At 40.9% G+C, this 52985-nt stretch overlaps 1 protein-coding gene and 1 long non-coding RNA gene across 2 annotated transcripts; one reads left to right on the forward strand and one right to left on the reverse strand.

Moving 5' to 3' along the window:
- The first annotated feature begins 1933 nt into the window (after positions 1 to 1933).
- Positions 1934 to 6103, forward strand: LOC127000607 (uncharacterized). Its single transcript, XR_007754335.1, has 2 exons — positions 1934 to 5647; positions 5749 to 6103. It is a non-coding gene; the product is annotated as an uncharacterized LOC127000607 (long non-coding RNA).
- On the reverse strand, positions 5662 to 28581 carry LOC127000606 (N-myc protein-like). Its single transcript, XM_050864534.1, has 4 exons — positions 28405 to 28581; positions 24016 to 24945; positions 11516 to 11910; positions 5662 to 8281 (listed from the first exon to the last, which is right to left on the reverse strand). The coding sequence occupies exons 2-4, from the start codon at positions 24920 to 24922 to the stop codon at positions 7982 to 7984; spliced, it is 1602 nt and encodes a 533-aa protein (XP_050720491.1). The 5' UTR covers positions 24923 to 24945; positions 28405 to 28581; the 3' UTR covers positions 5662 to 7981.
- Positions 28582 to 52985: the final 24404 nt, after the last annotated feature.

Below are 52985 nucleotides of genomic sequence, written 5' to 3' on the forward strand. Positions count from 1 at the left end.
TGCCTTGTATGCACTTCTGTCTTCCTGCCCCTCTGACTGTGATATAGTCAATAAGTGCCTTAGTGCCCTTAGCCTGCTGGAGCGCTGCACACGTCATCTGGGTGCCCTCCCATGTTGGGCTGCCCCATAATGAAAAGGCAGACAAACATGCTTGTGCTGCCTCTGATGATCTCAATGTACACCTATAATTATGTTAAGAGTAGACTTAGATCCCTTGTTGGTGAGTGTCACCAATCAGCTTACCTCAAGGTGTCAGGATGGTAGTCCCTCCAGCATTCACTATGCCCAGGTATCAAGTATCTGCACCCACACTTATGGTAGGCTTAGTGCATCCTATGATCTGGTGGTGATGCGGCTGAGGCTGGGCTACAGATATTACTGGGAGGTCAATGGGGCTGACCCTGTACCTTGCCGCTTGTGTGCCAGGCCAGGGGGTCACACGCTTAAACACTATGTCCTGCAGTGTCCTGCTATTAGTGCCTACCGCCCACAGGGCCACTGGGACCTGCCTGAGCTGGTGGGCTGGTTCATTAACAATAATGTTCTTTCAGCTGTGCTCAGTGAGTATCCTGCATTTGCCCCTAGATTGTAGTTCATATGTACAGTCCCTTATGTCTGCTCCCTTGACTAAATCAAGGCCTTTATTTATTTATTTTTCTTAGCACTTGTCCCCTACCATTGTGTCTCTTTAGTTTCCTGGTGCTACTTACACATGTATCCTTAGCTGTATAATCACACTCTGTCCTGCCTGGGGGTTGGGATGGCATGCTCCTCCCTTCTCCTTTGTTGTTTACTTGCAACAATAAACTATCAATCAATCAATCCTAGCAACATATTCTTTTTGCTGGAGTAAAATGTATCTAAGTTATGAATACAACTTCAAGATATTACACTTTTTTACCTAAGGCTCCCCCACCATGATTTCTTGTTAATAATATGTGATCATTTTTACTCATATATCTGTTATGGTTTGAGTGTCATAGTTGCAGTAATATTTGATCTTTGTACATCGTAATGTTATGATACAAATTATTATCATCATCTAATTATTCTAGTCATCATTTTTTTATCCATTTTCTCATTAATCAATCAAGCTTCTTCTGTTAACAGTTCCCATAATATCAGTCATGGTTTCAGGGGCCCATTATTCCTCCTCATTCACTCATGGTTAGTTTTTCCATATGGTTTCAAAATATACCTGTTTTCATTGACCTATTTTCGCCACTCTTTACTTCTCTCTTTCATAGGAGGAGTGATTAGCGGGCCTCTTTTTCCATATTTTCTTTTTGTCGCCCTTGAGTTGAGTAGTGGTTTTTTTTTTTTTATTATTTTCCTTTTTTTGTGCCCTTGAGCTGTCTCCTCTTGTAAAAAAAGAAAAAAAAAAATCGTTATCTAGGATTGTATGTATATAGTTTTGGTCGCCTCTATTAATCTGGGATGTTTTTTTTCAGTTTATTATCTAGTTATGGTTTATATATCAGTTCACAGCAGTTATCATTGAAACAGGACAGCATTATACCCATTATCCATATATATCCTATCTTTGTCTTTTTCATTCCTAGATTCATGGTTTCTTTACTAAAATGTATAGTTCTATGCATTAACATTGATCACTTATCTCTTTGTTACTTCAAACTTCATTTCAACTCTAACTTAACCTTTTCCAATATCTTCTTATTTCCACTACTACTTTCCTTTCATTATTTACTCATCATGGTTGGTATAATGACCCCCACTTATTTTACTTCATAGTACTCCACATCTTCATTATTTTCCTCATGTCAGTAATATCACACCTATCCATTGTTCATTATGGAATCAGAACTACATTTGTTTCCATTATTTTATTATTCACTCATTTATCTTTCATTCTACTAACTCATCATCCTTTCCATTTTTTTTTGTAGGCCAGACCAAAGACTATGTGATGGAGTTAAGTTAGGGAATGGATGTTTTAGATGTTTATTCAAATGTTGATGCATTTTAAAATCAATTACTAATTAATTACTATTAACCTGTCCGGTGTGATTAGCACGGATTTTGTCTTCACTGGTAGCCTGGTAACATATTATACTCCCAGGTCTTTCTCTGCCTCTGTGGTGGATAGTGAAGTGTTTCCCATGTGGTATTGGTATGCTGGATTTCCTCTCCCAAGGTGCAAGACTTTACATTTTTCTTCATTGAATTGTAGCAGCCACTTTTTGTTCCATTCCTGTAGTTTGGTGATGGTTTCTTGTAAGAAGTCTGCAGTCAAAGGGTTAAGATATTCCTAATCAACCGTTTACTTGGGTATTATCAACTAAATATTCACTATATTAAGGAAATCACTAATCAGTCAAAGTTGGCTGCTACTAGGGAGAGTATGCATATAAAAAAGGAAGGAATGGCAAACAGTTCAGGTATAGATGGTATATTTATTTTCATAACACGTTGCTATATAAATGACTTCAAATAATAAAAAGTACAGTAATAAATTTCTCCTCCGATAAAAACAATTTTCTTTTCAACCAAATAACATTTCTTTAGACTTAAAAGTATAAAAAGGGGCAAAAATTCTTATAAAAATTTTTCCAAAGAACCTCCGCAGTGGGCAAACAAATGAAGTCAAAAAATTTTCGCATGTAAACATTTGGCCTCACTGGCTCCTCCGTTGAACTTCCTCCTTTGTTATAAGAATTCCGAGCTTTGAACAAAAATAATAAAAAGAAACCTAGATCAGTGCAGATTCTGTACATCTCTTAACTGACCATACAGGCAGAAAATACAATGGCAATAATGATAAAAATGAATAATGAAAGTATGTGATAATAATAATAATAATTTTGAACTTATCCTTATAAAAACAGGCCCAAAATATTTGTACATTCATTATAAACAGCAGTGGGAGGGTGTGTCTCGCCGCCGTGCAGGGAGACGTGTGAACAACTAACGCTAGCTCTGAAAAATGTGAAAAAATAGATCTATGTATATAATTTTTTTCTTTTTTTTTTTATCTCCGCTTCCGGAATAGTAGTATCAAAGTTCCGATTGCACGGCGCTGCTCGCTGAGACACACCGCCAGCATCGTCACCTCACCTCACACGCACACGGTGGAGATGACAATAATAATAATAATAATAATAATAATAATAATAATAATAATGATGATAATATATAGAGCATGACAAAAAAAGCTTAGGTGAAAAAATCTGTAAAAATTACGTACAAATAGCTATCTATATACAACACTACGGTCCATCCTTAATGTGTATGTAATGCCTCTCGATCCCTTTCCTTTCGGGCCTACCAGGTGTATGGGTTTCAAGTGCATCCCCCTGCCCCCCTCATACCCCCCACGTTATTAAAATTATTACTATTACGTATTATTTTCCCGCGCGGCCAAATTGCAACAGACGAAACTCCGGAGAAAAAACGAGGAAGAGAGTAACAATAATAATCCTTCCATTGCATAAAATTTAACTGTATATCCAAATTGTGTCTATAAAGTTTGGTTCAATGTCTGATTTATATTTTTTTCTCTTCGCTTTTCCTTTTGTTTCTGATACACGAAACTTCAGAAGGAAAAAACGATGAAAAGAAAAATATAAGACCTTCCAGTATATGAAATTTAACTACTATATGCAAATTTTGTCATAATATAGTCAAGTTGAATAGAACTGATTAACCTCCTTCCTTTGTGGCCCTTGGAAATAAGTGTTTTGAGAGCCGCAAGCATTTAGAAGTATGGGTCCTGATCTCACCCGTTTTTTTTCAGTAGACCAAATTTAAATATATTCAAACTGCATTGAAATATTGTTAAGTTGAACAGCGGAAGTATAGTATCTTCACTCCTATCTCTTTCATCTGTTACTTCTATTTTTTGACGCACGAAACACCAGAAAAATACAGAAGAAAAGGAAGAAAAAAATATAATACTCCTTCCAGTCCATTCAACATAACTATATGCAAACTGTGCTACAAAGTTAAGATCAACGGCGGAGTTTTTTTTTCACACTTGTTTTTTTCTTCCGAGTTGTGCTGTTGCATATTTGGCAGGTTGAGGGTGGGTGGGAGGGGGGGAGGCCACTGTTTGGGGAGTAGGGGGGAGGGGGTGTGGGGGGCTGGGGGGTACACTGGCCCTTATACTTACAACTCTCACAGTAATTACAAACGAACGTGAACTTAACATAAGTTTTTCCCTCTTTCCTATCACACAAAATCCACTTTCCTTCATGTATCACTAAAGCTTTATAGTAGCCATGTGTAAGCTTTTAATAACACACCAGCAAAGTAGTAAATTTGTAAGCTGTTTCCTTTAGTGTAATAATAATAATAATAATAAAAAAACTAATTCCCTTTTTCTGTAGTATACACATTAAACATTCCTTGCCGTAACATTTCCTTAATACAGACCAAGGCTTACATACACATTTCTAACATTTTGATTTTGCCTGCACGACTGTCTAAGTGGGGCAATGTTTGATACATTTTTCCTTACATCATTTTTTTTCACGCATATTAAGTACAAAAGTGAGCAATGGGCAGGAGGGGGTTGACAAGGCCTCACGACAGCCAGGTTAGGCGTTACAAAATGGTAGTATAGCAAAATCTGTCTTCTCATCTCTCTATATAATGTAATAACTAATTAAATCCATCCTTCAACTACCTAATTACCTTGAGCATTATACTGCATGTGATGTGCTTAAGGGGAAGTTTAGGCACTGCTGTACACACACTACGAATACCTTTAAGTACAAAAACACACACACACACACACTTACGTACATTCGCTCTCTCTTTTGCTTCATCTCTCTCTCTCTCTCTCTCTCTGTTTCTATACACTATATATATGGCAACTAAGCTTCATTTCAGAAAAAAAACACACTTTTTAAATGCGGGAGAATCCAGGGCTTTCTTTGGGGGGTTAGGTGTGTAAGGTTGTTATCAAAAGCGTTATCAAAAGGAAGGAGGTCTGCGGCTGGGCCAGGTTAGGTTAGGCCGCGTCACGTTAAGTTAGGCCGGGCCAGGCTAGACCACCAGACGCTTGGCCCATGAGAACAGCAACGGCCTATAAGTCTCCGCTAAGCACCGAGAAACAGCACTACACACACACACAAACACACACTTAAGAATTTGTTTTAAAGTACGCACACAAACACAAAATTAAAGTACACACACACACACACACGAAAAAAAAAAAAACAAAAAAAAAAAACGCTCACACACACGCACACACAGCCTAAGCCTTCATCCAGCTCTTAGGAAACAGACAGGCCACACAACCTCTATGTCTTTTATGTCTGCCACTAGACAAGGTGAGAATCAGTACGTATTATGTATGTAGTAAAGGATGCCGCTGCCAGCCACACACACACACACACACACACACACACACAAAAAAAATACTACACACACACATGCATGGTGGGATTATACTACTATTATTAGGGTAGAAACATACACATACGCGAGGGTTGACATGCTTTGAATACTGGGTTTGGTTATGTCTTGGTTAGTCCAGGTTATGAAGAGTTGGTTGTGTCAAGGATCTCTCTCTCTCTCTCTCTGTTTCTCTTTCTGTCTATTCTAATAAAAAGGTGTCGGTAACAATTCTTTCGCCTTTTTTTTCTCGTTTACCTCTTTGCACCTGTTCGAGCGTGTTTCTTAGGTTAGCTTTCGTTCTTTCTCTGTTTCTGTCATAATAAAAAGGTGTATCACAATTCTTTCCTCTCATTTAACTCCTTGCACCTATTCGAGCGTGTTTCTTAGGTTAGTTTTCGTTCTTTCTCTGTTTCTGTCATAATAAAAAGGTGTATCACAATTCTTTCCTCTCATTTAACTCCTTGCACCTATTCGAGCGTGTTTCTTAGGTTAGTTTTCGTTCTTTCTCTGTTTCTGTCATGATAAAATGGTGCATCAGTAACAATTCTTTCCCGTCTTCTTTTTCCTCATTTAACTCTTTGCACCTATTCGAGCATATTCCTTAGGTTAGTTTTCGTTCTTTCTCTCTTTCTATCATAACAAAAAGCCATATCAGTAACAATTTTTTCCTCTTGTTTAACTCTTGCACCTATTTGAGCGTATTTCTTAGGTTAGTTTTCATTCTTTCTCTCTTTTTATCATATTAACCTTGTTGGATTATCTGAACCTTGAATTAGTATGGCAAATATAGTGAGTCTTGTTTGGTGGATTATGACAGGACAACGCTCTTTCTCTCTTTCTCCTTCAATGTATGCTTGTTGGATTTTCTGAACCTTGAATTATTACGGCAAATATAGTCTCGCTTGGTGAATTATGACTGGACAAAGCTCATTTTCTATTTCTCTTTTAACACAAGTTCACAAAATCTCTCTACACATGAACACACTAACGGAAGTCTTGGTTAGTTCTGCTTACTGTATGTTACAATGATGCTCTCCCTGTTCCTCTCCCCTCACACTGGCACACACTACACAGCACTCATATTCACAGTACGAGTTTGTTTAATTAGCTTTGTATGCATAAACGTAAAGGAGTCTCTTGTATTGGTTAATGTGAGTTACGATACAGTGCTTTTTTTAACTCTCTCTTCTCTCAAGTCGCTAAACAGCCACTCTGCTTTCACGAGGTGTTGGTTTCGGTAAATTTCTGCACATGGTTACGTCAAATTTGTTAAGTGCCAATTATTTCTGTGAGTTATGATAAAAAGTTTTGCCGACTTCTTTTCCTCAAGCTGAATCACAAATACCTTCATGACACAAGTTTGTTCAGTAACTTCCTACACTCACTAATATATGCTGAGGGACTTTTAAATTTTTGTCAGATATAAAACTAAATTCTCATTCTCCTTGTTGTTACTATTTTCTCTTCTCTTCTTAGTCTGTCAGTCTGTCTATCTGTCAGCTTATCTATCTGTCCACCAACACACACACACACACACACACACGTACACACACAAGCATCATATCCTAGGATCATGGCAAGCGATATAAGATTTAATAATAATAATAATATATATTTATATAATCTATAACTTAATTAAGGAACATACAACTGAGTTCTGTATTAAAAAACACTATTAGCATTACTATTATCATCGTAATATGCACTTATCAAAGGGCAAACACGTTATCATTAGTATTCACATTAGTTTTACATTTTCCTCCGCCACCACCACCACCACCACCTCCACACACCATCACCACACCTTGATATGCGTGTGTGTGGACTTTGGTATCATTATTCCTGCAGTTTGAAGCAGCTGGGTGTGAAAAAACAAATGCATATAAAAAAAAACGTTCCGAAGAGAATCAACTCGCACCAGAGAAAATACAATATGGGTTTCAACTTCAATCGACCAGACATATAATTTCCTATGTACGTCTGGTTCCTCTAACAATGTACGACATATAATTTCCTATGTACGTCTGGTTCCTCTAACAATGTACAAGTCCTTTCTTAGTTCTTATCATCATGAACTCCTTCCTTCCTCTTAGTTGCGGTAAAAAAGAAACACAAACTTAACCAATTATTTCTCATCTCCTTTCACTCTTCTTTCTTTCCTTCTCTCCTCTACGTGAGTTGGCGTTAAAATTTATCAAAACATCAACATATTAGCTTTTCCTCTCTCTCATTCTCTCTGTAATTTTGGTACCTTCTTTTTTTCTCTCTCGCTTTCTTTCTCTTTCTAATTAAAGCAAAGAGCCACCTGACCTGACCTGGGTGACTCAATACTAGGCACTAGGAGTCTCTTTCTCTCTCTCTCTCTTGCTCTCACATACACACACACACACACACAAGAACACGCTGCTTACTCTTCTTCATCTCATTCTTTCCTCCTAACATTCGGATAATTATTATGTACAGGCTTTTAAAATCATCTTTGCCTTACCACTAACTGTACAAGGGTGGGGAGGAGATATGAGGAGAAGGGGAGACGAATCGGGGAGGGGGAAACGGGGAAGAATCAGGTTTTGGCGGGAGAGGGGAACAGGGGGAATGGGTCACGAGTTCACGCCACCTCTCAACTAGACAGCGCTTGCCTCTGTTTTAGCTCCTCCACCTGTTTTCTTAGCTTCTCCTTCTCCCTGATTAGTCTCTGCTCGGCCTGCTGGAGGGTCTTGCAGTGCAGCGCCGCCTTCTTCAGGATCTGTACCTTGGGGGCCTTCTCCAGGATCATGGTGTCCGGGACCAGCTGGCGGAGGTACTCGAAAGCATTCCGCAGGTCCACTCTTCTTTGCCTTTCGAGGGAGTTGTGGACTGACCGCCTCCCCTCATCGTTCTCCCCCTTGTTCCTCCTGCGGTGTTTGGTGGATTTGACAACCTGTAGAAGGGAGAATTAGGTGTTAAATGGAGTGTTTGGGTGTACTTCTTGAGGATACATAAGGTTGTGTGTTAGGTTTCTTGAGGTCGTGGAATAAGATGCCCTTTTCTCTCTTTCTTAACCCGGTAGCAGCGACGGGCCAAATTTGTGCCACGATTTAAACCCCCCAAAATAGATGATACATAATCTGATCACAAATACTTTGATATACATTATGAAATGGTTTGTGTGAGGGGTGATTTTTTCTCATTTTTCTCGCTTAGAGGGAACATTAAGAAACATGAACCCCGCTGCCGGGTTAAATGAACCAAACCTAACCTCACCTAATGACCTGAGGAAGGGAGAGTTAGGGGGCTAACTGGAGGATTTGGGTGAACGTATTGATTCACTGAAGAATATTATAAGGTTGTGTGTTCGGTTTCTTGAGGTCATGGAATAATGGATGCCTTTTCACTTTTTTAGTTGATTTTGTGACCTGAGGAAGGGAGAAATAGAGGTTGAATGGAGGGCTTGCAAGATTTTTTTTTTTTTTTTTTTTTTTTTTTTGGTTGAGGATGTAAGGGGAATAGTTTGAGATGGAATGCACTTTCTCTCCCTCTTCCATTTCCCTTTGTTTTTTCCTCTTTTCCTTATTCTTTTCCTCAATGATATGAGAAATAGGGGTTGAATGGAAGGATTGCAAGATCTTTTTATGGGTTGAGTGACAGAGGAAGAGTTTGTGATGGAATGCACTTTTTCTCTTCCATTTTCCCTTATTTTACTCTTAATAATTTTTCCTCAGTGATATGAGAAATAGGGGTTGAATGGAAGGATTGCAAGATCTTTTTATGGGTTGAGTGTCAGAGAAAGTTTGTGATGGAATGCATTTTGTTCCATCATCCTCTTTTTTTTTCTTTCCATAATTATTTTTCTTTAATGATATGAGAAATAGGGGTTGAATGGAAGGATTGCAAGATCTTTTTTTTGGGTTGAGGATGTCTGAGGAAGAGTTTGAGATGGAATGCACTTTTTCTCCCTCTTCAATTTTCTCTTTTTTTATTCTTTTCCTTAATGATATGAGTTGAATGGAAGGATTGCAAGATCTTTTTTAGGGGTTGAGGATGTTAGAGTAATAGTTTGAGATGGAACGCTCTCTCTCTCTCTCTCTCTCTCTCTCTCTCATTTCCCCTTTTTTTCCCTAACGATTTGTGAGAGGAAGTTCCATTCATAAATCAGATTAACATTTATAAGGCCACCAATGCATGATAACCTTTTCCATCACTAAAATCGTGGCTAATAAGAATATACCACTAACGAAAGCGAAATCAGCATCTCTTATCTCATAACAAGAAATTTAACAAAGATAAGATTCGTAATAAACAACTAACAAAACAGCCTCATCGATAAGAATCAATATTTAAACTAACGAAGATTCATTGTAATTTAAGACCCTCATTTGACTCCTGTTCCTCGACTCATAATATTGCGGGAAAAGGAAAGTGACATAAAAGATGAATATGAAAAAGAGGAAAGCAAGAACGGCAATGATAATAAAAAAGAAAAATAGGGGAGTATATAACATCACAAATACGATAACGAAAGAAAATTAGAACGAAGTGAAACGGTTAAAATGTGAGCATACGCAGTTTCGACATTTTAATACAGAAAGGAAGAACAGCAATACTAATATAACCGAATAATAAAGAAATAAATATAATCACAAATACAATAAGAAAAGTAAAGTAGAAGGACAAGAAAAGTGAATTAGGCGAACCGAAGCTAACTTAACATCACAGTAAAGAAAGAAAAAACAAAAATACCGTATCAAAAAGAGCAAAGAAGTAAAATACAATCACAAATACAAGAATAAAAGTAGAGTGTAACAAAGGGAAAAGTGAATTTTGGGGAACCGAACCGAACCGAACCCGTCTTAGAACGTTTTCGAAGAGCCGAGAAGGAAGCAGCGTGCCAGATTGTCGTACCGTCTCATGTGTTTGCCGATTTCCGACCCAAAAACTGTCTCTTCCACCCCGATAACGAGATTTATTTGTATTTATCGTTGAAATGGTTAATTATTGGTGTTTTTAGCAATAGTTATGGGTCAGAAACCGATAAATACGAGGCTTTGAGTACGATAATCTGGCAACGGTAAGGAAGGAAGGAAGGAAGGTTGACTGAGGGAGTGGGCGCGCGAGTGACCGTCATACAAATCCTTCATTATCTCCATCATCACCTTCATCATCATCACATCCTCATACTGGCGACGAAGAGGAAGAGTCGGGGAACATGAGGAAGGTGAGTGATGGTGAGGATGAGTTATAGTGAGTTAAAGACGAGTAAGAATTTAGGTATCATTTTCGTGGGCTGTTTATGGGACCACGTGGTTAGGTCATATGATAGTGATTTGTGTGATAGTGAAGAAAAGTATGTATTGTGACGTCTAATGATGATAGTGATGGGAATGGGGGTGATAATGATGAAGATAGTGACGTAATAAGGTAATTTTGGGGTCCACGTGAAATTTGATAGATTTGTGATTGTGAAGAAAAGTATGTATTGTGACGTCTAATGATGATAGTGATGGGAATGGGGGTGATAATGATGAAGATAGTGAAGTAATAAGGTAATTTGGGGACCACGTGGTTAAGCAATATTACGGTGATTTGTGATATAGTGAAAGCAAATGATGTATAGTGACTGGTGATGGTGATTGTGATAGGAATAGTGGTGATAATGACGGAGATAGTGAATATCATAGGGGAATGGTACCACGTGGTCTGATGGTGACATTCTAGAGACGAAAATATAATGTAACAATGAAGAAAATAACGTATAGTGATCTGTATTAAAGATAGTGAAAGGAATTGTGGTGATAATGAATGGTGTAATGGGGGAATGGAACCACGCGTTTGATAGTGACGAAAATATGGTGAAAAACGCAATGTAATAAAATGAAAATGATGTATAGTGACATTTAATGGTGATAGTGAACGATAGTGAAATGGTAGTGCTTTCAGGCCCACGTTGTTATGATAATGTTAAGAAGATTTGTGATTTAGTGAAAGATATATAGTGACCCCTTAAGATGATAGTGAGAGAAATAGTGACGATAATAGTGATTTTGGGGACCACGTGGTTAGCTAAAACTACGTTGAACTGTGATAGTGAAAATGATTTGTTTCTGTATTTGTAAGAGAAGATAAAAAAGGCTACTACTATAATTCCTACTACTACTACTACTACTACTGTACTCACCTCAGAATGGTAGTCTCGCATTCTCTTCGTATAGGCCGCTGGTTTCCCTTGCGTCTTGATCTTCACTGACACCAACCTCGCCGCTGAACCTGTCCCATTCACGTCACCCTCGGCCGTGGTGGTGGTGGTGGTGGTACTATCCCCCCCCACACCACCACTACTACTTCTACTACTCGTGGTGTTGAGGCTGTTATTCGTCCTGTTTTGTCTATTCCGAACTGCTTCTTGGATAGCGAGTTGGAGCTGTCTTTTCACGTCCTTACTGGTGGTCGGGGTGGTGGTGGTGGGCGTTGGAGGTGGGAGGTGCAAGCGCGCGGTGGCGGTGGTGGTGGTGGTGGTGGTGAGGTTGGTGGTGTCGTTGGGTTCAGAGCAGGATACGACGTCCACTTCATCTTCTGTTGGTGATGAGAAAGTGGAGATGATTTTTGGTGTTGGTGATGGTGGTGATGTTTGTATGTATGTATGTCCACTTAAATTTATGTTGGTGATGAAAAAGTGGTGGTGGTGGTGATGATGTATGTATAATGTATGTATGTATATGTATGTGTCTTTAAATGCGCCTTCCAACAATTATAACATTCCTTATTTAATTTCTTAACATCTATTTCTCGTTAAAATCTTCAGCGATTAATCTGCAAAAAACTTTCTCATTAACATTAAATAAGATAGCAAGACATACATACCGTAGTCTAATGCATGTTAATATACTTTCTCTTTACTTATTCAGAGAGAGAGAGAGAGAGAGAGAGAGCGTGTTTATACGAAGGGGAAAGTTAAAAAGTGAAAAATATAGGGACGGGGAAGGGTGAAGATGATGAAGGGAGAATAGGGTGAGGGAAAGGGTGAAGGGGGAGAAACTAATACTGGGAAAGGGTGATGGAGTGGAAGAGGTTGACTTGACTGACTGACTGACTGGACTGGACTGAAAAATATAATTGAACAGCTGACTGACTGCTTTACTCATTGACTGACTGACTGGACTGGACTGAAAAATATAATTGAACAGCTGACTGACTGCTTTACTCATTGACTGACTGACTGGAAAATTATCTGAATAACTAACTGATTAACTCTGACTCACTGGGAAATGTTTAAAGAGCTGACTTCTTGACTGATTACTGAAAATATTTGCACAGCTGACTGACTGATTGACTGACAGAAAGAATAATATATAAACTGACTGAGTAACTGAACTACTGACATTGACTTACTGATTGACTGACAAAGAATAATACATAAACTGACTGACTAACAACTGACTGATTGATTAACTGACTTACAACTTACTGAATGAAGAAGTAACAGACTAGCTTATTGACTGACTGACTGACTTACTTACTAACGAAATAAATAAATAATAAGACTAACTGATTTACCAACTTACTGAAGGAATGAAGAGTAGAAAAAAGAATTAGAACACTTTTAGGTATGATTCAACCCTAAACATTCCACGCATTCCCGTCTGACTTATAGTTCCTCCTCCTCCTCCTCCTCCTCTCCCCCCCCCCTTCCTCCTCCTCCTCTTCCTTCGGGCATTCCCAGTCGTGTGTCACAGCCTTGGGTATGTCTTCCTCTTCCTTCTTCCTTCCCCTCTTCCTCCTCCTCCTTCTCTTCCTTCCCATTTTCCTCCTCCTCCTCCTCGTTTAATATCGTAAAAAAAGTATATATAAACTGTGATGTTGAGAGAGAGAGAGAGAGAGAGAGAGAGAGAGAGAGAGAGAGAGAGAGAGATTAGGAGGGAAGAAAGTAGAAAGGGAGAGAATGTGCGAGAATAATCAGAGAGAGAGAGAGAGAGAGAGAGAGAGAGAGAGTTGGCACCAGGCTCAGGGTTGGCGACAGTGGCTGGCATTGCTGAGACCAGACAGACACGGTGCCAAAGACCTTACGAGAGAGAGGAGAGAGGGAGAGAGAGAGAGAAAAAAAAAAAAGAGGGTAGGGTGGAGCAGACAGGAAGGAGAGTTAGATTTCTATGTTGTGGAGAAACTTAAAACGACGTGAGGTGCCAACGCAGAGAGAGAGAGAGAGAGAGAGAGAGAGAGAGAGATGAGACCCCTTGTAGCAGCAGTAAAAGTAGTAGTATTTAATTGTTTACTTTCTTCCTCCTCCTCCTCTTTCTCTCCCCCTTAAGTATACTGCTATATTAAGACCTCTCCAACCCTCTACCTCCTCCTCTCCTCTCCCTTGTTTTGGCTTCAGTTCCCCTTTTAATGCGTCGTTTTCTTTGTTCAAAATTTAAGTGCACTGAACTGGTCTCTTTTATACCTTTTTCTTCCTCTTTCTCACTCCGTTTAGTTTTTTTTCTTTTTTCTATATTATTGTTGTTGCTGGAATTCTTGTCTTTGTTTAAATGTAAGGGTTTCTCTCTCTCTCTCTCTCTCTCTCTCTCTCTCTCTCTCTCTCTCTCTCCTTTCACTTTCGTTTTCTTTTAGTTTGCTTTCTATATTTAAATGTAACGTTCTCTCTCTCTCTCTCTCTCTCTCTCTCTCTCTCTCTCGTTTTGCTCTTCCATTTTTAATCTTCAGTTGTTTCTTTATTTATTCAGTTTACTAATTTTCTTACGTTTTCCTAATTAAAATCTTTCTCTCCCCTTCCTTTCTTTGCAATCTTTGTTGTCCTAAATATATTTCTTCATTAAACACAAAATAAACCTGGTTGCTTCTTTCTTCCTCTTTTTATAATTTCAGGTTTCTAATTTATTCTTCTTTATACCCTCATTATTTTTCTTCTACTACGTGTTTTCTTTTTCTTTCTTCTTTTCTATTTATTTCTCTTCTTATTACGCATCTACTTCTTTCTTTATTTTTCTCCTCTCTTTATTTTACGTCTTTATTATTACGCCTTTTTTTCTTTTTCTCTTCTATTCTACTTCTTTCTCTACTTTATTTCTTTTTCTTTTCTTTCTCCTTTTTATTGATTTCTCCTCTTACTACGCATACTTTCCTTTCTTTTTCTCTTCTATTCAACCTCTACCTTTTCTTTCTCTATCTTATTTCTCTTCTTTATTTATTTCTCCTCTTCTTTTCTTTCCCTTCTTTATTTATTTTCACCTCTAACAACTTCTACGCATATTCCCTTCTAAGCACTTTTCATGTTTGTGTGTATGTTCGTTCGATGTTCGTTTTTTTTATTCTGGCATGATAGGAAATTACGCAGTTATCTCGAGCTCCGGAAGGGTGACACACTCTCTTCTCGGGGGTTATCTTTCTCTCGTGGCAGATAAACGCAAATTAATACGCATTCTCTCTCTCTCTCTCTCTCTCTCTCTCTCTCTCTCTCTCTCTCTCATGGATCAACGTCAACTACTGTTCCTTCCTTCCTTCCTCCTCGTTCTCTTCCTCCTTCTTCTCCTCCTCATCATTATCACCCATCGCGACATTCCTCCTCCTCCTCTCTCTCACTCCTTCCTTGATAAAAATAGTGTTGTAAAATAAAAGTCTAGCAAGGTCCTCTCTCTCTCTCTCTCTCTCTCTCTCGTGTGTGCGCGCGTGTGTTTGTTCCCAAGAAAGTATAGTATTCATAATCAGAGAGAGAGAGAGAGAGAGAGAGAGAGAGAGAGAGAGAGAGAGGTCAGTAAACGCAAGAAACATCAGAATCATTGTGACTTTCATTATGAAGATAACGGTGGAGGAGGAGGAGGAGGAGGAAGAGGGGGGCGGTGTCTCTTTCTCTACCTCCATACACCTCCTCCTCCTCCTCTTGGCCCGTGCTGAAGATAAGGAGGAGGAGGTGGGCGTTTGGGTGTAATCTTCATGTGTGTGTGTGTGTGTGTGTGTGTGTGTGTGTGTGTGTGTGCCATTCTCATACTTCCTTTGTTTTACTATTATTATCATTACCATCATTATCAAGTGTACTATATATAACCCGTACATTTAGCGAAAGTAAGAACAAGAGAAGTAAATGAAAAAAAAAAAATCGAAAATAGGTAAACAAGAAAAAAAGTAACATCCCAATCAATACAAAGCAAGATAAAGAAACAACAGGATACGTAGATGAACAAGAAAAACAAGAAGGGGCGTTGACCTCTCTCTGATAAGGGGAGAAAAAGAGGGCAGAGGGGAGGATACGGGTAAGTGATATGGGCATGGCAGAGATATGGGTAAGTGGTGGGTGGGTGGCAGGGGAGAACAGAGAAGTGGGTGCTGTGGCAGGGTGTTTGAGAAGGGGAAAGGGGAGGAAGGGGAGAGTACAGATGTGAAGGGGAGGGAGAAGGGAAGGGGAGGAAGGGGAGGGAGAGGGGAAGAAGAGAAGTAAAGAAGAAAAGGGTAGAAGGGGAGTACAGATGTGAAGGGGTGTGAGAGGGGAAGAAGAGGGGCAAAGAAGGAAAGGGGAGGAAGGGGAATAACGAACTGCAGGAGGAAGAAGAGGGAGAAGGAAAGAAGGGGAGAGTGAAGTGATGGGGAAGAAAGGGGAGGGAGGGAAGGGGAGAGTAAAGTGAAGGGAAGGAAGAAGGGAGGAAGAGGTAAAGGGGAAGAAAGGAAGGGAGATAAGGGGAGAGTAAAGTGAAGGGAAGGAAGAAGGGAGGAAGAGGTAAAGGGGAAGAAGGGAAGGGGAGAGTAAAGTGAAGGGAAGGAAGAAGGGAGGAAGAGGTAAAGGGGAAGAAAGGAAGGGAGATAAGGGGAGAGTAAAGTGAAGGGAAGGAAGAAGGGAGGAAGGGAAGGGAAAATAAAGAAGAGAAGGGAGAAGGGAGGAAGCGGAGGAAGGGAAGAAGGGGGCGTGTATTATCTTATCAGAAGACACAAGTGAGGTCAGATAACGCACATTGGCGTATAACAAAGCCTCTGTGTGTGTGTGTGTGTGTGTGTGTGTGTGTGTCCTTCACGTTACCTCCCTCCTCTCTTATCTTTTTCTTTGACCCCTTCTTTTGTCTCCTCCTCCTCCTCCTCCTTTTTTTTCTTACTCATCCTTGTAATCGTTATCTCTCCTCCCCCTTGTAATTTTTTTTCTTTTTTCTCTCCATACTTCATTTTTTTTCTTTAACCTTTACTCTCTCTCTCTCTCTCTCTCTCTCTCTCTCTCTCTCATTTTACCTCCATTCCTTCCTTCTACTTGTCTATTTTCTTTCTTTTTTATTACTTTCTCCTTTTTTAACCTTTTCTTCCATACACTGTAGCTACTTCACTCCCTCTTCCTCCTCCTCTTCTTTTTCTTCCTCTTCCTCCATACCTCCTTTCTTTTACCTGTCCACTTTCCCTTTTCATCAACTACCTTCTCCTTCACCTTTCCCTCCATGAACACCAGCTATTTCACCCTCCCTCTTCCTCCTCTCTCTCTCCCCCCTCCTCCTCCTCCTCTATCAAGGTTAATTAGTCTGTACAGGTGTGGAGGTAATGATTATGGAGGTGAGTCAAGGTGGGTCACTAAGGGAGAGTTGGTGATGCAGTGATTTTTGTTTATTTTTATTTTATTACTCGGTTTATAGTTTGTGGGAATTATTATTATTATCATTATTATTATTATTTTGTTGATTTCTTTTATATTTTGTTTTGTTGTTCTTTTCCTTCATGTTTTTTTTCTTTTAATATCTTCATGTTTATCAATAGTTACATTTTTCTTTTACTAACTTTTTTTTTTAATTTTGTTTCTGTTTTCTTCTATATTTTAACTTTTTTTAAAATTTAACTGTGTGTGTGTGTGTGTGTGTGTGTGTGTGAGAGAGAGAGAGAGAGAGAGAGAGAGAGAGAGAGAGAGAGAGAGAGAGAGAGAGAGAGAGAGAGAATGATGGGCAGGTAATGGTTACAGGTGTGTGGGGGTGAAGGTTTAATGGTAATAGGCAGAGGTAAGAGGAAGGGAAGGGGGAGGGGGAAGGGGAGGAGAAAGGAGTGAAGGGGGAAAGGAAAGGAGTGAAGGGAAGGAGTGTGAAGCAGGAAGGAGGAAGAGGAAATAGACAAATGAATGGATGGGAAGAAAGAGAGAAAAGAAGGGAAGAAAAGGAGGAAGAGAAAGAGAATAAGATGGAAAGAAAGGGAGAAAGAAGAGGAAATGGATAAGAAAATGGATGGGAAGAATGCAGTGAGGAGGAAAGATAAAAGGGAAAAAAAGAGAATGGGAATAAGATGATGATGGGAGGAATGCACTGAGACGGAGAGAGAGGAGAGGGGAGGAAGGATGCAGATAAGAAGGGAGGGGAAGGAAAGGGAACAAAAGGAAGGGGAAAGAGAGGTGACGAGAACAAGAAAAAGAATTATAAAAGAAGTAAACAAACGAAAGGGGAAGGAGAGAAGTGAAAAGAAGAGGGGAAGGGAAGGAAGAGAAGGAAGAGGGGAAGGGAAGGTAGAGAAGGAAGAGAAAAGAAGGAAGAATATCAAGATGAAAAGTGAAAAGTGAAAGAGCTTGCATCTCTCTCTCTCTCTCTCTCCTGACCCCTCCCCTTTAAAAGCTCTCAAATAATAAAGTTCTGGCGGCGTTACTCTTTACAGGAGAGAGAGAGAGAGAGAGAGAGAGAGAGAGAGAGAGAATGTAGGCTGCCTCTCTCTCTCTCGCTCTAAAATGTATGAAAAGTGATTGAATGCACAAACGAATGAACGATTCACTGTGTGAGAGAGAGATGATGTCTCTCTCTCTCTCTCTAAAATGTATGAAAAGTGATTGAATGCACAAACGAACGAACGATTCAATGTTTGAGAGAGAGAGAGAGAGAGAGAGAGAGAGAGAGAGAGAGAGAGAGAGAGAGAGAGAGAGATTTGGAAAGCACTCGTCATAAAAGATTCCAAGCTGCTTTAGACAATACGAAGAGGAGGAGGAGGAGGAGGTAAGAGATGAGAAAATGCGGGGACAGGTACGAATGAGGGAGGGTCTTTGCTGAGGAGGAGGAGGAGAAAAAGAAGAGGAAGATGAAGCAAGGAGGAAAGTTGAAGGAGGAAAGTAAGCTGAAGGAGGAGGAGGAGGAGGAGGGAGGACGAGGAGGAAGGTCGGAGGAAGAAGAGGAGGGGAATGAAATGAAGGGTCAGAATGTAGCATGACCAAAATAGAAATGGAAGAAGAGGAGGAGGAGGAAGAGGAAGAAAAAAGAAGACAATTATGGAGAGAATGTAAAGAAAAAAAAAATAATAAATGAAATAAAGTAAAAGAAAGTAAAAAAGAATTGAAAGAAGAGAAAAAATGCGAATAAAAAGCGACATACCAAGAAAAAGGAAAAATAATAATAATAGGGAAGAAATTCAATTAACGAGAGAGAGAGAGAGAGAGAGAGAGAGAGAGAGAGAGAGAGAGAGAGAGAGAGAGAAGGAAAGGAACAGATAGCAAGTAAGAGGAAGGGAAGGAAAATAAAAAGGGAAAGCAAAGAGAGAGAGAAAGAGAGAGAGAGAGAGAGAGAGAGAGAGAGGGGGGCATAGGTTTCTTCTCTCCATCTCTATAGGAAACATTTTTTTTCTCTCCCCTCCATCTAATTTTTTCCTCCGCAACGAACCAGGTGTATGGGAGGAAAGGAGGGAGGGAGAACAGGGAGGAGGAAGAAGAGGGAGGGAGAGGGGAGGATAAATGAAGGTGGGAGGAGAGGAGAGGAGGAGAAGGAAGGCAGGAGAGAATGGGAGGGGAAATGAAGGGAGGAGAGGAATAGGGGAGGGGTGGGGAGGAGGTGAGAGAATGCGAGGAGGAGGAGGAACGAAGGGAGGATTGGGAGAGGAGGGAAAAGGGGGGGAGGAGGAGAGATGGGTACACATTGTTCAAGTAGACAGCTTTTTGCTCCAGATTCTTTTTTTTTCCTCCATCTCTCTCTGGTCCCATTTCCTCCCTCCCTTCCTCATCTTCCTTTTAATCCTCGTCTCGTCTCACGGAAAAGAGGAAGAGGAAGAAGAGGAAGAGAAGAATATAGTGAAAACGCTTGAAAATATTAATAAAGCAGGAATAGTGATTTTGTTGGAAGTGAATAAGATGAACAAGAGAGAGAGAGAGAGAGAGAGAGAGAGAGAGAGAGAGAGTCATACATTGTCCACCAACCCTAGCCAGCAATTTAGTCTGCCCTAAAAACAACAACTTCCCATTACTATTATTCTCTGTTTTAGCTTTCCAATCAACGCAATATATTTTTCATCTACGTTAAAATAAAAACGAAATGAGCGAGATACGTTACACTATACTGTTTATATAGCAAAAAAGTATTAAAAAGTCTGTTACAGAAAAGTTGTGATATTAATTTGTGGTCTTATTTGAATGCTCTCTCTCTCTCTCTCTCTCTCTCTCTCTCTCTCTCTTATCTACGCATTCCACTTCCTTCTTTTTTCCTTCCTTCCTTCCTTCTTGTATTCTCTTCTTTTGTTCTTTCCTTCATTCTCTTCCTTTATTCACTTCCATTTGTGCTTTCCTTTCTTCCTTCTTTCTTAGCCTCTCTCCTTCCTTGCATTTTTTTCCTTCTCTTACAGTCTAGTCTAGTTCTTTTCCTACTTCCCCTTTCCTATAATCTCCCTCTATTAACTCTCCTTTTCTCCTCCCTTCCTACCTCACTTTATCTCCCTTCTCTCCTCCTTTCTCACCTCACTTTTTCCCTCTACCTCACTTCCTATTCCCTCCCTTATCTCTCGCTTTCCATCTCTCCCTTCCCACCTCCCTTTCTCACGCCTTCCCTCCCTTTTTCTTCCATGTCTCCCCCTCCCATGCTCCCACCCACCCATTCTCTCCCTTCCCTGCCCCTCCCACCCACCTCCTTTCTCTCCCTTCCCTGTCCCTCCCACCCACCCACCTTTCTCCCTTCCTTCTGCTCCCTTGAAAGCGATGATTACTCCGTGAAATTAAAGTACGCTTAACCTTAAACCTTTCACCTCCCTTGTTATATAATACACGAGGGGAAACTATGAAGGGAATCCGGGCAAAAAAGAAAGAAAGAAGGAAGGAGTAAAAGAGAGCGATCAAGGAGGGAAGGAAGGATATAGAAAACGAGGAATGTCAGTATTGAGAAAACAAGAGAATGAAGGACTTACATGCGAAGGGAAACTATGAAGAAAAAGTGGGCAAAAAATGAGGGAAAGATGGAAGGAAACAGTGAGAGCAAGAGAGCAGGAAAGTGAAGGGGAGAACAAGGAGGACAGATAGGAGGGAGGAAAGGGTATGGAAGAGAAATGGAAAAAATGGAGAGCGAGAAAGGAGGCAGAGGTTAATAAAAACGAGGAATAATGTAAATAATATAAATAAGAAAGGGAGAAAACAGTAAGAGGGAGCGAGAGAAAGAGGGAAGTAGGAAACACAGAGAGAGAGAGAGAGAGAGAGAGAGAGAGAGAGAGAGAGAGAGAGAGAGAGGCAAATAATCAATATAGGTAAGGGTGGCGGCCGCGTGTGGTAACAGTGGGGCGGGGCAGATGCTTGGGGGGCGAGGACCAATCACAGGCCTTCCTTGCCACCCCAGGAGCCAATCAGCGACTAGCGCGGGAAAAGCCTTAGGAGGAGGGAGGGAGGGTAGAAGTAGATAGGAAGGAAATGAGAAGTAAGGTATGGAAGAGAAGAAAAATGAGAGGAAAGAGAAGGGAATGAGAGAGAGAGAGAGAGAGAGAGAGAGAGAGAGAGAGAGAGAGAGAGAGAGAGAGAGAATATTAAAGCGTCACAATTTGGATCGATTATAAATGATATTGCAACGCAGAGAGAGAGAGAGAGAGAGAGAGAGAGAGAGAGAGAGAGAGAGAGAGAGAGAGAGAGAGAGAACGCACATGTCACTGAACTTTAAATGCGTATTACTGATCGATCGATAGAAAAAAGGAGAAAAGAAAGACGCAGAAATAGTAGTAGTAGTAGTAGTAGTTGGAGGAGGAGGAGAGATGTAAGAAAATATGAGGAGCATAAAGAGAAAGAAATACAAGAACAAGTAAAAGAGGAGAGAGAATTAAGCAAAGATGAACAAGAATTAGATAAGACAAAACAATAAGTATAGGCGAAAGGAAGATAATAGTCATTCCTACCCTCTACAGATGAAAGAGAATGTTAAGAAGAGGAGGAAAGGCGAGAGAACAAAAGGAAGGAGGAAAGGGAAGGATAAAGTTTTTGCAAGTGGGAGAGAAATGGACGAAGAGGAAGTGGTAGAAAGAGGAAGGAGAGAAGGAATTAACCAAACAAAATAAGTAAGGAAAACAAGAGGAAAGGAAGGAACAATATAGAGGAAGAAGTGAAAAGACAAAGAAAGGAGGAAAATCTTCTTAGAAGCGGGAGAAAGTGAAGGTGAGGAGGAGGAGGAAGTGGGTGAGAGAACAAAAGAAGGAGGAGGAGGAAAAGGAAGGAGGATATGTTTTCTTATAAGTTTTCCTGGAATGCGGCATTGAGTGAAGCGATGCCCAAGGACTTTACTGATTGGATCTAAAGTTAGCAGAGATTTACAAGCTATATTTGGTTTGTTTTATTTCGTTATGTTTTATTGTATGTCCAAGTTTAGCTATTTATTGATTTCATGTCCAAGTTTAGCTACGGTACTTATATATTTTTTTGTGTAGATCAATGTCGGTGGGTTCTTTTTTTTCTATTCAGTATTATATTTTTCTTTAGCTTTGTTTATTTATATTTAATCATCCATACATTTAAATATTTATGTCGATCAATTTTGCTTCTACTTTATAATTTTTTTCTTCAGTAGTTTTTTCTTATTTTCTAGTTTTATATATTCCTTTTTAAGCATCAATGCATTTCTAATATCAATCAATGGACAGACCAATTTTCAGCTTTTTCATAAGTATTACCCGTAGTATTATCAACGATCTCTGCATTTCTTGACCATTATCAATATACACTTCATTATTATTAATCTTACTCTTATTATTCCAACAACTAGGCTACTATTTTTTATCATACGCAAGTGATATATTACAACACACAAACACGTTCTTCTTACCTTCCCTCCACTTTTCATTAATATTTCAGTTAATATTTCAGACGTCAATAAAGCATTTAGCGTAAGGGGAGCTATTGACGTACCAAGAACCGCCACTAATTTATCGCACTGTTTTTACGTTTAACATTCCTTTTATTTATTCATTTATTATTTTTTAACGTATTCGGCCGACTTCATCTTCTACCTTCAATGTTAGGTTTCGATTTACATGAACCTTGATGGGTGTATGCTAATATGTACGTGTGTGTGTGTGTGTGTGTGTCAATTAAGAGAGTACGTCTGTGTGTGTAAGCTTCCTCATACATACAGTTTCCTGTGTGTGTGTGTGAACTTCCTTATATATATTCTTTTCCGCGTGTGTGTGTGTGTGTGTGTGTGTGTTGGCTAGCTTCCACCAGTATTAATTTCCCGGTAAAATACGTCTTACTATTATACACTTATTCACCTGGCCACAGAGAGAGAGAGAGAGAGAGAGAGAGAGAGAGGAAATACTTTGCAATTCCTATCCGTTACAACTAATACTATATCCCAACACCTTTCTCCTAATTCATTAATATTGCATGAGTTCGGGGAAAAGTGCAGAGAGAGAGAGAGAGAGAGAGTATGATAGAGGAAAGGGAGAGAAATGAAGGAGAAAGAGGAAGGAGAGAAGGAATTAAACAAACAAAATAAGTAGGGAAAACAAGAGGAAAAGAAGGAACAGTATAGAGGAAGAAGTGAAGAAGGGAAAAGTCAATAAGGAAAAGAATGAAATAGGAAAAGATTAAGAAAAGGAGAAGGGGATAGCGAAAGAGGAAGTGAAGAAAAATAAATAAGAAAAAGATGAAGTAGCAAAAGATATGGAAAAGAAGAGGATCGAGAGGGAGGAAGAAGTAAAGCAAAATAAGAACATAAGACGATGTAAAAGTAGGAAAAGGAGGGGGGGAGGGGTCGCGCTGCCATGGGGGTCTGGCTACACTGCGCCAAGGTTCAAAAGTTCTTCCCGCGCTCAACAGATGGCGCGGGAATCGAAGGCTGGGGGCGCGGGTTGCAGGATGAGCTCGGGAGGCGGTTTGGAGACGGCTCACCTCAAGACAGGAAATTCATACTAAATTATTCGTTATTTTCCTACTTCTACATCATACCAATCTTTTTCCTTCTGTGGTTCCTTGACTTCCTTTGTTTCCTCACCTCTTCCTCCTTGTCCTTCAGATGCATCCTATTCCTTATCCTTCTACTTTTTTTTTTTACTTCTACAATTCCATCTTTTTTTCCCCTCATTTACTTCCATCTTCTTCCCTTCTTCATTCGTCTCCAACCTCTTCCATCTTTTTTTCCTCCTCTTTTTCTTCTATTGTTAGTTTTAGTTCCTTCTTTCCACCCTTCTTCATTTCTCTCTTTCCTTTCTCCCTTCATCATATTTTACTTCTTTCCCTCTTCCTCCTCCTCGTCCTTCCTTTCCCATATCAAGTTGCATCATAGTTCTAGGAAGAGGAAAGGAGTAAGAGGAAGAAGAGGAGGAAAAACTGTGGTAAAGTTACAGAGATAGACAGACATAAAGACCGATAGTTGATATGACACTAACTTACCTTATAGAATAGTTATAATAGTGCTTGGTGACGAAGAAACGATGAACCATAAGAATAAAAGCAACAGTAATGATAATATGCAAACTACTACTACTACTCTTCCTTATCCCACTACTACTACTATTACTAACCGGTATCCGAAGGGGTGATGGTCCCTGTGGTATGGTGGTGGTGCAACTCGGGTACCCTTCCACAGTAGTTATGTTCACTGCTGACGGACGGGGAGGCGAGCTGGTGGTGGTGGAGGTGATGACCCTTCGCCGTGGTGGTAGTGTGATGACTGCTGGTGTGTGGGGGGGGCCAGGAGGGGTCATCAGCATCGCAGTCACTATCCGTGCATGAGGGGGTATCCGGGAGGTTGTCATCCGTATCTGAGTCATCTGAGAGGTCATCCGCGGTCATCACATCTCTGTAGGCCGCCTCGGAGCTCTCAGAATCCTGTCTCTCCTTCTTGATCTCCACCATGGGCGTGAGGTTGCCGCTGGGGGGGCTGGTGGCGGTGGTGGTGACGGTGGTGTTGGTGCTGGCGGTGCTGGCTGTAGTCCCACCACCACCCCACATTATGTCACGTTTGATGGGTGCTTCGAGGAGGGGGGTGATCATGCCTGCCCCCCACCACTCCGCTCCCCACGCCCCATCCATACGAGGGGGGGAGGGGGTGCCTGAGGTCTCCATCCCCTCCAGATCAGAGAGAATTTCACTGATGGCTGAGGGAGGCGATGCAGAAGGTGACTCTAGGATCTCGGGGATACTCGCAACCAGGTCATCCAGGTCGTGTTCCGTTGGGGGGGAGTGTGGGGGTGTGGGGAGGGCGCCAGTGGGGGAGAGACCCATGTACCCCCCTCCACCACCCCCTCCCCCGCCCCCCATGTCGAGGAAGGCGGCGAAGGACTGGTCGCAGCTATTTGGGGAAGGGTTGGGGAGGACCAGCGTGCGGTCGCTCTCGAGGTCGAACTTATTCCACAGGTCGTCTGGGTGGTGAAGGGTGGGCGACAGCCAGACCTCGGGCAGGTCAGGGCAGGCTGTGAGGAGTGCCATGGTGCGGGGCTGGGGTGAGGATGCTGCGGGGAGAGAAGATGAATGGTTAGCTGATCTGTTGGTAGTGATGATGCTGAAGTTGGGATGCTGTGGAGATGAAGATAGAGTTAGGTGATGTGTAATGATAGTGATGATGAAACGAGAATACTGTGGGAGATAGGGATGGATAAATGATGTTGTGGTGATGATGCTGAGGGGGGAATGAGATAGGGATAGATGGTTAGCTGATGTGGTCTTGGTAATGATGCTGAATGCTGTGGAGAGAGTGATGGTTAGCTGATGTTGGGGAAAGATGGGATAAAGTGGATAGACGAAGATGGTGAGTCAGACCTAGTTGATATGAGGTAATGAAGATGATGTTTGGATGCTGTAAATAGATAGAAGTATGGTGGTGAAAATGATGTTGAAATGGGATGCTGGGAAGAGAAAGATGAGTTAGTTCGTTTATGGAGATGATGATGATGGAGTGGAGAGTTGTGTTGGGATGCTGTAGAAGGATATAAAGATGGGTGGCTAGTTGGGTAGAGTATGATGATAGAGATGATTTGTAGTGAAGGGAGAAAGATGAATGAGGAGTTAGCTGTGGTGGTGATAAGTGATGCTGTGATGTTTGGAGATAAATGGATGGGTTCAGATGTTGTTGTGGAAGTGGTAGTGATGCTCTATGTAAGGGAGATAAAGGAAAGGAGGGGTAATCTAGTGGTTATTGGGGTAGGTTGTGGTGGTTAAGGGGGAGGGGTACCGTATATATATTCGAGTTATTTGGGTTTTTTTTCCTCTCATTCACAGGATATGACAGAATGTGATCTCACTTTTACATGAGAGAGAGAGAGAGAGAGAGAGAGAGAGAGAGAGAGAGAGAGAGAGAGAGCGGGGAAGATATCGTCTTATCACCTTTTCGTGCATCCTTCATTAATCTCTCTCTCTCTCTCTCTCTCTCTCTCTCTCTAACACAAATACAAACACGTGCCAGAACGGACACGCGGACTTAATGTGAGAGAGAGAGAGAGAGAGAGAGAGAGAGAGAGAGAGAGAGAGAGAGAGAGAGAGAGAGAACGTCACTTTATTTTTTTACATGATTTCTTTTTACACCGTTAACACCTCCTCCTCTTCTTCCTCTTCCTCCTTCGTAGTGTCGTGAGGGACAGTAAAACACTACCACTTAACTTCCCTTGTCTTGTGCTTATGGACAAGGAGGAGGAGGAGGAGGAGGTGGTGGAAGAGGAAAGTCCACTCATGTAAGGTGCCAACTGAACCACGTGAGAGGAGGAAGAGGAAGAGGGGTAGGAGGAAGAATAAGAGAAAGGGAGGCGGATAAGATGGAGAGAATGTGAGTGGGAGGGAAAGTAAGTAAGAGAGGGAGACAGAGAGAGGTCATTGGCCAAGATTGTCATTGCACAGCTGAGAGAAAAAAAAGAGGGTAAGGTTCTCTCTCTCTCTCTCTCTCTCTCTCGTGTGATGTCTGCCTTATAATAAATTCAACATCAATTAGAATATAAATGAGACGGTGATAATATTAATAACAACACTATCATCATCATCATCACTACCACCACCACTACGCAGTTGGTGATGACCGTACTAGATAGAAGCTGCTGAAGCAATAATATTATCGCATCACGATAACTAGTGATATCATTCTCTGTCGCTACTTATCGAGCATACCAATGAATGGGATGATGTATGACAAACACACACACACACCTGTCCATCTATCGTAAGAGAAGATAAAAGAGGAAAAAATCTGGTGTAACATCTCGCTCAGAAAGGTATAATAAGATAAGACAATTTCAAGATAGACTGATAGATGGATACAAATAGATAGACTATAGACTGATAGATGGATACAAATATATAAACGATTTCAAGATAGACAGATAGATAGGAACAAGACATTCCTGAATAAGTTAATAAATATAAAAAATAAGGAAAGAATGACAGGTTTTAAGGCATCTGTATAGTTTCAAAAGCGTAATACATGCACAAAAACAAACTATAAGACTTTTACAATATATCATCATCATCATTAGTCAAGTCAGTTACGTCCGTTATAAAATTATCAAACGCTTCGATAAGATAAATAAATGAAAAGAACAATGAAACCAAGTAAATAAAAGAAACTTGTGGGAAAATAACTTGAATTAACATAGGGCATCAGAGAGAGAGAGAGAGAGAGAGAGAGAGAGAGAGAGAGAGAGAGAGAGATGGGAGGGTAATCGATCATACCATTCTTTTTTTTTTCTGAATCGAAGGTCACTGATTCATTGATTTTATTGATGATTAGAACAAGTGAACTATTGTATGTAGGACCCAGAGGAAGGAAAATAGTAGTAAAAGTTTAAAGTTAATGACAATATTCTACACTACAATTGCTATCTACATATATGGTCAACAATCTCTCTCTCTCTCTCGGTTGCAATATTAATGAACGCAATCTAATTAATATTCCTTGCATGCTTTTTTTCTTTTCCTACTACACTACTGAGCCTTATAAGGAAGTTTGAGTACATGTTCAGTAGCAGTAACAGTAGTAGTAGTAGTAGTGGTGGTGGTGGTGGTAGAAGTAGTTGTAGTAGACGTCACAGTTTCGTCACATGAATGAATGAATCGTGACTTGACAATGAAGGATAGGGTTTAACCTCGAGAGAGAGAGAGAGAGAGAGAGAGAGAGAGAGAGAGAGAGATTATTGTCTAGTGTATATAAAAGATAACCATGAGAAGAAACAATAGCAAGTAGAAGTAGTAGCATTTGTAGTAATAGCAGTAGTAGTAGTAGTAGTAGTGAAGGAAAGGAAAGGGGCGTGGTTAGCCAAAGTTACCACTGCTACTACTACAACTACTACAAATACCGTTACTACTACTATTTTTACTATTATGCTAGATGTAACAGTTATATATAGACCGTTACTCCACATCAACAATAATAAAAATGGAAAAAAAGTTATTCTATAAAACGGACTCATAATTTTTTTAGTAATGAAAAAATAATTAGTCCAAGAAATCATTAGGAAAGGGACAAAGGTGGAAAAGGGGAAAATAAGGAAGAGGGGGAAAAATACCATCAGGAGGAAAATAATGAGTGAGAAGAGTAGAAAAGGAAGGAAGACAAGAAGGAAAATAAAGTACAGAATATTAGTGAAAGATATTGAGGTTATGTAAGATTTTGTATAATTCATTTACTTCATTCATTCAACTCGTAACTTAAAATGTGTTGCCTTGAGGTTGTTCACTGTTATATACACACACACATACACACACACATGGGCTGAAAAAAATATCTTAAGTCCTGCCTAATTTCCTTGGTGGTAGGGATGATGGTGGTAGTGGTGATGGTGGTAGTAGTAGTAGTTGTAGTTCACTTATAATAAAAAAAAACACTTGTAGGCCAAAAATTCAAACCTAAAAACTCGAATCTTTTCAGCTGTCAAAAATTCCTCAAGAACACGTATAATACAAGTAAATTTTCGTTTTTTTCTACACACCTTCGTCGCGGAAGATCAGAGTTCAACAGACAAACGTTCCGACACGAGCACAAAAACGTTTATGTAAATCCAAAAAAACGTTCGCTGGGCAATGAAGAGGCGGGAGTCACGGGAGAGGAGCGGCGTGCGTGCGTGCGGCCGCCACGGTATCCACGCCTTAACTGAACACTCACTCTGCGGCGGTCACTTGAAGAATAAGGGACTGCACCACGTTGCCCCTTAAACCCCGCCCCCTTCGTGACGTCACAGTCTAAGCCCCGCCTTTATTGTTACGTTACAGCTTAAGCCCCGCCTACGCTACTACCTCACCGCGTAAACTCCGCCTTTTTTGTAACGTCACAGCTTAAGCCCCGCCTTCAATCCCCGATCTCTATGCAACGTCACAGCCTAAAGCCCGCCTTTTTCATGACGTCACTGATTAAGCTCCTCCTACTTATGACGTCACAGCCCTGAACTAAAGCTGAGTTGCCTGTAAAACTTAAACGAACGCTAATAAATGCACTTCTACCTCATTTTCTTACTTGCTACTTACTTAAAACAGCATTAACTACCTTTATAAGTATCTAAAGTAAGGGTGTAAGGGGTGAACTAGGGTTAAAAGAGGGAATAAGTGTTTAGGCGGGAAAGGGAACTAGTTTTTGATGCGCAATGTGTGTGTCTGTTTTGGCGGTGCTGCGGCTTTTACTACTACGATATGTGTGTGTGTGTACTCTTCCTTTGCGTATATGTGTGTGTGTGTGTGTGTGTGTGCGTGTGTGTAAACTAGTAAAACTCACCCACCCACACTTCCTCTCTCCTCTTCCTCCTCTTCCTCTTCCTCCTCCTCGTCTTCCTATGAATTTACCAAGCCCACTCCTCCTCCTCCTATTCACTCCCACCACTCCTCAAAATCACCACCCACAAGCAACTCCTCCCCCTCCTCTTCCTCCTCCTCCTCCTCTTTCTCCTCCTCCTCCTCCTTCTCCACAGCAACACAAATTCGCGAAAATGTCATCTTGTTGAACCTCAATGGAAATACCGCTGAGGAGGAGGAAGAGGAGGAGGAGGAGGAGGAAGGAGAAGAAGAGGAGGAGGAGTAGGAGACAAATGGATAGGAGTAGGGATATTCTTGTTATTATTATTATTATTATTATTATTATCAGAGAGAGACAGACAGACAGACAGATTTACATAGCTATCCAGACTACACAGATTTAATGGTTCCAGACTTTTATTTACTTATTTATTTATTTTTGTTCCCGAGTTCATACGTTATACGCCACCAACGGCCACCAAGACGCTGTTACATCACTACCGCCAATGTTAAGGTCAAGAATACGTGACGTCAAGTTTGTTTGCAATGACTCCTTTCTCTTACTCTGAACTACTGAAGGGGGTGGAGGGGGGGGGGGTATTCCATCCTTATACATCTACGCTATTGAAGACTGAATTTGGGGCAGTCTTTGTTTTCTCGCACAGCAACGTTGATGAAGTCTTGAATTTGATGTACTTGTTTTTGTGATTTCTTCGTCGTGTTCTGAACTTCTGCAGGAGGGAGTTTATTCCATCCTCGTATAGCATCGTTGGTGAAGTCTGAATTTGGTGCAGTTTGAATGTATCTATTTTTGTACGTGATTCCTTCGTCTTGCACTGAACCATTGAAGGAGGGAGCTTGTTCCATCCTCGTTCAGCATCGTTGGTGAAGTCTGAATTTGGTGCAGTCTGAATGTATCTATTTTCGTCCGTGATTCCTTCGTCTTGCACTGAACCATTGAAGGAGGGAGCTTGTTCCATCCTCGTACACCAACGTTGGGAAAGGCTGAATTAGGTGCAGTCTTTATGTATTATTTTATTTTTTTGGGGGTGATATTTTCGTCTTACACTGAACTACTGAAGGAGGGAGCTTGTTCCATCCTCGTTCAGCATCGTTTGTTTAGACTGAATTTGGGGCAGTCTGTATGTATTATTTAGTTATTGTGAGTGATTTCCTCGTCTTGCACTGAACTACTGGATGAGGGAGCTTGTTGCATCCTCGTATATTAACGTTGGTGAAGTCTGAATTTGGGTTAGTCTGAAAGTATCGGTTTTTGTAAGTGATTCCTCCGTCTTGGACTGAACTTGTGGAACGGGGAGTTTGTTGCATCCTCGTACGCCAACGTTGAGGAAGGCTGAATTAGGTGGTCTTTTTTTTTTTTCCGTCTTGATCTGAACTACTTGAACGGGGAGCTTATTCCATCTTCGCACAGCATCGTTGGTGAAGATTGAATTTGGTGCAGTCTGAATGTATGTTTTTGTAAGTGATTCCTCCGTCTTGCACTGAACTACTGGAGGAGGGAGCTTGTTGCATCCTCGTATATTAACGTTGATGAAGTCTAAATTTATGGAACGGGAGCTTGTTGCATCCTCGTATATTAACGTTGATGAAGTCTAAATTTATGGAACGGGAGCTTGTTGCATCCTCGTATATTAACGTTGATGAAGTCTAAATTTATGGAACGGGAGCTTGTTGCATCCTCGTATATTAACGTTGATGAAGTCTAAAATTATGGAACGTGAGCTTGTTGCATCCTCGTACACCAACGTTGGGGAAGACTTAATTTGGTGCAGTCTGAATGTATTTGTTTTGTAAGTAATTCCTTCGCGTTGCACTGAACTTGTGGAACGGGGAGCTTGTTCCATCCTCGTACACCAACATTCGTGAAGACTGAAGTTAGGGCAGTCTGAATGTATTTCTTTACACCTGAGTTTATGGCCTTTTTCTTTTCTCGTTCGCAACATATACTCGATATTTCATCCTCGCACAACATCGTTAGTGAAAACTAAATTTGGTGGTTTTATTTTTTTATTTTATTTTTTTATTCTTTTTTCACTTAAGTTCTGCGCCATTATTTCTCGCCCGCATCTTTTGTCTTCGGTCGTAAACAGTTCAGATAATCGATATTCAATACTTGTACAGCAACGTTGGCGGAGTCTTAGGTTTGATGAAGTCTGAATTTATATGTTTACACTTCGCTCTAGCGTCATTTTTCTCGTCCTCATCTTGTCATCGATTATTAGTAAATTACATTCATCAACAAATTCGTACTCGTCCGGACCAGAGAGAGCCATGAGGGACACTACCGAATTAAAAACGATCTCTTAGTTGCTGCTCTGCTTTTTTTTTTTTTTTTTTTTTTACAGCGAAGGAGGCAGCCTGCTCTAGGGGGGGGGGGGGGGGGGGACAAAAAAAGAGCTCGCCGGCGCTGCCCTTGCGTGGAAGAGAGCGAGAGTGAGAGTGAGATAGAGAGTGAGAGTGAGAGAGTGAGTGAGAGGGTTAGATTCGGTTGGTGTGGTGTCACCCTCCATCCCCGTATCCTAAGACATCCCATCCTGATCTTCGCATGCACGGAACCCGATTAAAGTGTCTTGATACTCCTCTCTTAATAATCTGCTATCCATTCGTGTGCTTTACCCTTGAATTACCTGGCTGTTTGAATCTTTAAATAACAAATGGCGTAAACTAATGAAATGTAAAAGGTTCGTAGGTTTGACAAGCAGGATCTCTTGTTTCGGAATCCATGCTGTGAATTCGATATTATTGAGTGACCGCTTAGGTAGTTGCAAATTTGTGTCTTAATAGTTAAAGGTAATCTTGGGTGCATACTCTACAACTACGCGTGGCTGCGGTGCTCATCTCCGTCGCACTCGAGTAACTACAATCCATGCTAGACTAATGGATCTGTAATTACCTGTATTTTGTCACCTTTCTTTAATTCGGAAGGAGGTGAAAGTAGAAAGATGAGTAGAGAGAGGACGAAAAGAGTTGGTAAAGAGGGTCGAGGAATAGAAAGAAAAGAGAGTAATGGAAGGAAGAAGAGGAAAAAACAGAGGGTATAGAGAAATGATAAGAAAGACGGGGGAAGGGAGGGGAGAGAGGGAAAACACGGCAGATAAGAGGAGGGGGGAGGGAGGGAGAATGGAACATGCGGAAAGAGATAGAGAGAGGGAGGAGAGAGAAGGGAAGAGAGACACGATAAGTTAGAGAGGGAAACAGAAAGAAAGGGGGAGGGGAGGGAGAGAGGTAGAGAGAGTGAAGTATTATGCCCCGGTCACACATGATCGAATTGCTTCCGAACACAGCCTGAATCGCATTCGGAGTCGAGTCGGATACGTTTTAGGCAACTTTTCAAGGTCATTTTTTTGTCGGATCGCATTCGGTTTGCATTCGGAACCTATTTTGGGATGCAAACCGAATGCAGTCCCACCAAACCAAATGCAAACCGAATGCATTCCGAACTTGAGTCGAATTCCGAAATTCAAAATTTAACTTTTTTTTTTTCCGATTGCAAACCGAATAAAAACTGATTCCAAACTGAATACATATCGAATCCATTCCGAATCCAAACCGAATGTCGACCATGGTATATATTTAATACGCGTTCCAGATAAATTCGGAATCTATTAGGAGCGCAAAACGCCTCGATTCCGAACGTTTTTCCTTTCCGACTCCAATCCGAAAGTTTCATGTCGAGTGAAATATTCGGTCAACTTTCCAGAATCGTTTTGAATCAGACGAACACATACCGTACAGCCCGATCGGTGCCCGAATGCAAACCGAACGCCATTCGGAAATTATTCGGATTCAAATTCGGCTATGTGTGACTCGGGTATTAGGAGAGAGAAAGGGTAGAAGGAAAGAAGAGAGGAGAGAGGAGACTAGAGAGGGAAAGGGCGGGAAAGGGGGAAGGGAGGGGGGGAAAGGAGATAAGATAGAGAGGGGAAAGAGAGGAAAGGGGGGCGTGAGGGGTGATATAATCAATTAATTCTGCATTACCGTCAATACATACATCGTGAATTAGCGACACAATGTTATTAGTGAAGCAATAACTCGATTTGGGCGGCCTGATAATGGCGGGAGAGAGAGAGAGAGAGAGAGAGAGAGAGAGAGAGAGAGAGAGAGAGAGAGAGAGTATGGAGTGAAATAGGAAAAGAAGGAAGGGAAGGAAAGGAACAGATAGCAAATAAGATGAAAGGAAAGAAGGGAAATAAAAAGGGAAAGCAAAGAGAGAGAGAGAGAGAGAGAGAGAGAGAGAGAGAGAGAGAGAGAGAGAGAGAGAATACATATGTTGGACTGTGAATCTGACTATAATGAGAGAGAGAGAGAGAGAGAGAGAGAGAGAGAGAGAGAGAGAGAGAGAGAGAATAATTAGCCTATTAATACGTTGATAGCTAATTTATGGAAGTGATTTCGTTTTTATTATTATTATTATTATTATTATTATTATTATTATTATTATTATTATTACTATTATTATTAGTATTATTGGAACGATATTTTCCACTTTGTTATTTTTTGTCTATTTCTGCTTATTAGTTTATTTGTTTACCTGATTCTCATATAGTTTTGACTCTCTTTAATCTTTTTTTCTTTTTTTCTTCTTTCAGGTAAGCAAAAGAAAATAAAGGACAGTAGAGGATGCAAACATAAGGTAACAATATTGATTCTCTCTCTCTCTCTCTCTCTCTCTCTCTCTCTCTCTCTCCCTTTTTATTTTCCTTCTTTCCCTTCCATTTATATTTTCCTTCCTCTTATTTACGATCTGTTCCTTTCCTTCCCTTTCATCCTCTCTCTCTCTCTCTCTCCTCCAACCTACTTCCTCTCACTTCACTCTTATCTATCTTCTTATCACTGTCATCAGCTGTCTCATATCTACGCTGATCTTCTATATATCAATTAAGTCTTATGTGATAGTAAGATATTAAACTCGTATTCTGAAACATCTCGGCACCTCAGTTCACCTATTCAAAAAGCCTCTCTTAGAAGGTGCAAGGATTTCCATGGAGTGTTTTGCGATTCTAGTGATAGTTTTACGCGACTTTTTCATTTTGAACGGGGAAAATCATCAATGAAAGCTCGGTTCGTCTTCTCTGTGTTCTTGGGAAATAGTTTTTTAATGGAAGTTTTAGACGACTTCTCCATTTTGAACGGGGAAAAACATCAATGAAAGCTCGGTTAGTCTTCTCTGTGTTCTTGGGAAATAGTTTTAATGGAAGTTTTAGACGACTTCTCCATTTTGAACGGGGAAAAACATCAATGAAAGCTCGGTTAGTCTTCTCCGTGTTCTTGGGAAATAGTTTTAATGGAAGTTTTAGACGACTTCTCCATTTTGAACGGGGAAAAACATCAATGAAAGCTCGGTTAGTCTTCTCCGTGTTCTTGGGAAATAGTTTTAATGGAAGTTTTACGCGACTTCTCCATTTTGAACGGGGAAAAACATCAATGAAAGCTCGGTTAGTCTTCTCTGTGTTCTTGGGAAATAGTTTTAATGGAAGTTTTAGACGACTTCTCCATTTTGAACGGGGAAAAACATCAATGAAAGCTCGGTTAGTCTTCTCCGTGTTCTTGGGAAATAGTTTTAATGGAAGTCTCGTAGAAGTTGCTGTGCTTTTCATGAACTGTTTTGTGATGCTAGTGATAGGCTAGTTGTAGAAATGGAGAGAGAAATAGCCTCCCTTTTCTGATCATTTCCTTCCCCTTTCTCTTTTCTCTCCTTTCTCTCTTCTTTCCTTTCTCTCCTTTTCCAATTTTTTTCCCCCTTTTCTCTCTTTCAATACCTGAGTTTCTGGGTTCTTCATTAACTGTTTTGTGATGATAGTGATAGTTGTAGAAATGGAGAGAGAAATAGCCTCCCTTTTCTGATCATTTCCTTCCCCATTCTCTTTTCTGTCTCTCTTTCTCCTCTTCCCTTTGTCTCCCTTTCCAATTTTTTTCCCTTTTTCTCTCTTTCAATACCTGATTTCTGCACCTTTAACGGGGAAAACACTCATGAAAATCTAGTTAGTCTTCTCTTGTGTTCTTGGGAAATTGTTTTAATGTTAGTCTCGTAGAAGTTGCTGTGCTTTTCACGAACCGTTTTGTGATGATAGTGATAGTTGTAGAAATGGAGAGAAAAATAGCCTCCCTTTCTGATCATTTCCTTCCCCTTTCTCTTTTCTGTCTCTCTCCTTTTCCCTTTCTCTCCCTTTCCAATTTGTTTTCCCTTTTTCTCTCTTTCAATACCTGTTTTCTGCACCTTGAACGGGGAAAACACTCATGAAAATCTAGTTAGTCTTCTCTTGTGTTCTTGGGAAATAGTTTTAATGGAAGTCTCGTAGAAGTTGCTGGGCTTTTCATGAACCGATTTGTGATGGTAGTGATAGTTGTAGAAATGGAGAGAGAAATAGCCTCCCTTTTCTGATCATTTCCTTCCCCTTTCTCTTTTCTCTCCTTTCTCTCTTCTTTCCTTTCTCTCCTTTTCTAATTTTTTTCCCCCTTTTCTCTCTTTCAATACCTGAGTTGCTGGGTTCTTCATTAACTGTTTTGTGATGATAGTGATAGTTGTAGAAATGGAGAGAAAAATAGCCTCCCTTTTCTGATCATTTCCTTCCCCTTTCTCTTTTCTCTCCTTTCTCTCTTCTTTCCTTTCTCTCCCTTTCCAATTTTTTTCCCTTTTTCTCTCTTTCAATACCTGTTTTCTGCGCCTTGAACGGGGAAAACACTCATGAAAATCTAGTTAGTCTTCTCTTGTGTTCTTGGGAAATTGTTTTAATGTTAGTCTCGTAGAAGTTGCTGTGCTTTTCATGGACTGTTTTGTGATGATAGTGATACTTGTAGAAATGGAGAGAAAAATAGCCTCCCTTTTCTGATCATTTCCTTCCCCATTCTCTTTTCTGTCTCTCTCTTTCTCCTCTTCCCTTTGTCTCCCTTTCCAATTTTTTTCCCTTTTTCTCTCTTTCAATACCTGTTTTCTGCACCTTTAACGGGGAAAACACTCATGAAAATCTAGTTAGTCTTCTCTTGTGTTCTTGGGAAATTGTTTTAATGTTAGTCTCGTAGAAGTTGCTGTGCTTTTCACGAACCGTTTTGTGATGGTAGTGATACTTGTAGAAATGGAGAGAAAAATAGCCTCCCTTTTCTGATCATTTCCTTCACCTTTCTCTTTTCTCTCTTTCTCCTCTTCCCTTTCTCTCCCTTTCCAATTTGTTTCCCCTTTTCTCTCTTTCAATACCTAACTTCTGCGCTTTGAACGAGAACAACAGTCATGAACACGCGGCTAGTCTTCTTTGTGTTCTTGGGAAATAGTTTTAATAGCATAGAAAAAAAAAGGACGAAGGGAGACAAGGACGGCAACAAAGGGTAGATGTAGATAGATAGATAGGTGAATAGAGATAGAGTGAGTAGGGCATACGTAAAAAATGAAGTATGATGGAAGTCTCGTAGAAGCTGCTGGGCTCTTCATGGACTGTCTTGTGATGCTGGTCATAGGTTTAAATGACTTCTGTAAATTGAACGGAGAAAAACATCAAATAAAAGCCCGGTTAATCATCCTTGTGGCCTTGGGAATTAGTAACGGGGAGTCTGATGCGTAATAGTATGGACCTAGGAGTGAGTCAGTGAGTGAACGAGTGAGTCAGATCAGACCATGAGTCAAACAGGTCGAGTACTTACATGCTCGGTTCGACATGGATGTGACTCACTGCACGCACACACACACACACACACACACACACACACGAATGAAAGATGAAAATAAATAACATAAATGGGAGTGAAAATAAATAAATAAAAATTAGGAAAGTAAAATAAAAAAAATGAAATAAATGAAGAGATAAACTTAAGAAATCAATGTGTGAGCCCCCCCCAAAAAATAGGAAGAAGATAAATGGAAAAGGAGAGAAAGGAATGATAAAAGAGAGGAAAGGAAGGACGGAGGATGGGAAGAAAAAAAAGAGGAAGTAAAGAAATAAGGAAAGGAAGAGAAAGATGAAGGGAAAAAGGACGGAAAGGAATAAGAGAGAGAGAGAGAGAGAGAGAGAGAGAGAGAGAGAGAGAGAGAGAGAGAGAGAGAGAGAGAGAGAGAGAGAGAGAGAGAGAGAGGTGGAAGAAAAAGAAGAAGAGAAGAAAGAAAAAGAGGAAGAAAGGGAAGGGGGAGGAAAGATATCGGTAAGAGAGGAAACGGAAATAAGGAAGAAGTGAAGAGAAAGGAGAGACGCTTGACAACAATGTAGACTGGACATAAAAAAGAATGTATATGTTCAGTAGGCTTATGTATGGCCCATGTATGATGTATATTCCTCGAACTGTTATATAAGTAGTAGGATAGATGCTGGTAGATGAGCGGAGGGTCGGTTTTTAGATACACCATACATAACCGTTAAATCCTAGAAAAAAGCTCAAGATGTAGTTTAAGAAAAAGAGAAAGAAGAGAAGAAAGAAAGGGAAGGAAAGCAGAGGAGAGGAAAGAAAGGAAAGGGAAAGAAGGAAGGAGGGAAGAGAAGGGCGAGAGGAGAGGAAGGGGAGCGGTGAGAGACGAAAAAGAAAGGAGAGAAGGGAGGGAGAGGAGGAAGGTAAATGGAGGGGAAAGGGTGAGGGGAGGGAAGGGGTATGGAGGAAGAAGGGAGGAAAAGGGAAAATTTGCATCGATATTACAATTTAAGAGAGAGAGAGAGAGAGAGAGAGAGAGAGAGAGAGAGAGAGAGAGAGAGAGAGAGAGAGAGAGAGAGAGAGAGTCTTTGTTCACTTTTTTTTTATCTTTTGTCGCCACCATAAAAGAAAGGAGGAGGAAGAGGAGGAGGAGGAAGAAGGAGGAGGAGGAAGAAGAAGAAGAAGAAGAAGAAGAAGAAGAAGAAGAAGAAGAAGAAGAGGAAGCAGTAGAGGAAAGGAGGAGGAGGCGGAAAAAGTTGTTGCAGCAGAGAGAGAGAGAGAGAGAGAGAGAGAGAGAGAGAGAGAGAGAGAGAGAGGTAGGTCAGGGTTCAGGTGACCTTGATTCAGGTGAACTTTGACCTCAGGTGTTAAATTTGACACACCTGACGCCCCTCCCCTTTCCTCCCTCCTCTTCCTTCCCTCCCTTATCTCCCTCTCCCTTCATCGCTCCCTTCCTCCTTCCGTCTCTCTACCTCACAACCATCATAAATACCTCATCGTCACAGGCATTTTTCCTGCCTCCTGGAAAAATGCTGTTGTCACCCCACTATATAAAAACGGTAACCCAGACGAAATAGGAAATTATCGTCCCATCTCTCTACTTCCAATTTTTCAAAATATTAGAAAAGGTAGTTGCCAATCAATTAATGTCATTCCTGAACGTAACAAACTTCTCTCTCAACCCAACACGGCTTTAGACCAAAACTCTCTACAGAGACAGCGCTGCAAGTCATTACCAATAAAATTTATGATAATATAGACAACAAACAAATATCACTTTTAACACTCTGCGACCTTTCTAAAGCCTTCGACAGTGTCAGCCACACCATCTTACTCCGAAAACTTCAACAGATTAATGTTGACACCTACTGGTTTGACAATTACCTCGATGACAGGTCACAGTCAGTCCGCATCAAAGACATCGTCTCATCCAAGAAATCAGTAGCCTTTGAGTCCCCAAGGCTCAATACTAGGCCCAACATTATTCAATATCCATGTAAATGACATATCTACCTATATCAATAACTGCCTTCTAGTACAATACGCTGACGACACACAGTTCCTCCACAGCGGTAATATCAACGAAATAAATACTTTAATTAATAAAACTGAGATCACTTTGAAACAAATAAGAACCTATTTTCTACAGAACGGCCTTCAGCTAAACATCAGTAAGACACAATGTATCTTCCTAGGCACACGCCAACTCCTGGCACACATACCTAACAACACCACCATCAGATGTGCTGATGGCGTTATAAAGAACATCCTCCATGTTAAGAACCTTGGCTTTCATCTGATTCACATGACCTTCGACAGACACATAAATGAAATGACTAGGAAAACAATGGGAACCTTAAATTTCATTAACAGACACAAAGATCTCTTCAACAAAGAAACACGCTTAATGGTTATCCAGACTTTGGTATTAAGCATCATAAAATACGGCATCACAATATGGGGGACAACAAACTCAACTTTAATAAACAAAGTGCAAAAACTACAAAACTTCGCGATAAAAGTGGCAGATGGGAAAGCCAGGAAATACGATCATGTCACTCCATTATTTAAAGATTTACAATGGCTTAAAATCAAAGACCTAATCACCTTTAACCTCATCACAAAAGTGTTTAAGCAGAAAATAAAGGATTACCCAGACCACATCCTCTCTCTCCCAACTGTTAACTATATGACTGACTCAACAACAAGACAACAAAACAATCTCTACGTCCCGAGAACCAACACCGACACAGGTGCAAGAGCCTTTCATGTATTAGCTCCTAAATTATGGAACCAACTACCGAATGAAATAAAAGACTCTCATAATCTGACCACATTAAAATCAATTCTTAAAAAGAAGCTGTTGACCTCTGCTTGAATGTATTATCTACTTTACTGCCTTCTGTATATTCTATCATGTATATTTAGATGTATAATACACCATGTATATTTATATGTATAACCTACCATGTATATTTAGATGTTTAGAATAACCACTTTTTAGTGGAAATAAAGTTTATTTATTAAAAGTTTTATTTATTTACTCCCCCCATTACCTTCCTCAATATCTTTTTCTTTCTCCCTTCCTTAACGACGCGCCACAAAGATGATTCCAACCTTAAGGGCTCAACCGTACGAGGAACGACTCAAGCGACTCTTTACATTGGAGAAAAGACGCCTACGAGGGGATATGATTCAAATCTTCAAGTATCTGAAAAACTTCAATAACGTCGATTACTCCAAATTCTTTGAACTGCAAACCAACTCAAGAACTAGAAATAACGGTTTACCCATTCAGTCGAGTCGATGTTACACAGACATTGGAAGGAGTTTCTTTTCAAACAGAGTCATCCGCCACTGGAACAATCTTCCCTCAGAAGTAGTAAATGCGAATACCATCAACTCCTTCAAATATAGAATCTACCGTCATTTCGCTGCGTCGGGAGTAAACTGAATATCGAGGTGCTTTCATCTGCTCCTCAAGCCCCAAGCGGCGGTCGAGCAGATTAAATCACCCAAGCGGGCGACCTCGTAATGAGCCAATAGGTTTTCTGTTGCCTGCATTTCCATGTTTCCTCCCCTTCTTCCTTTCTCCTCTTCTCTCTTCTCTTCCTCTTCCCCTCTTCTCCTCCCTCACCTCACTTTTCCTTCTTTCCCTTCCCTCCCCTGACTTATCTCTTCTCCTCCTCTTCCCCTCTTCTCCTCCCTCACCTCACTTTTCCTTCTTTCCCTTCCCTCCCCTGACTTATCTCTTCCCCTCCTCTTCCCCTTTTCTCCTCCCTCACCTCACTTTTCCTTCTTTCCCTTCCCTCCCCTTTCTCTTCCCCACCCTTTTAATCCCTTTCCTCCTTTAATTCAGTTTATCTCTCCCTCCCTCCCTTCTCTCCCTTCTTTGTTTTCCTCTATCTCCCTCATTTGCTCCTCCTTTCCCCTCCTTGCCCCCTTCCTCCTATCTTCCCTCCCTTCCCCTCCACCGCCCTTTTTTCCTCCCCCTTCTTTAATCCCCTTCCCTTCCCTCTCCATCCCTCCTGCACCCTTTTCTATAATTAGCTACCTGACCTTGCCTTCCTGACTGACTGACTGAGTGACTGATTGACTGACTGACTGATGATTAATATTGTTTCTTTATTGTTTTATCTTTCGTTTTCATTTATAATTTTTTTCATCAATATTTTCTTCTACGTGTGTGTGTGTGTGTGTGTGTGTGTGTGTGTGTGTGTGTGTGCATGCTTGGGTATCGATCTATGACAGTCACCTCTCTCTCTCTCTCTCTCTCTCTCTCTCTCTCTCAAGCAACAATGTCGACGTTGAAAAAGTGAGTAAGCGACGAGGAGGAAGAGTCAGAGGAGGAGGAGGAAGAGGAGGAGGAGGAGGAGGAGGAGGAAGAAGAAGAGGAAATGAATAAGATATAAGAATTGATTAAGAAACCGAAAGAGGAAATAAGTAAGAATGAAGAAACGAACGAAGAGAGAGAGAGAGAGAGAGAGAGAGAGAGAGAGAGAGAGAGAGAGAGAGAGAGAGAGAGAGAGAGAATGCTGCATGGTGACTCATTACCGTGTTGTTGTGAGTCATGGAACCGTGAGTCAAGAGAGAGAGAGAGAGAGAGAGAGAGAGAGAGAGAGAGAGAGAGAGAGAGAGAGAGAGAGAGAGAGAGACTACTAGGTCAGTGCTTACAAGGGGAAACATTAGATCATGGAGGAGGACGGAGGAGGAGGAGGAGGAGGAGGAGGAGGGGAGATAGTATGATACGGGAGATGGGGAGAATAAAGGGAGAAATGATGAGGGTAAAGGGGAAGGGGAGGAAGGAGGGGGGAGAGAGGGGAGGGGAGGGGAGGAGGGGGGAAGGGGAGGGGAGGAGGAAGGGAGAGAGACGGTGATTGAAATGAAGGGTGGGAAGGGAAGGAAGAGGGGAATGGAGGAGGAGGAGGAGGAGGAGGATGGGAGAGGGAAGGAATGAGAGAGAGAGAGAGAGAGAGAGAGAGAGAGAGAGAGAGAGAGAGAGAGAGACGTTCCCCAACACCAACCAGTTATTGTGTAAGAAAAGAAGAGGAAGAGGAGGAGGAGGAAGAGGAAATGGATGTAGAAAAGAGAGGACAAGGAAAATAGGGGATAAAACCTCTCTCTCTCTCTCTCATTTAATTTTCTTCTGGTATCGCCTTTCCCTACTTCCTTTCCTCCTCTCTTTCCTCCTTCCTCCCTCCTCCTCCTCCTCCTCCTCCTCCTCCTCCTCCTCCTCCTCCTCCTCATTCTTTCGACACTTGCACTCATCTTCCTTCCCTCCTCCTCCGCTCTTCCTTCCTACCTTCCTTCCTTCCTTCTTTCCTCCTTCCTCTCTCCCTCTCTCTTTCTCTCCCCTTGGTAACAGCTTAAAGGTTGCTAGGTAAGGATGCTCTCTCTCTCTCTCTCTCTCTCTCTCTCTCTCTTTATTGCCTCTTGTTCGATGCAGAGAGAGAGAGAGAGAGAGAGAGAGAGAGTTATTTCACATACAAACATTTGAAATACATGTCCCCTTCTTGCTCTTTTTTTGTGCGTGTGAACATTATTTTAATATTTATTCAATAGTCTCTCTCTCTCTCTCTCTCTCTCTCTCTCTCTCTCTCTCTCTCTCTCTCTCTCTCTCTCTCTCTCTCTCTAATCATGGCATATTTAGGGTTCGTAATGTTAAGGGTCTCTCTCTCTCTCTCTCTCTCTTTTTCTCCTAATATGACGTAATGATCTCTCTCTCTCTCTCTCTCTCTCTCTGTATAAAAGAAAAGGGAACGGAAGAGGAGGAAAGGGATTACACGAGAGAGAGAGAGAGAGAGAGAGAGAGAGAGAGAGAGAGAGAGAGAGAGAGAGAGAGAGAGAGGACACTTAAAAGGATTATGGGAAGAAATGAGGGAAGAAGAGAGTAATAAAAGAAAGGTAGAAGGAAGGAAGAAAGAGGGAGGGTAGGAAAGAAGGGATGAAGGAAGGAAGAAAGGGAAAGAGGAAAGAAGGAAGGAAGAAAGAAAAGGAGAGAGGAAAGAAATGAAGCATGGAAGCATGGAAGGAAGGAAGAAGGGATGGAGGAAAGAAGAGAGGGAAGAAAGGAAGGAAGGAAGGGAAGAAGAAAAGAAGTGAAGGAGGGAAAGGGAAGAGGAAAGAAAGGAAGGAAGGAAGGAAAGAAGGAAGAAAGAAAAGGAAAAAGGAAAGAAAGGAAGGAAGAAGAAAAGTGAGGAAGGAAAGAGGAAAGAAATGAAGGAAGGAAGAAAGGAAGGAAAGAAAAAAATAAGTGAAGGAAGGAAAGGAAAGAGAAAGGGAAGAAAAGGAAAGAGGAAAGAAAAAAATTAATTAAGAAAGAAAGAAAGAAAGAAAGAAAGAAAATACGGAAGGAAAGTAAAATCAGACACAAACTTTATTTCTTCACGTGTTTAAAAAAAGTAGTGAAAATAAAGTAAAAATAAAGTAAATGAAGAAAGAAAAATTTGTTAGGAGAAGACAAATAATAAGAATTCGAGACCTAATAAAGAGATGAAAAACGAGGGAAGAAAAGATAACAAGTAAAATAAAGATATGATGAAAAATAACGAAAAAAAAAATTGAAAAAAAATACATGAAAATCAAATGAAGTGTAAATTGAACGTAAACAAAAAAATGCAGGTAAGATAGAAAAGAAAACAAAGACAAGAAAAGAAAGAAAAAAAGAAAAAAAGAAATTAAAAGAAAAGGAAAATAAGAAAAGGGAAGACAGGAGAAGAGAAAGTAAAAAAAGAAAGAAAAGAGGGAAAGATAGGAAAAAATAAATAAAGATAGAAAGACAAAGAAAGGAAAAGAGAAAAAGAAAATAAAGATAGAGAAGAAAGAAAGAAAAGAAAGAGGACGAGAAAGAAAGAGAAAAAAGAAAAAGAAAAAAGGAATGAATAAAAAAAAGAAAAGAAAGAAAGAAAGAAAATACTGACCACAAACATTCATAACATCGAACAAAAGTAAAAAAAAAAAGAAGTAAAAGAAAACGTTGAAAATAGTCACGAGAGAGAGAGAGAGAGAGAGAGAGAGAGAGAGAGAGAGAGAGAGAGAGAGAGAGAGAGAGAGAGGTCACGGTCATGCATTCTCTGGTTCATGAGGTCACGTTGGAAGGTCAAAGATTAACAAAGGTAGACAGCATAACCCCATAATCTCTCTCTCTCTCTCTCTCTCTCTCTCTCTCTCTCTCTCTCTCTCTCTCTCTCTCTCTCTCTCTCTCTCTCCTTATCTACAATTCTATTCCATTTTCGTCCTTTCCTCTCCCTTCTTATTTTCATCTCTCTCTCTCTCTCTCTCTCTCATTCACTTTCATCTTTTTTCCTTCCTTCTTCCTTTCTTCTCATTTCTCTCCCTTTTTCTATTATTTGCTCCTCATTTCCTCCCTTTCTTATTCCTCCTCCCTATTGTCTCCCTTTTCCTATACCTTCATCTCCTTCCTTATCTAACCTTTCCCTATCTTCTCTTTCTTTCCTCAGCCTTCTTCACCCTTCTCTCCCTTCTTCTTTTTCTTCCTTCTCTCTCTTCCCTTTTCCCTCATTCGAGCTCTTCTTCTTCCTCCTCTTCCTTCTCCTTCTCCTCTTTCCCTCACCGTCTGTTTCCAGGCACTTTTCCCTCTCCCTGTCTTTCCTCTCCCTCTTCTCCCTTCCTCTCCTCCCTCCCTCCTTCACTTTCATTTCCTTTTCCTCCCTATCTTTCCTCTTCCTCCTCCTCCACCCTTCCTTACCTCCCCGTTTCCAGGCAACTCTCCCTTTTCTCCCTTTCCCCTCCTTCCCTTCCTCCTCTCCCTCTCTCCCTCCCTCCCTTACCTTCCTCTTCCTCCGTTTCCAGGCAGACACCTATTCCAGTTTCCCTCCCTTTCCTCCCTTCTCCCTCCCGCCCTTCCTCCCGTTTCCAACCAGACACCTCCAGTCCCGTCTCTCCCTCCCTCCCTTCTCCCTACCCTCCCTTTCCTCCCTCCCTTCTCCCTTCGATCGATTAGGGAAGGGTTGCGCTGTGTTGGGTTCGATCTGTTCTGCGCAGGAGGAAAGGGAGGGAGGGAGGGAAGGGAGAGAAAGGGAGGGAGGAAGGTAGGAAAGGGGGTGGGAATAGGCAGGGAGGGGAGGAAAGGAGAAGAGAAGGTAGGGAGGAAGGATGGGAGGATATAGGCAGGAGGAAGGGGAGAGGAAGGGAGGAGGTAGGGAGGGAAGAGGAAGAAGGGAGGGAGGAAGGAAGGAAGGAAAGATGGGGAGGAAGGAAGAGAGAAGAGGAGTAGGGAGAGATAGGGAGGAAGAAGAGAAGATAGGGAGGAAAGGAAAGATATAGGGAGAAGAGAAATAAAAAAGAAGGGAGGAAAATTAGAAGGAAGGAGTAGGGAGGAAGGGATGACGGTGGGAGGAGAGAAAGAAAGAGACCAGAAAGGAAAAGGAAGAAAGAGGGAAAGGAGAGAAAGGGAAAGAAGAAAAGGAATAGAGAAAGGCAGATAAGGGAGAGGAAAAGTAGTAGAGGCAGCAAAGAGAAGAAAAAGGGAGTAAAGAGTAAAGAAGGGAGAAGATAAAAGAATAGGGAGGTAGAGAAGGGAAGGGAGATAAAAGAAGAGGAAGAGGAGGAGGAAAAAGAGGAGGTGGAGGAAGAGGAGGAAGAATATAGGAAGGAAAAAATGGAGAGGAGGGAAGTAGCCAGAGAGAGAGAGAGAGAGAGAGAGAGAGAGAGAGAGAGAGAGAGAGAGAGAGAGAGAGAGAGAGAGAGAGAGAGAGAGAGAAGTGATTAGAAGAGGGGAGGGAGAAGGATCAGAAAAAGAGGGGAGACAAAGATGAAGAGAGAGAGAGAGAGAGAGAGAGAGAGAGAGAGAGAGAGAGAGAGAGAGAGAGAGAGAGAGAGAGAAAAGTTTACTGTTGTGGTACGGAATGGGAGGAGGAGGAGGAGGAGGGGGAGGAGGAGGAAGAAGAAGAAGAAGAAGAAGAAGAAGAGGAGGAAGCATGGAAACACGGAATATCAGGTTATGTAAGGGAGCTGCTGTGAACCTAATCCTCGCACCTTTCAAGAAAATGTTAATATAAATGTCTAAGTCTATCCTCATACGGCAAGTTTCTTAACCCGTGAATCATCCTTGTCATCCTCCTCTGTACAGATTCTAACACCTTGATATCCATTCTATAGTAAGGGGACCAGAACTGCACCGCATACTCCAGATGAGGTCTGACTAGTGCTAAATATAAGATGATGGAAGAAATGAGGGAGAAGATAGGAAGGAAGGGAGAGATAGGAACGAAGAAGAGAAGGTAAGGAAGGAAAGGAAAGAGATAGGGAGAAGAGAGAGAGAAGGAAGGAGGAAAGAAGGAAGAAAAGATAGAGGAAAGGGATAGGGAGAAAGGGATGATGAAGGGAGGAGAGGAAGATAAAGGAAGGTTAGAGAACGAGGAGGAAGATAAAGAGAAAGTAAATGAGAGGGAACACAAGAAGAGAAAATATGTAAGTAGATAAAAAATGAAAAATGCAACAAAGAGAAAGAGGGAATGACCAGCGTGAGGATGACTTCGGCGCTTCTGTTGCTGACGCTCCTTGAAGTGAATCCCAGTACCCTGTTGGCTCAATTTCTGGCTCGTATGCATTGTGCCCTTGGACGGAGATCAGAGCTTTTGGATGAGAGCTTTTGGATCAGAGCTTTTGTATGAGAACTTTTGGATGAGAGCTTTTGGATTATACCTTTTGGATGAGAGTTTTTGGATGAGAGCTTTTGGATCAGAGCTTTTAGATGAGAGCTTTTTTGTATGATAACTTTTGGATTAGACCTTTTGGATGAGAGCTTTTGGACAGAGAACCCAAAGAAAGAAAGTATAGTACGAAACAGGGAAAGAAGTGAAGAAAGGCTATTTTTAGTGGGTGAAAAAGTAGAGGAAAAAGTAAGAAAGTAAAAAAGCGTATATTCCAAAGACGTTCATCTGCCATACTGACCCCCCCCCCCAAAAAAAAAAGACGGTCGCCATTATCCAACTATTCAAACTATTTAGATAGAGGAGGAGGAGGAGGAGGAGGAGAAGAGGAAGAAATAATGGAGAAAGGAGCAAAAAAAAAAAAAGCAATATAATGATGAGAGAGAGAGAGAGAGAGAGAGAGAGAGAGAGAGAGAGAGAGAGAGAGAGAGAGAGTGTTCTTAGTGGTGAGGGGACGCTGATGGGGAGGAGAAAGAGGAAGAGAAAGGGGAGGAGGAGGGGGATTTAAAGGCACAAAGGGACAAAAGGAGACATTTATCTTCTTCTTCTTCTCTCTCTCTCTCGTCATCTTCTTGGAATTTAGGTTATGAGAGAGAGAGAGAGAGAGAGAGAGAGAGAGAGAGAGAGAGAGAGAGAGAGAGAGAGAGAGAGAGAGAGAGATTGAATGATAGGTAGAAATGTATTAGTTCTACTACTACTACTACTACTACTACTACTACTACTACTACTACTACTACTTCTTCTACTCCTACTACTACTACTACTACTACTACTACTACTACTACTACTACTTCTACTACTACTATTACTACTACTATTACTACTACAACTAATGCTACTACTAAACCCACTACTAACTACCCACTACTGCTACTACTACTTTTTTTTTTTTTTTTTACAGCAAAGGAGACAGCTCAAGGGCACAAAAAAGTAAACATTAATAAAAAAAGCCCGCTACTCGCTGCTCCTAAAAAGAATCCAAAGAGGTGGCCGAAAGATAGGTCAGTTTCGGGAGGAGAGGTGTCCTGATACCCTCCTCTTGAAAGAGTTCAAGTCGTAGGCAGGAGGAAATACAGATGAAGGAAGATTGTTCCAGAGTTTACCAGCGTGAGGGATGAAAGAGTGAAGATGCTGGTTAAATTTTGCTTAAAGGATTTGGACAGTATTGGAGCGAGCAAAAGTAGAAAGTCGAGTGCAGAAAGGCGACGGGAGGGGGGGAGGCATGCAGTTAGCAAGTTCAGAAGAGCAGTCGGCATGAAAATATCGGTAAAAGATAGAAAGAGGTGAAACATTGCGGCGGAATTTAAGAGGTAGGAGACAGTCAGTAAGAGAAGGGGAGTTGATGAGACGAAGAGCCTTTGCCTCCACTCTGTCCAGAAGAGCTGTGTGAGTGGAGCCCCCCCACACATGAGATGCATACTCCATACGAGGGCGGACAAGGCCCCTGTATATGGACAGCAACTGTGCAGGGGAGAAGAACTGGCGGAGACTACTACTACTACTACTACTACTTCATCTTCTATACTTAGAGAAATAAAGTAAACAGAGAGAGAGAGAGAGAGAGAGAGAGAGAGAGAGAGAGAGAGAGAGAGAGAGAGAGAGAGAGAGAGAGAGAGAGAGAGAGAGAGAGAGAGAGAGAGAGTACAAGGGGAATGAATCTTCAGACCAGAAACCCAAAAGTAGACAGAGGAAGAGGAAGAACAGGAAGACGAAGAGGAGGAGGAGAGAGGAGGAGGAGGAGGAGGAGGAGGAGATCAATGGAGGAGCAAGTATTTTTATGTAAATTTTACGATTTTAAGAGACATTAGAAGGGCGGGCTACTAAATTTGAGAGAGAGAGAGAGAGAGAGAGAGAGAGAGAGAGAGAGAGAGAGAGAGAGAGAGAGAGAGAGAGAGAGAGAGAGAAAATATATGATAAAAGAAAAAGGGAAAGAGATAAACGAAATAAATGTATGCGAGAGAGAGAGAGAGAGAGAGAGAGAGAGAGAGAGAGAGAGAGAGAGAGAGAGAGAGAGAGAGAGAGAGAGACTTACGTATTATAGATTATGCATTATCTCTTTTTTTTCTTACACCCAGTATTGTTCGCGTCCCTTTAAAGCCTGTTACTAGGAGAGAGAGAGAGAGAGAGAGAGAGAGAGAGAGAGAGAGAGAGAGAGAGAGAGAGAGAGAGAGAGAGAGAGAGAGAGAGAGAAGAAGGAACGAAAGAAAATATGATAAACGAAAAAGGGAGTGAAGAAGAGAGAAAGAGATAAACGAAAGAAATGTATGTGAGAGAGAGAGAGAGAGAGAGAGAGAGAGAGAGAGAGAGAGAGAGAGAGAGAGAGAGAGAGAGAGAGAGAGAGAGAGAGAGAGAGAGAACGATGATTAAAAGATGAGAGAATGATCAGTAAAAAAGAGGGGAGACAAAGATGAGAGAGAGAGAGAGAGAGAGAGAGAGAGAGAGAGAGAGAGAGAGAGAGAGAGAGAGAGAGAGAGAGAGAGAGAGAGGTGTTTAAAAGTGGAGAGAATGATCAGAAAAATGTGGGGAGAAAAATTTGAGAGAGAGAGAGAGAGAGAGAGAGAGAGAGAGAGAGAGAGAGAGAGAGAGAGAGAGAGAGAGAGAGAGAGAGAGAGAGGTGATTAAAAGAGGAGAGAATGATCAGAAAGAAAGAGGGGAGACAATGATGAGAGAGAGAGAGAGAGAGAGAGAGAGAGAGAGAGAGAGAGAGAGAGAGAGAGAGAGAGAGAGAGAGAGAGAGAGAGAGAGAGAGAGAGAGAGAGAGAGAGAGAGAGAGAGAGAGAGACTGACACTTACGCAACCTCATCACATTTGGCAGAGAAAACGAAAGCCGGGATAGACACAACAGCGGAGAAAACGAAGGTTGTTGTGGAGGGGCGTAAAGAAAACGGGGGCGGGCAGACACAACAACACGGAAAACGGAATTAGCGAAGAATATAATGAGCTGGGAAGTATTTTTTATTTTTTATTGAAGGGGTGACGAAAGGAAAGTGACGAGGAAAAATGAAGTGGAGAAAAAGATAACTAAAATGGAAAGAAATAAAGCAGAAATAAATAAAACTGAAAGAAATGAAGTTATGAAGAAAGTTTATCATGAGTTGGGAAGTTTTTTTACTGAATTGTTGACGAGAGGAGTGTGACGAGAGAGAGAGAAGGAAGTGGAGGAAAAATAACTAAACCAGAAAGAAATAAAAAAAGAAATAAAATAGAAAGAAATGAAGTTAAGGAAAAATATCATGAGTAGGGAGTTTTTGTTATTATTGAAGGTTTGACGAAAGGAAAGTGACGAGGAAGAATGGAGATAAAAATAACTAAACCGGAAATAAATAAAGCAGAAATAAATAGAACAAAGAAATGAAGTTATGGAAAAGAAAGTATAATTAGTGTTTTTTATTTTTATTGAAGGGTTGACGAGAGGAAAGTGACGAGAGAGAATGTAATGGAGAAAAATAACTAAAATGGAAAGAAATAAAGCAGAAATAAATAAAACAAAGAAATGAAGTTATGGAAAAGAAAGTATAATTAGTGGGGAGTTTTTTTTATTGAAGGGGTGATGGGAGGAAAGTAACGAGAGAGAATGTAATGTAGAAAAAAATAAATAAACCAGAAATAAATAAAGCAGAAAGAAATAACAGAACTAAATGAAGTTATGGAAAAATATATGAGTGGGGCGTTTTTATTTTTTTATTGAAGGTTTGACGAAAGAAAAGTGACGAGGAAGAATGGAGAAAAAAATAACTAAACCAGAAAGAAGTAAAACAAAAAGAAATAAAACAAAGAAATGAAGTTATGGAAAAAAAATTAGAACGTGATTTTTTTTTTATTTTAGGATTGACGAGAGGAAAATGACAAGAAAGAATAGAGAAAAACAACAACTAAGAAATGAAGTTTATAACAGAAAAAGTTGACTTAGAAAACTGACTTAGAAAAAAACCCTGATATTATTACTGAAAACAAAGTGACGGAAACGAATGAAGCGGAGAAAAAATAACTACCAAACAGAAAAAAGAATGAAGTAATAATATAATGAAAAGTGGTTACAGAAAATACAGCGGGGAGGTTTTTTTAATTGAAAGGTTTGGGTGAAGAACGAGACGACGCGGAAAAGGAAAGGAATGTGAAAAAAAGGTAGATTAATTATGAGAAAGAAATACCAACATGGAGAAATCGTATAAGTAAGAAAAATGAGAAGTAGAAAAAAGGACGATAAAGGCAATGAAAAAAATAGCGATGATGCAAAATAATAGCAAAAATACGACTCAGAATAGTATAAAGAATCAGAAGAGATGAGCGAGGGAAGAAGGAAGAGGAGAAAAGAAGCAGCAGAAGAAGAAGAAAAAGAAGAAAGAATATGAACAAGAAAGAGAACAAGAATAAACTATAGGAACAATAAGGAGATGAGCGAGGGAAGAAGGAAGAGGAGAAAAGAAGAAGCAGAAGAAGAAGTAAAAGAAGAAAGAATATGAACAAGAAAGAGAACAAGAATAAACTATAGGAACAATAAAAGGAAAAATAGATGTTGGGGAATGAGGAACAGGAAGAAAAGAAGCAAGATGGAGGAGGAGGAGGAGGAGGAGGAGGAGGAGGAGAAGGTATTATGAAAGCAGGATATAAATAGACACCAATGGAGAAGGGGAAGAGGTGAAAAATAGCAACATTGGTAAGAGGAAGAGAAGAGGAGGAGGAAGAAGAGGAAGAAGAGGAAGAAGGAAAAAGATGGAGAGGATTAATAATATTTGATGATGATAATGGTAAAGGAAATGAATAAAAAGAAGAGATGGGAGAAGTAGGAAGAGGAGGAGAAGATGGAGGAGGAGGAATAATGATGATAATGGTAATAATAATAATGCTAATAATAATAATAATAATAAAAAAAATAATAATAATAATAATTGACGAAGAAAATGGAAAAAAATAAGATGAGAGAGAGAGAGAGAGAGAGAGAGAGAGAGAGAGAGAGAGAGAGAGAGAGAGAGAGAGAGAGAGAGAGAGAGAGAGAGAGAGAGTAATCCTTTATAAGAGAATACTTAGAAATGCCTCCTTACACACACACACACACACACACACACACACACACACACACACACACACACACACACACACACACACAGAAAAAAAGGTAAATAAAATAGGAAAACAGGAAGATGAAGGAAGTAAAAGAAAAAGAGAAAAAGTAAAGAATGAAAGTGAGTTAGAAATAGAGAAAAAGAGTATTAAAGAAAAGGAAAGAATAGGTATAGAAATTAAACAACAACAACAACAACAACAAAATCAGCTGACATTGCCTTGCTCAAATATAGCTGACACTTCTTCTTCTTCTTCTTCTTCTTCTTCTTCTTCTTCTTCTTCTTCTTCTTCTTCTTCTTCTTCTTCTTCTTCTTCTTCTTCTTCTTCTTCTATTTCTTCTTCTTCTTCTTTTTCTTCTTCTTCTTCTTCTCTTATTCTGATTTTACTCTGTTTTTCCTCTTCCTCCTTTTTCTTTAATCTCTCTCTCTCTCTCTCTCTCTCTCTCCACTCTTTTCATCCCTCCTCCTCCTCCTCCTTCTCCTCCTTCTCCTCCTCTTCTCATCTGTCACCTAGCTCTTCTTCCCTCAAGCAGGTGTCAAGCAGGTATGCAAAGTTACTAAGCAGAGAGGGGAGAAGGGGAATGGGAGAAGGGGAGGGGAGAGGGAAGGGAAGGATAGGGAAGGGAAGGGGAGGGGAGAGGGAATGGAAGGAAAGGGAAGGGGAGGGGAGGGGAGGTTGTGAGGGGAAAGGTCTTAAGGTGAAGGTGCATAGAGGAAGGGGAGGAGGGGAAGGGGAGGGGACGGGAGGGGAAGTGGGGTGTTGGGGAAGGGAGAGAAGGAAAGAGGATGTATCGTGAGAATGAGAGGAGGAGGAGGAGGAGGAGGAGGAGGAGAGGTAAACAAATGTAGTAAAAGAAATGATGATAAAAATAATCAGAGGAAAAAGAATAAAAGAGAAGACCGATAAGAAGAGGGAGGAGGAGGAGGAGGAGGAGAGGAAGAAGAGGAAGATGGGTACAAACTCAATGAGGAAGAGGAGCAAAAAGAAGAAAGGAGAGAGAGAGAGAGAGAGAGAGAGAGAGAGAGAGAGAGAGAGAGAGAGAGAGAGAGAGAGAGAGAGAGAGAGAGAGAGAGAGAAGGTGGGGAGAGGGGAGGAAAGAGATAAAGAAGGGAATGACCTTAGTGACGTCATGACACTTGAGAGAGAGAGAGAGAGAGAGAGAGAGAGAGAGAGAGAGAGAGAGAGAGAGAGAGAGAGAGAGAGAGAGAGAGAGAGAGAGAGAATGTTTTTCCCTCAAACTTCAATGGAAAATACTACTAAATTATATTCCTTCTCCTTTCCTTTTCTCTTCTCTCCTTCCCTATTTACCTCCCTTTCTTTCTCTTCATTCTTCCCTTCCTTCTTTCTCTCTTTCCATTCCTCCCTCCTTTCCTTTCCTCATTCTCTCTCCCATTCCCCCTCATTTCCCCCTCATTTCCTTC

This window comes from Eriocheir sinensis, chromosome 19 (assembly GCF_024679095.1).
Source record: "Eriocheir sinensis breed Jianghai 21 chromosome 19, ASM2467909v1, whole genome shotgun sequence".
Taxonomy (NCBI): Eukaryota; Metazoa; Arthropoda; class Malacostraca; order Decapoda; family Varunidae; genus Eriocheir; species Eriocheir sinensis.

Coding starts and splice junctions, on each gene's coding strand:
- LOC127000606 (XM_050864534.1), bottom strand. CDS start 24,922: ATGGCACTCCTCACAGCCTGCCCTGACCTGCCCGAGGTCTGGCTGTCG. Junction 11,911..24,015: donor CATCACCCCTTCGGATACCG/GTTAGTAATAGT, acceptor CATCACCAACAG/AAGATGAAGTGGACGTCGTA. Junction 8,282..11,515: donor TGCGAGACTACCATTCTGAG/GTGAGTACAGTA, acceptor TCCCTTCTACAG/GTTGTCAAATCCACCAAACA.